This window comes from Hylobates moloch, unplaced genomic scaffold (assembly GCF_009828535.3).
Source record: "Hylobates moloch isolate HMO894 unplaced genomic scaffold, HMol_V3 SCAFFOLD_7, whole genome shotgun sequence".
Classification (NCBI taxonomy): domain Eukaryota; kingdom Metazoa; phylum Chordata; class Mammalia; order Primates; family Hylobatidae; genus Hylobates; species Hylobates moloch.
In genome coordinates, this window is record NW_026652282.1 from 125,102,014 (window position 1) to 125,169,040 (window position 67,027).

The 67,027-nt window shown below is 42.8% G+C and overlaps 1 protein-coding gene across 1 annotated transcript; it reads left to right on the forward strand.

Moving 5' to 3' along the window:
* Positions 1–27,471: 27,471 nt before the first annotated feature.
* On the forward strand, positions 27,472–47,076 carry GABRQ (gamma-aminobutyric acid type A receptor subunit theta). Its single transcript, XM_032757752.1, has 9 exons — positions 27,472–27,934; positions 29,958–30,046; positions 35,070–35,137; positions 36,489–36,709; positions 38,762–38,844; positions 39,251–39,388; positions 39,969–40,121; positions 41,063–41,319; positions 42,092–47,076. Exons 1-9 carry the CDS (start codon positions 27,786–27,788, stop codon positions 42,830–42,832), a joined length of 1,899 nt encoding a protein of 632 aa, XP_032613643.1. The 5' UTR covers positions 27,472–27,785; the 3' UTR covers positions 42,833–47,076.
* Positions 47,077–67,027: the final 19,951 nt, after the last annotated feature.

A 67,027-nucleotide genomic window follows, 5' to 3' on the forward strand; every position in this document is an offset into this window, starting at 1 on the left:
TGGGTCTCCTGAATACAGCACACTGATGGGTCTTGACTCTTTATACAATTTGCCAGTCTGTGTCTTTTAATCGGGGCGTTTAGCCCATTTACATTTAAGGTTAACATTCTTATATGTGAATTTCATCCTGTCATTATGATGTTCGCTGGTTATTTTGCCCGTTAATTGATGCAATTTCTTCATAGCATCGATGGTCTTTACAATTTTGCATGTTTTTGCAGTGGCTGGTTCTGGTTGTTTCTTTCCATGTTTAGTGCTTCCTTCAGGAGCTCTTATAAGGCAGGCCTGGTGGTGACAAAATCTCTCAGCATTTGCTTGTCTGTAAAGGATTTTATTCACTTATGAAGCTTAGTTTGGCTGGATATGAAATTCTGGGTTGAAAATTCTTTTCTTTAAGAATGTTGAATATTGGCCCCCACTCTCTTCTGGCTTGCAGTTTCTGCCAAGAGATCCGCTGTTAGTCTGATGGGCTTCCCTTTGTGGGTAACCCGACCTTTCTCTCTAGCTACCCTTAACACTTTTTCCTTCCTTTCAACCTTGGTGAATCTGACAATTATGTGTCTTGGGGTTGCTCTTCTCGAGGAGTATCTTTGTGGTGTTCTCTGTATTTCCTGGATTTGAATGTTGGCCTGCCTTGCTAGGTTGGGGAAGTTCTGGATAATATCCTGAAGAGTGTTTTCCAACTTGGTTCCATTCTCCCCATCACTTTCAGGTACACCAATCAGACGTAGATTTAGTCTTTACACATAGTCCCATATTACTTGGAGGCTTTGTTCATTTCTGTTTACTCTTTTATCTCTAACCTTGTCTTCTTGCTTCATTTCATTAATTTGATCTTCAATCACTGGTACCCTTTCTTCCACTTGATCAAATCAGCTATTGAAGCTTGTGCATGTGTCATGAAGTTCTCATGCCATGGTTTTCAGCTCCATCAGGTCATTTAAGGTCTTCTCTACACTGTTTATTCTAGTTAGCCATCCATCTAATCTTTTTTCAAGGTTTTTATCTTCCTTGTGATGGGTTCGAACATCCTCCTTTAGCTAGGAGAAGTTTGTTATTACCGACCTTCTGAAGCCTACTTCTGTCAACCCGTCAAAGTCATTCTCCATCCAGCTTTGTTCCATTGCTGGTGAGGTGCTGCGATCCTTTGGAGGAGAAGAAGCACTCTGGTTTTTAAAATTTTCAGCTTTTCTGCTCTGGTTTCTCCCCATCTTTGTGGTTTTATCTACCTTTGATCTTTGATGTTGGTGACCTACAGATGGGGTTTTGGTGTAGATGACTTTTTTGTTGATGTTGATGCTATTCCTTTCTGTTAGTTAGTTTTCCTTCTAACAGTCAGGTCCCTCAGCTGCAGGTCTGTTGGAGTTTTCTGGAGGTCCACTCCGGACCCTGTTTGCCTGGGTAACATCGGCAGAGGCTGCAGAACAGCAAATATTGCAGAACAGCAAATATTGCTGCCTGATCCTACCTCTGGAAGTTTCGTCCCAGAGAGGCAGCTGCTTATATGAGGTGTCTGTCAGCCCCTACTGGGAGATGTCTCCCAGTTAGGCTACACAGGGGTCAGGGACCCACTAGAGGAGGCAGTCTGTCTGTTCTCAGAGCTCAGACGCCATGCTGGGAGAACCACTGCTCTCTTCAGAGCTGACAGGGACGTCTTAAGTCTGCAGAAGTTGTCTGCTGCCTTTTGTTCAGCTATGCCCTGCCTACAGAGGTAGAGTCTAGAGGCAGTAGGCCTTGTTGAGCTGTGGTGGGCTACACCCAGTTCCAGCTTCCCAGCTGCTTTGTTTACCTACTCAAGCCTCAGCAATGGCAGACACCCCTCCCCCAGGCAGGCTGCGGCCTCGCAGTTTGATCTCAGACTGCTTTGCTAGCAGTGAGCAAGGCTCTGTGGGCATGGGACCTGCCGAGCCAGGCACAGGTGAGAATCTCCTTGTCTGCTGGTTGCTAAGACCTCGGGAAAAGCGCAATATTTGGAAAGAAGTTTCTCATTTTTCCAGGTAGTCTGTCACGGTTTCCCTTGGCTAGGAAAGGGAAATCCCCTGAGCCCTTGCACTTCCTGGGTGAGGCGACACCCTGCCCTGCTTCAGCTCACCCTCCATGGGCTGCACCCACTGTCCAACCAGTCCCAGTGAGATGAACCAGGTACCTCAGTTGGAAATGCAGAAATCACCCATCTTCTGTGTTGATCATGCTGGGAGCTGCAGACCGGAGGCTGTTCCTATTCAGCCATCTTGGCTTTTTTTTTTTTTTTTTTTTTTTTTGAGACAGAGCCTCGCTCTGTCGCCCAGGCTGGAGTGCGGTGGCACAATCACCACTCACTGCAAGCTCTGCCTTCCAGGTTCACACCATTTTCCTGCCTCAGCCTCCCGAGTAGCTGGGGCTACAGGCGCCCACCACCGCACCTGGCTAATGTTTTGTATTTTTAGTAGAGATGGGGTTTCACCGTGTTAGCCAGGATAGTCCCGATCTCCTGACCTCGTGATCCACCCACCTCGGCCTCCCAATATTATTCAACTTTTTATGTAATAGTCATTCTTACTGGTGCCTTTACTACTTCTTGCCTGAACTTTTGTTCCTGCATAGCATCCTAACTTTTCTGTTATTTTCATATCTTTTCCCACAGATATATTCTTCATAATGTTGCCAAACTGAACCCCCTAAAACCTAACTCTGATCATGTCAAATTCCTATGAGGAAACTTTTATGGATTCTACTATATACAAAATAAACCTGGCATTGAAGACTTGCACAAAGGCTTCACTAACTCTGCACAACTAGTAAGACCAACTTATTTGATGGCACTTAAACAAGCTCTGTGCTCTGTATAATTTTTGTTGTTGAAGTTTTGCCCTTTCTTACAGTCATTTGTTCATTCAATCAGTCAGTTAATAATCATTTACTTTACTGAGCACCTAATATGTGCCAAGGTTGATTCTAAATTCTGGAAATGTAGCAATTGACAAGACAGCCAATATAGCTCTCTGCCTGCTCCTCTCTTGGCGTCCCCCACCCTCAAACCCTCTAAGCTAAGAATCACCTCCCAAGATTAATCCCAGGAAGCTTCCAGAGCCTAGAGACTAGTGTTTTCCATGGTCCAACCAATCCTTGTTCCCCATCTATCAGTATTTATCTTTTAATCAAGATTTGTGATGTGGGCATCCAAAGGGGCTGGAGGAAAGAAGAGCTCCAGAGGAGTGGGAAAAGGAGAGCTCAGCTCTTTCTTGCCTGTCCTGCTAGAGTTGGCCTTGGCAGGCTCCCTAGGGGTCTTTCTTGAGTGCTTTGAGTCCCTCCTCTTGCATTCTGCCTTGTGTTCTTGATGACTATCAGGCAGACCTGGAAAAGGTTATGGTGAGGGAACAGGATAGGAGTGTCATGGCCTTCCTTGTTCCTGAGCCCAGCGGAGCTGTGTGTGGCCTTGGGCTCTAAGTAGGGAGTTTCTAGCCTGATCTAGGTCCAAACTGAGAGAGGAAGGCATAAAGAGGCTTCCCATTGTTGTGTCTCATTTCAAACACTTCTTTGCACCCCACAAGAAGAAAACTGCCATCTTTAACTCCATGGTTTGGTGGGGGAAGTGAAAGAAAATTTGAAAAACAGCCCCAATGGAAAGGCTACCAACTTTTGCATTATATTTTCCCTGCTCCAGGCCTGTTTTTCGGTACAACAAGAGTAATGACAAATAGAGACTACACTTCTTTAAAACTCTTTTTTGTTTCCTGACTTTTAGTTTTAGAGACTACTTTGCAAGTCTCCTCACAGCTGCACTAGAATTAACAACTTTGTCTTTCAGTTAATGTGGGCTTCAGGGTTCCTCAGTGTGGCTGAGAAAAGTCAGTGACATTGATGCTACTTTTTACATTACTTAGTATACCCTAAACCATGTGAAAGTTGGCCTGCTTCGGCCCCAAACTGTATAGGCCTACTTGAAATCAGTCTCCGTTATGTATCCCAACTACTCAGACTTCCAAGAGTTATGCACATGTTAAATTCAAATTTGTTTCTTCCTCTCTTAAAATTCATTGATAAATTCAAGGATTCCTTTTGGGGTGGTCTCTTGCCAAGCTACATCTACGAGACAGGTCTCTGTGAGGCCTTTACAGCAACCTAGTTGACCCACACCCAATTTTAGATAAAAAAAGTAACAGGATTTTACTGTTTTTTGTTTTGTTTTGTTTTGTTTTGTTTTTTTAGCTCTACGTTTAGCTCTGTATTTTGCTAAACAAGTTTTCAAAATCCTGGAAAACAATTTTATTACTTTTTCCAAGGCATCATTAGGACCACATTGAAGTCCAAGAGAGATGGGAAACACTCATTTCTTCACTCAATCAATAAAAATTTATTAAAAGACTGCCTATCGTGTACCTGGCCTTGATCTTGCAACCAGAGGCGCAAAAAACAAGGCATCGTCTCTGACCCAAGATTTGCTCAAAGTCTGTTGTCTAGCACAAGCTCTAGTGGCTAGCTCAATGTATCTTGGCTAACAGAGTAATGACCAGAGTTCATCATTTGGATAAGTGCCCTATACTGCAAAGTGAGCACATAGGAGAATGAGGTAAGCTACATTTTGAAAGATGAGGACTTACTTAGAAAGAGAAGTAACAACAGGCAAGAGGACCTCCAAGCAAAGGGGACAGCAATTTCAAAGACAGTCATAGAGACATGAAAGATTATTATTCACTTGGAGTGTTGCCAGTGTTTGAGTGTGACTGCAGTGAAAAGATTTTGTAAGGTGGAATGGTGGAAAATGAGGGTAAAGAGGCAGGCAGGGATTTTGGATGCCAAAGTCAGTAGTTTGGAGATATCCTTAAGGCTAGAAGAAGCCATCAGAAAACTTTAATTAGGGAAATAATTTGTATTTTAGAAATATCATTCTGAAAATACTGTGGAGGAAAGATCAGAGAGGGGCAGCAATGCAGTGCAGAAAATTATGTGAGAGATGCTGAACTGCTGATCTAAGATAGTTGGTGAAAGCACATAGAGAAGAACAGAATTTAGAATCAACAATTGGATGTGGTTTATTACTGAATGTGGGAATGCAAGGAGATGTTGAAAATATAGGAAAATAAGTGGTAGGTGATGTATTTACAACTTAGTAAGTCTGCATAGAAACAGAAAAAAGCAAGTAGAGAGGAGCGTTTCACCAAACTAAATCAATGGGGAGATGAGGGGGAAAAAGAGGAGAGGGCAGATGAGCATGAAATAGAGAGGTCAAGGGATGGAGACCTCAATAAGATCAAAGAACAGGTGTAGAGGGAGTAGGAGAATGAGAGAGCAGGATGGCTAAGAGGTTGTAATCCAAAATTGATGTTTTAACTTATGCTGTCAGAGGTAGAGTAGTTTCAGGTGAAGAATAAGCCCAAACTGTATGTGTAGATGAGTGTGGCTACTACAGGGTAGAGAAGTTCACTAGAAATGAAAAGGTCAAACTGCTGGGTGGTTGATGTGGATATTGAAGTCATCTGAAAGATGGTAGGATGGAGCAGAGAGAAAGACCATGAGCCAGAGCATAAGCCAGAACACCAAGCCCATACTAAGTCAGAATAACTAGGAGGTCAACCGATGCTAGCATGAAGGAGGCATAGAAGATGACGTAGTGGCATAGCTTAAACCTCAAATGGGCAGATATTTTTTGGCCTAGAAGCAACAGAGGATTGAGGAAACCCACCTCTTTTCTGGCCCTAAGGTATTTGGCATATGAGAGAACAGAGTCTCCACTAGAGAGGACTTCAGGGTAAGCTATGTCTTCGGTGAATAATGAGGCTGCAGTTAAGGCCTAAAGATTTAGGGATCATTCAGAGAAGATAGTGGAGTGGAGGTGTTTCTGGGTTTTCTATTCTGTTCCATTGATGTATTTAACTATCTTGGGCTGGGACTTCACTGTCTTAATTACTATAGCCCTAAACTGATATTTGGCAGAGCAAATTTCCTCACCACTTTCTTTAGGAGTATCTTGGTTATTCTTGGACCTTTGCTTCTCTGTATAAATTTTCATATTATATTGAAAAATTCTACAAAATAGAACCTGTTAGAATTTTTATTGTAATTACATGGAATTATCACTAAAATGAAGGAATGTTGACGTATTTATAATATTGAGCCTTTCAATCTATGAATATAGTATCTGTATTGAGTTCAGTCTTGTTTGCTGTCTCCCAATATGATTCTGTCATATTCTCTGTGAAACTCTTACACATTTTAATTAGAGTTTTTTGTTGGTACTTCATATTTTTAATATCACTGTAAATGTTAGTTTTTAATTTCATTTTCTAACTATTTGTTTGATTCAGTGTTCCTGTCCTTTTTCTAACTTCTTGGAAAGAACACTTAGCTCATTAATTTTAAGGCTTTCTTCCTTTTCCTTTGATTCTTACTTTAACTGCATCCCACAAATTTTGTTACTTGGTATTTTCACTGTTTTTCAGTTCAAATTATTTTCAAGTACCCATTATTATTTATTATTTTTATCTATAATTTATTTTAAATTTAGCATTTTCAAACATGTAGAGATTTTTCTAGTTGGCTATTTGTTATTGATTTCTAGCTGAATTCCACTCTGATTAGTGTACATGCTCTGCATGGTTTCAATCCTTTGCAATTTGTTAAGATTTTCTTTCTGGACATAATGTGATCATTTAAAAAAAAGTATACATGTGCTGAAAAAAAGCTGTACTTTTCAGTTGTTTGGCAGATGTAGACATGGATATACAGATAGATATAGATAATACAGGCAGAGACAGGTAGATGTAGAGGTAGAGGTAGCATATATATATATATATCTGTATCAGGTCAAGTTTGTTAATCACTTTTTTTTTCAAATCTTCCATGTACTTAACTGATTTTTGTTCTGCTTGTTCTACCAATTACTGAGAGAAATGTGTTAAAATACCCAACTGTGATTGCTTATTTCTCCCTATAGTTATGTCAATTTTTGCTATTGTATTTTTACACCATGTCATTAGGTGACCAAGTTTTAAGACTGTCAGGAGAAATACACACATTACTAATCATAGCTAGTGATTTTAACCCACCACTTTCAGAAACTGAGAGTTCAAACAACAGAAATAAGCAGTGATATCAAAGACATAGTAATACATCTGAGTGATTAGACAATATAAAACTCTATACCCAACAAAAAATATATACATTATTTAGAGGCTCACTGCTGATTTACAGAAGTAGAATATGAGTTTAGGAAAAGAGAAAAAAGCCTCAATAAACTCCAAACAATCAATATCATACAAAATAAGCTCTCTGATCATAATGCTAACGCAGAAGTAAATAACACAAAGACAGCATTTAAAAACCAAAATGTACACTTCATTATCCTCAGTAAACTAACGCAGGAACAGAAAACCAAACACTGCATGTTCTCACTTATAAGCGGGAGCTGAATAATGAGAACACATAGACACATGAGAGGGAACAACACACACTGGGGACTGTCGAGAGGGCGGGGAAAGGGAGAGCATCAGTAAGAACAGCGAATGGGTGCTGGGCCTAATACCTGGGTGATGGGTTAATCTGTGCAGCAAACCACAATGGCATACATTTGCCTATGTAAAAAACCTGCACATGTACCCCAGAAATCAAAATAAAAGCTGATAAAAAATAAATAAATAAAAACCAAGATGTCTGGAAATGAAATAGCGTATTACTAACTTTTGGATAGAAGGAATTAATACATATTTAGACATTAATAGAAACACTCTGTTAATACCCAAAAAAGTTTAAAATATGTTTACCCTAAGACCCAGCAATACTACAGCTAGGCACTTAGACTCGAGAATCCCATGCACACATGCCTTGGGAGACACAGCCCAGAAGGCTCAGAGCTGCATTGCTTGTAATTGTCCCAAACTGGACACAATCCAAATTCCAAAACTAGTTGAATGGGTATACAACATGTGGCATATCCATCAATGGGATACCATACAGAAAAGAACATGAACAAAGTTGGCTACATGCAACAAATTGGATGAATCTTGCAAACATAACACTGAGTCAAAGAATCCAGACACAAGAATATATACTACATGAGGCGTGCATATAAAAAAAAACCATACACATTAACTGGGGGGCTGGTGTTGGGAAAGACCATGAAAGACTTGTGGGAGACTGGTCATGTTTTTTTCTTTTTTTTTTTATGTGAATAGTGGTTACATGAATGCCCACCTCATAATTATTCTTTATGCCATATAGTTACATTCTATGCATTTTTCTGTAGGTGTGTTTTCTTTCACAAAAAAGTCTTGAATATTGTACAGTACTGTGATATTCCCACAGTTGAACCCCTTTTTAGCACAGAGGTTGAGGGCTAACATGTTCCTCCACACATTAGAGCAGGCTCTGGGTGTGTATGTGTGTTTTGATGGCTATGGGAGTATTTAAATTTGTCTGAAAAAAAGATGGTCTAAGAGGATTTCTCTGGTTTGTGATTGACCCTATCTTTTAAATAACTACAGCTACAGTGTAGGCAGGTCCACCTTCATTTGTGACAGAAGGCCCATTCCAGAACTTTTTCACTGGACAAATTAGTTATGGTCAATATCAGTGGTTCTCAAAACTTAGTGTACATAGAAATTACTTTATGGGAAAATTATTTTCAACAAGCACATGTAGAGATTCTAATACACAGGATTCAGGAACATGGGAAATCAACATTGCAGCATCTTATATTTCATTCCATTATGGCTGCATGAATAAAAATGTCTGATCAATTCAGCCCCAAACTAGATTTGGTCATGTGGATAAAAATACCAAGACAGTGGAACATTCCATTGTTAGATGGGTTCAGCCAAACCCTATCAGTGACCCCAGCAGTAGTCTCTGTGTGCAGACTCTGCCTGGAGGACGAGAGGCTAGAGACCAACACAAGGTTTGATGACAGAAAACTGAGGAAATTCCCATTTGGATTTTGCAGTTCTCTGTTTTCTCCATGAAGTGGGAGAGTAAGGTAATCTGCTATGGGAAAAGGTTCTTAAGGACCACGTACAAGATAAACTATAATTGTGGAGAAAGGATGAGATATCTAGCTAGGAAACAAAGTAGGAATGCTAAGCAGTGTGGAGGGTCTGGATAAGATTTGTGATTATGAATATACAGTGCCACAGAGACTATAACAGTGTCTGGCAGCAATGAGAAAATAACTTAAGCTGCCTGAGGCCCAGGCAAGGGTGGGAGACAGGGCATTGGCAGTTGTCCTGGGTAGTTCAGTTGATGCCTACGGTCTGTGGCCTGGGAGCTGTTGGTAGTTGGGGCTGGAAGGCTGGATGTTGAATTCTACCCTAGTTTCAAAGCACTTCAGAGTCTCCTGTTCACTGATGCTGTGGTTTCTGATTCTCTCTCTTCCTGGCCTCTTCCCTCTCCAGAGCATCCACATCATCTGATTCCTACGGATAGTCCTTTCCTAGTCAGCTCCCTGACCCTTATTGGACAGTATCTCATCTACCCACCTTCTTTGTAGATAGGATCTGTGACTTTTCCCTTCCCTACATTCATTCCAGAATGCCTAGTGCAGGGTTGAATACACAAGAGAGGTTTGCAAATGATTTTTTGCAATGATAAGAACCCAAATGCCCTGTTTTATTACTTCCCAAATGACCAGACAAGACCAAGTGCATGCTTTTTTGGAAGAAAATGCTAAATGGGCCACAGAGCAGGTCATGAACGAGCCTTCTAATTGGATGCCAATGATGTAATGGCACTCATTGCAGACACAGGTCTGGCTGTTATTCACACTGCTTGCATATATAATTTTTGTTTCACAATTGCAAGAATATTCTTCAGAAAATGCCACCTTTCTCAGGTGATTTGTGTTTTCAGTCTTTGGCACTTTGCCATCTAACACTCCTTAAACATCCTAGTAGTGCTCAAAAATGTCTAGCCTTTTCTATTTCTTCTTCCTCCTTCTGAATTTCTAGCTATATTTGCAATGTGTGTGGGAACTGCTTTTCCCTAGAATCCACTGAAAAAGTCAGACATGGCCTCTTCCTTCATGAAACTTGTATTCCAGATGATACACAAAAAATCAAGTAAACAAAATGATCCCAGAAAGTGACGCATGCTCTGCAGAAAATCAAGACAGTAATGTCAAAGAGAGTGAAACTGGGCTACCATGGGTTAGAAAAAGATGACTAGCATGAAGTAGAAAGCTGAGCCACACACTTATCAAGAGGAAGAGTATTCCAGGTACAGAGAAATAGCAAATGCAAGACCCTGAGGTGGGGATGTTATTGGTGTGTTTCAGGAACAGCTAGTAGACAAGTAGGGCTTCCATGAAGTGAGCCAGGGAAGAATGAAAGGAAATTAAGAGTTTGACTTGTATTGCAAGTGGCACAGAAAGCCACTGGAGGGTTTTGAGCAAAGAAGTTAGGATACATTTTTTTTTAACATTTCCTTTAGCTTTTGTGTAGAGAGTAAAGTGCAGAGTTCTGTTACGGAAAACAGAAACCATGTTAGCCCATTTAAGTAGAAAGGGGGAATTTGGTGCTTCCAAAATTGTTGAAAGAATCAAAAGAACAGACTCTAGGTTGAATTTCCAAACCTATTTCCCAGAATAACACCACATATAATTGGCACCATTGGGAGAATCAGGAAGCCACTGCCTTAGTAACTGGCCCCAGGACCTCACCACCTCTGCTAAGTTCATCACAAATCTTGGCTCTAAGACCATGCTACCTCATTCTCCATCTACATAAGCTAGGTGGACACCCCATGACCTGCCTTTTGATGTCCACAAAACTAGGAACATTACCTTGGGATCTCTGTGACTGCTGATGCAGAAGAATCAAAAGCTTCTAGCACCATGCTCCCTAACAGAAAACAGAAATCACAGAAGCAGAAGTATGGACTCTCCTTCACTCCCCCTTCCAAATCACATACAAGTTTGTCTGCTTGGCAGAGGTTACATCATCTGTGGGATCCAGGCTGTTATGGGGCATGGGAAATATAGTCTTTAGCTTTCCAACCTCTATCATTTAGTAAGGTCTACTACAATTGGGGTTGGAATAGAGTGAAATGAGCTAATCTATGATATTTGCCGCAGGAGACAAGATCAGAAGTAGGGGAGCCAGTTAGAAGCTACTATAGTTGTCCATCCACATGAGAAATAATGATAACTGGACCAGAGTAAAAAGGTGAAGGTATAGAAAAGTGGTTGGATTTAACATTTTACTCTTAAGTAGGACTTGTTTATAAATTGAGGCAGGGTTGATGTTAAAAAGGTGTGAAAGAATAAAAATTAAAACTTCCAATCACCTCTACCCCAGCCACCCAGTTTTCTTCCTGAGCCCTCAAGCCTGATTCAGAGGCCCCTCTAATGTATATCACAACATCAGATTGTATTGGAATCCCTTGTTTCACTGTGTATATTTCTACTAAAATTTCACTTCCTCAGAAGCAGAACATGTGACTGGTTGTGCAGGGCACAGTGCCTGAACATGGTACAATGTCAATAAATATTTTTCCAAGAATGGTTGAAGGAGATGAGTGAAGTAGTGCCTAGAAACACACAAACTACCAAAACTGACAGAAGAGTAAATACAAAATCTGAATCAACTGTAGCAAGTAAAGAGATTGAATCAGTAATCAAAACATTCCAGCAAAGCAAAGCCCAGGACCAACTGGCATGATTGGACAATTCTACAAATTATCTAAAATATTAATACCAATCTTTCTCAAACTCTTCCAAAAAATAGAAAAGTACGGAGAACCTTCTAACTCATTCATAAGGTCAGCATTACTCTGATATCAAAGCCAGACAAGAAAAGAAAAATACAGGCCAATATCTTTTATGAGTATAAATGCAAAAATCTTCAACAAAATACTAGCAAACTGAATCCAGCAGCATTTTAAGAGGAGTATATATTATGACTAAATGGAATTTATCCCAAGAAGCCAAAAGTACTTCAATATATGAAAATCAATCAATGCAATAGAGTGCACTGATAGAATGAAGGTGGGAATAAACAGGTGATCATCTCAATTTATGCAAAAAATTGATTTTACAAAAGCCAACACCCTTTCATGATAAAAAAAAAAAAAACACTCAACATACCTGGAAATAGAAGGGAAGAAATTCCTCACAAAATAAGAGACATTTATGAAAATTCCACAACTAACATCATATAAATGGTGAAAGCTGAAAGGTTTCTCCCTAAGGTTAAGACGATGATGCTGTCTTTTGCCATTTATATTCAGCATCATACTACAAGTTCTAGCCAGACAAATTAGATATGAAAAAAAGAAAAAGGCATCCAAGTAGGAAAGGAAAAAGTAAAACACTCTATTCAGAGCTGGAATGATCCTATATAGAGAATATCTCAAAGGATTCCCCAAAAAATATTTAATTGAATTGGGCAAATTTTCAGGATACAAGATAAACACAAAAAAATTAGTTATATTTCTGTATACAGTCATGTGCCACATAACAACATTTCAGTCAACAACAGACCGCATATAAAACCATGGTCCCATAAGATTATAATGGAAGCTAAAAAATTCCTATGGCCTAGTGAAGCCATAGCCATCATAACATTACTCACGTGTTTGTGGTGATGCTAGTGGAAACAAAGCTACTGCACTGTAAATCATATAAAAGTCTAGCACATACAATTACATACAGTACATAATACTTGATAATGACAATAAACAACTGTGTTACTGGTATATGTATTTACTAAACTATATTTTTATCAGTAATTTAGAGTGAAGTCCTTCTACCTATTAAAGAAGTTAACTATAAAACAGCCTCAGGTAGGTCCTTCAGTGGGTATTCTGGAAGAAGGCATTGTTATCATAGAAGATGGCAGCTCTATGTGTCTTATTGCCCCTGGAGACCTTCCAGTGGAACAAAATGTGGAGGTAAAAGACAGTGATATTGATGATCCTGGCTCTGTGTAGGCCTAGAGTAATGTGTGTTCTTGTGCCTTAGTTTTTAACAAAGAAGGTTAAAAACTAAAAACAAAAAAACTGAAATAGAGAAAAGCTGTAAAATGTGGATATAAAGAAAGAAAACATTTTTGTACATTTATACAATGTATTTGTATTTTGAGCTAAGTGTTATTACAAAACAGCGAAAAAGTTTAAAAGCTTATAAAGTAAAAAAAAGTTACAGTAAGCTAAGGTTAATTTATTATTGAAGAAAGAATTTTTATAAATTTAGTGCCGCATAAATGTACAGTGGTTATAAAGTCTACAGTAGTGTGCAATAATGTCCTATGCACACTACTGTATAGGACACAATCACTCTCCTTCACAGTCACCCGCCACTCACTCACTGATTCACCCAGAGTAAATGCCAATTCTGCAAGTTCCATTCATGGTAAATGCCCTATACAGATATACCATCTTTGCCTTTTATACTATATTTTTACTATATTTTTTCTATGTTTAGACATGTTGATATATACAAATATCTATCATTGTGTTACAATTGCCTACAGGATTCAGTACTGTAACAAGCCATACAGGTTTGTCTATGTTGTGTGAGTATGCTTTGATATTTGTGCAATGACTAAGTCGCCTAATGATGCATTTCTCAGAATGGATCCCCATAATTAAGTGACACATGAAGGTACTAGCAATGAACAATCCTAAAAGCAAGTTAAGAAAACAATTCCATTTACAATATCATCAAAAAGAATATAATACTTGGGAATAAACTTAACTAGTGTAGAAAAAGGCTGTTATACTGAAAACTATGCATTGATGAAAGAAATTAAAGAAGAAATTGATCTATGAAAAACATCCTGTGTTCATGGATTGGAAGATTCAATATTGTTAAAATGTACATATTACACAAAGTGATCTGCAGATTCAATGCTATTCACATCAAAATCCCAACGGCTTCCCCCCCGCCCAAGAAAAAAATCCTAAAATCCATATGGAACTAAAAAAGATCCAGAATAGCCAAAGCAGTCTTGAGAAGGAAAACAAAGCCAGAGACATCACACTTCTTGATTTAAAAATAAATTACAAAGCTAGGTAATCAAAACACCATGATATATGCACTTAAACATTTGTTAAAAGGGTAGATGTCACAGTAAGTGTTCTTATAACAAAAAACAAACAGAACAGAACAAAAAAAGAGGCAAAAGGAAACTTTTGGAGATGATGGGTATATCTACTGCTTTGATTGTGCTGATGGTTTCAAGGGTATGTGCATATGTATAAGCTCATCAAGTTGTACTTATTAAATATGTATGGGGTTTTGGAGATCACTTATACTTCAATAAAGCTGTTCTTAAAAATACACAATGAGATACTACTTTACTCACTAAGATAGCTATAATTTTAAAAAACTGTAAATGTCAAGTGTTGGGAAAGATACAAAGAAATTGGACCTTGATATATTACCGATGGGAATTTTAAATGGTGGAGTCTCTATGGGAAACACTCTGGTGGTTCTTCTGCAAGTTAAGCATAGAATTATCATTTGACCTAGCAATTCTACTCCTAGGTATATACCCAAGATAATTGAAAACAGATGTTATCACACGGTGTGTACACAATGAAGACATATACTTGAGTTTTCATGGTAACACTTTTCACAATATCCACAAGGTGGAAACTACACAAATGTCCATCTACCGATGAATACATAAACAAGATGGGGCATATCTATACAATGGAATATCATTCAGCCTTAAAAAGAAATGCAGTACTGATACATGCTACAATATGGATGAATATGGAAAACATTAAACTAAGTATATGAAGCTAGTCATGAAAGGCTACATATTGCATGATTCCTTTTATATGAAACATCCAGAATAGACAAACTCATAGAGACTGAAAGTAGTTTAGTGGTTGACAGGGCTGGGGGGGAAGCGGGTATGAGAAGTGACTGCTTAATGTGTAAAGGGTCTCCTTTGGGAGTGGTGAAAATGTCTTGAAGCTAAATGGAGGTGACAGTTGCACAACTCTGTGAAAACGCTAAAATACATTGAATTGTACACTTTAATACAGTGAGTTGTATGGTATGTCAATTATATCTCAATAAAGATGGTATTTTTAAGAGAAGAAAGAAAAAATGCATGGAGGGGTACTGTATCACCTTGAGTCCACCTATTTAGCAGCCTGGTGAATCTATACTAAGGGGCTCTTCTCACTCATTGCCAGTGTCGCTGGATGTGAAACCCTTTGGGTGGTCAGAAACTGAAATCCAACTCCAAGTGAGGGGCATGATATCTAACCTTACTCAAGCCAAGAAACACTTTGCTGGGCTGTATTTCTCCTCTTCTCTCTGGCAGGGTGGGGTGGTGTTTGGTCTCTTTAAGCACACTATACCTCACTATACCAAACTGGAAATGTAAAGAAATCCTGTATCTTGCCCTGTGCTCCATTGTGAACCAGCACCATGTCCACATCGATATCCGAGATGAAGTTGCTGACAGCAGGGTATAAACGCTGAAGCTGCTGCTGTAGAAATTTCCCTGACAGTGTGACTAGAAGGTAAAGGGAGTCATCATTTAGTTCAACATGGACTGAGAGAGCCTTGAGTGAAACTCTGTTTGAGATATTTAAATTGTACAGTACCAATAAAACACAAAGCCAAGTCAAATTATTAGAAATTCCAAGATAACACGACAAGGTGGTCCCACCTTGTTAGGGTTTTTGATGCCTCTACTGTATAAGCCAATAACTGTGCTCCATGTCCCCCAAAGAAAATCTATGCCAAGTGGTCCGCTGCTTTGTAAATTGCCACATCTAAATTAAGAAGGTGAATTAATGGCTTAAAAATGAATTGTGGTTCATTGAACTTAGTAGTTTGCATATTACTTGGGGTTCTCAACTCTTTTTATAGTCTAGTCTGTGTAGAAAAAGGCCTCTATTCAACTCCCAGGCTTTAGGAGCTTCAGGCTGGGGCAGACACATTTGGGACACGTCCCAGGCACTGACTCCCTCTGGCCTGCATTCTGCAACCTTTCTGCAACCATGTGCCTCTGCCCCAACCAGAATCACATAGCTTATCCCAGTAACTATGGGTAAGTCCGGCCTGCTCCAATGACCCACATTTTTGTTCTCTTCATGCCATTTGTCTTACTGATTGGCCAGAAAACAGCCACCTAACTCCAGAAGATTTCCCATTACTTGAGCATTGACCATGTGCTCAGCAATTGTTTTAGGTATTTTCCATGCATTAATTCATTTTACACCATAAGGAATTCCTACTACTATACCCCTTTGAGGTGAAGAAACTGAGGCACAGAGAAGTTAGGTAATTTGCTTAAGATCACACAGAAAGTGAGTGTCAGAGCTGGGATTCAAATCCAGACAGTTGGGCTTCAGAGCTCAAGCTCTGACCCCCATCATGTCTTCTCCACTCCTGGCTGGAAAATGGAAGGATAATAGTACCCAGATTACAGCACTATTGTCGTGATTGAATTATTATTATTGGTTTCTGGAGTAGGGTGGCCATTTTCTGAGCAGTGGGCTGGAATAGCGAGTACATTTTGCAAATTAGGTGTCTGGAACAAGCATTTAGTTTAATGAATCTAAGTGAACCTAAAGTGAAGTACTATATAAGGAGAGTCCTATAATGGTGCATTTCATTGGGAAGAAGCTGTCTCACTATATTTACATCTAATGGAACACAAGAAGGGTCATTTTGACTTTATTTCTAAAGCTGACTCCCAAGTAGCACCTTCAATTCAAAATAAAGCTTTTCTGGTCATAATAACTTGTGGAACAGTGTCACGCACTTGAATACGAGTGCACCCTGTTCTGAAAGCCCTTTGCCATACTTTAGTGGTGAAAGTGTTAGTAAACATCGCTTTGGTGGCTGTTTGTCCACTAGGGCATGTTGGCCCTTCACGCTCCACCTCAACTCATTAGGCATCATGTGGAAGAAATTTGTCTAGGGGAACGATTCACTATATAAGCAATGCTCTTATAAACATCAGGAACATGGGAGCTGACGGAAGGACTGCAGCGAGCTCCTGTCATCTTCTTTTACAGAAATTCATGCTGCCCAAATAAATGCTATACTCACTTCTGGTTTCTATGCTAGCCCACTCTGTAAATTCAAGGGATTAGATGAATGCAATATGCCCATATCCTGAAGAGCAAACTAGAGAATGGCTCAATTCTTAAAAGCCCCATAATCCTCAAGAACAAACCAAAGGCTTAAGGTAGTCAAGCTCAGAAGCTAAGAAATGAATCAAATAAATAGTTTAAACACCTTTCCCTTGGGCTTGGCTTTTCTAAAGGAGAGAAAAGGGCACCAGGGGAGCAAATGTGGCTCCTTGTTGATTAATTAAGAGCACTTAGGCAACATTCAGCAGAATCAATCATTTGTAGCCTGAGTTTTTTTCACTCAGACTTCTAAATTGTCAATTAGTCCCTAAAATTACTTATGTAATTTGTGCTTTTAGGATGTCAGGTGTTAAAATTACTTTTCAGTACAACCCACAGAAACCCTGACTGGGTTTATTCATTTATTTCTTGAATGAGGTAGGGATTCAGGGGAGAAATCATGGTGGACAAAAAGAGTTTGTTTTCAAAATGAGGAGAGATATGGAGAGAATGTAGCTACTGATGAGAGAAATGAAGCTCCCAGACTTTTAAGGGAAATACCATGCACACACAGGACTCCAATAAAAGGCGCCATGTGATCAGGACACAAATAGAGCCACCCAGTCAAAACCCTCACAGCTAGCTTTGGGGAAAAGGGTATCCGGTCTTGGGTTTAAAAGATAGATTTAATTTTGGCAGATGAAGGAGATAAACTGAATAACTGCCAAGTGGGGGTCACTCAGAGAAAAGCCAGTAGCCCCTATGCACTGGAGCTGGGTGGGCATGACAGGAAGGAGGAGCAGGAAGGAGCTAAAAGTGTAAGTTGGAATCAGAGTGGATTAAAGATAGGGTGAACACCAAATGGGCAAACCAATTAAAAGGCTATTACAAGAGTGCAAGACAGGGATGAAGGCCTGAGCTGGGGGTAGGAGCAGGGTGTGAGGAGGACGCAGTGGGGAGAAGCATCACAGAGATAGTCTCAAAGGTCAAATTGAAAAATTGGTGGTGATGCCACACAGTAAAGCCAAGATAAGCAGCAAGCATTCTCACTGTACCACCTCCTGAAGCCTTCTCCCCAGACGGGAGTCAATTATGATTATACTGCAAAGGAGTAAATGAGAGATTAGTATGGGAGGCCCCAGTTGACTGAGTCAAAGAGTAAAATGAACATGCAGTCACTTCAGAGGCCTATTTGACTATGGAAGGGATATGTAGTGCTGAGGCAGTGTGCCAGGTATGGCAGCAGCAGGCAGCACAGCTGGCAGTGCGCTCTCAAGTCAGCAACAGCACTGCTGCCCACACAACACTGACACACAGACAATGCTGCCATGCACACACAAGCCTTTGGAAAAAACCCCATTGGCACATGAGTGCTCCACTATGAGTAGAGTGGTTTCAGTGGCAACATTTGTATCTGCATTTTTATTCCTTGGGATTCTTCGAATTATAAAACTCAAGGCTAGACTGCACCTCAATTTTCAACTGGTCCAACCATTAGAAGCCTTTCTATAATGTTCCCACAAAATGGTAATGTAGTCTGTCCTGGAATATCTCCAGGAATGGGGAACGCATTCCATCTTTGGCTAGCCTTGCTATTGCTTCTCTTTTGTCCACTCTTCCCTAGCAATTACTGTGTCAGTAACTACTAAAGGCGCTTTGCCAACTTGATTGCACTTAATCCCCACAATGTCAAATTTTACAGATGAGGAAACTCAGGATCAAGGAGAGAAAGTGACTTGTCACACAGCTGATGAGTGGCAGAGCTGGGATTTGAGCTGCTAAATTTGTCTGACTCTGGTGCTTCCTCCATTAGAAGTAAATCTAAGCCAATCTGTCTCCTTATAAATCCCACCCACTGCTATAGTTACAGCATTTCTTCCAGGGAAGAGGATGCCCTCTTTGAGGTGCAATTAGGGACACAAATCTTGATCCCTTTCATCGCCTAAACACTTGAGAAACACTGACAAGACTATCAAAATGAAAGGCAAAAAAGGCCACATAGCAACACTTTCAGAAGGGTGTCCTATTCCTGACTCCTCAGTGTGGCTCTCAGGCTTCTGCTGTCCCAGGGGTCACCGATGAGCCTTCTAACCAATAAATATGATGGCCATTTCCAAGTCTTCATTTTTCATGAGCTCCAGCTTCTGAAAAATTTATTTTCATTTCTGGGATGCTTCATTCAACAAATGTCTTTTGAGTGCCTACAATAACCCAGACTCTGGACTGTGTTCTAGGCAGGCACAAGATGAACGAGAAATAGTCTCTGGGCTAAAGGAGTGCCCAGTCAGTCTGTCGTGGAAGAGAGGTGAAAGGCAGTAATGACAATACAAGAGTAAAATGCTGTTCTACAGGACTGTTGAAGTCTCCCTTGTAGCATGAAGAAGAGGTCGCTATCTTTGCTTGGCCATTTGGGAGAAAAGCTTCATCACAGCTGTGCTGGGCCTTAAAGGATGAGTAGAAATGTGCTGGGCAGGGAAAGTGGCGATCATGTATACAAATTCCTATATAACATCATCACTTGATGCCTAACATCAAAGCAAACTTAAAATGTTCAAAATAAAATTATTGGCTATTCATGCACTTTAACTTCTTCCTCCGAGAGTCTTGCCCAACTCAATAAATGGCAAATCAGTTACCCCACCTAGTCAGGCCAAAACTCTCGGAATCCTTTGTAACTTGTCTCTTTCTTTCATATTCTCTGTCTGATCTGTCAGAAAATCCTTTCAACTCTGCCTTGAAAAGATATCCAGAATCTGACCACATCTCACATCTTCCTCTGCTACCACCCTGGTCTGCTGAGCCCATCATCTGTCACCTGGGTTATTGCAGCAGCTTCCCAACTGCTCTCTGTGCTTCTGCCCTACCCCCACCCCGGGAACCTATTCTCCAATCGGCAAAAAGCATGATCCCACTGTCATGATATAAATATGCTCATGTCATTCCTGTGTCCAAATCTGCCACCAGCTTCCTATCTTACTCTGTGTAAAAGTCAAAGTTCTTACCATGGTTTACAAGTCACTACATGATCTAGCCCCCGTTTATACTTTGGCCTCACCTCCTATTTCTTTTCTTCTTCACTCACTGTGTTCCAGCCTCACTGGCCTCCTTATCATTCTTTGCATACACCAAAAAACTTCAGGCATTTCCCCTTGTTGTCCACTCTCCTGGAATCATTTTCCCCTAAATGTCTATACGGCTTTACACCCTCTCTTCTTTAAGGTCTCTGCTCAAATGTCTGCCTTCGCAATGAGTCCTTCCTTGACCACCTTATTTAAAATAATATCTTTGCCCTCCAATCATTGCCACCTCATTTGCCCAGCATTCTCTCCCCTCCTTCCCTGATTTGCTTTTCTTTGTTGCGCTTATCATCATCTAATAAACTAGATACTTTATTCATTTCAATTCTGTGTAATATGCCTCCTGTTCCTATATAATATAAGCTCCACTCTATCAAGGATTTCTTTTACTGTTTTTTTTCTACTTTTATATCCTTGTTCTCAGAGTAGTACCTGGCACATAGAAGGTACTCAGTGAACAGCTAATCAATGAATGAGTGATGACTTTCTGAATATGGGGGTGGGGAAATAGAAGGAAATGCTATAGATGTCTTATAGGTCCCAACCAGGTCCCAACTGAATATCAGTCCACAGAGACTGAGAACACACCAAAAGGAGCATATTTGCAGAGTACTAGGAGAAGACTGGGATATTTTGGATTCAAGCTACCTGTGAAACATGCAGAAAGAGTTGTACATGGGACTTTAGAATAATGGTACAGGCGCTGAGATGAGTGCCAGAGTCTATTTATCAAGTTAGGCTAAGCTTTGCTGAAATGATAACTAAGTCCCTAAATCTTAGCAACTTAGCATATCAAAGCTTGATTTCCAGGTCACACATGGTCAGATGCAGGTCACATCCTCTATCGGAAGACTCAGGGTTTAGGTTCTCTCCATATTTGATATTCCCACTTCAACATATGGCTTTCAGGGTCACCAGGGCAAAGAAAGAGAGAGCTTAAGGATAGTAAACTGACTCTCAAATGCTTCATCCTGGCAATAGTCTGTGCCACTTATGTTTGCATTTCATTGTCTAAAACCAGTTACATGGCCCCAACTAACTGAAAGGGGCCTGCAGATTGAAGTGAGTACTACTGAATCTGCCTCAGAGATCGTGCAGAAAAGCACGGTTTTGAGCAATTTGGAGAAGTACAAGGGACTAGAGCTGCTGAAAGATTCAATGCCTTATTATGAATTATCGCTGTTACCACAAATGTAGAGTATACTGATGTCAAAAGACTATCTAAAAGAAAATCCTCTGGTCACGTAGAACTTGTGCACTGAGGGAGGAGGAGAGAGCACACGGCTAAAGATACAAGAGTACATTAATTAGGGGCTAAGGGGGGTTGTGTAACCCAAAATGATTTGAGGACAGGTGCAAGACTAGCAGGGTGTATTAGTCAGTTCTCACACTGTTAATACATACCCGAGACTGGGTAATTTATAAAGGAAAGAGGTTTGTTTAATTGACTCACAGTTCAGCATGGCTGAGGAGGCCTCGAGAAACTTACAATGACAGCTGAAGGGGAAGCAAGCACATCCTTCTTCACGTGGCGACAGCAAGGAGAAGTGCCAAACAAAAGAGGGAAAAGCCCCTTATAAAGCCATCTGATCTCATGAGAACTCATTCACCATCATGAGAACAGCATGAGGGTAACCGCCCCCATGATTCAATTACCTCCTACCAGGTTCCTCCCACGACACGTGGGGATTATGGGAACTACAATTCAAGATGAGATTTGGGTGGAGACACAGCCAAACTATATCACAGGGGTAGGGGAGTCACATAAGAAAGCAGCCTTTCTCACCAGGGTACCACATGTGGCCACTCTGGCTGTGCCCTCCACAACTCCAGGAGATATCCGTTCATGATTTGTACAGGATCAATGTTTCTCACCCCTTGGGAACAAGGGCAGGGATGCACAGAAGTTAGCCATCACCATCCTCACTGAGGGGCAGAGTAGCTGATGGCAGCAATTACCCCAGTGTAGAAATAAAGGTCTATCCATTTGTGCACTAAAACTTCCTCCTTCAAAAAGGTCTCTGCTCCTTGTGCTTATCCCCCTCTGTTTCAGTGAGCTTCTGAATAAGGTGTTTTGCTGTTGTTGTTGGATTCAGAGAAACAATTATTTAATAGATAAACGGAAAGGTTTGTTCCACAGTTAGACCAGGGGAGCTGAGGCCCTCTAGTGGCTCTATCTGGTAGTGACCGCAGCCTTTCCAGATGGAGAAAGGAGAAATCTGACTGGATAACGGAGATGAGGTCCCAAAGCTAGGAAGTTGTGATGGAAAGAGAGTCCCTTTTGTCTGGATTGTCCCATTAACAAGTAGGCATTATTATCACCCCCATATTCCAGATGATAGAGCTGAGCTTCAGAGGCTGAGACACATGCCTAGGTATAATAGCTGCTGACAGAGCTCCAATCTAGATCTTCAAGTTCATAATCAAATGCCCTTTTAATACACTACGATACAACCTGTCCTTGGGAGAAAAACTCTAGAGTTAGTGGAGTATTCTCACTGCTCCTGCTCTTTCATAGTTAGCGAGGGAGATGCTTTTAGAAGATGCTATACCTAATACAGTGCCCGTTTCTGCAGGCTTCGGGGAGAGAGGGAGCCGTGACCTACATAAAATGTGAATTCCGAGAACAAGTGAAGAGAAAATGTGGAAACTCAGAATCAAAAATTCAGCACCCCCTCCCTTTGTGACAGTTATCAAAATTGTGGGTCACATACTGCATGCTATAAGTGAAGGTAGGTCTGTGTCTTCACTGTCAGATAGCATTCTGATTGATTTAAGGTTAGGCAATAGAGAAGGCTTTCCTGCCCTCCCACTCTACTCTCTTGGAAAAAGGGATTTCTGTGGTAGTGGTGGTGGTGGTGGTGGAAGAGCCCTTAAGGGTACATAAAAATGCTTGTCCTTCAAGTAGAATAAATGAATGAAGGATTTTGAGCCAAACACAGGAGCTCTGATACAACTTCCCACATGGAGCAGAATTTCCTCTATTCTACCCATGACAGGAGGCCAGTCATTCAGTCTTTGTATAAACAGCTCTAGTAACAAATAATGAGCCCACACCCTCAAAAGACAGCCTATTTTATTTTTAGCTCAGTGTATTATAATATAAACCCCTGCGGGAATGTTACTGTGCTCCAGCATGAGATAGCCCAAGGAGCAATTGCATATAGTGAAGCCCAAGTGTAGCAAGACACCCTGAGAACCACGGAACTGTTCATTTTGTACATTTTTCCTTAGAAATAGTGAATGATGGGGGCAGGGGAAGCAAAAGGGAACTTTTCTACAAAGATTCACTTTTATTCTGGTTTCTCTTAGGAAGCCACTTATAAGCACATTTCTCCAGCCTTAGACCTCAGCAGCAACTAGCATTTCACACCCATGGAAAATATTTGCCTCTTTGATAGCCCATGAGATGACGGACACACACCGATAGAACAATGGCCTTCCAAGCATGACAGCTAGGGAGGGCTCATAGATGTCAGGTTGTTCTAACAAGTGCCTTTTTCAGCATGGAAAAAAATGAGTAAAAGCATTGTAAAGTCCAGGGTCTAACTTCCATCCCCTAGTCTCAGTCTCTCCTGTTCTTGCTCTAGGTCATGAACTCATTATTTTTAATTGGACCAGTCATATAGGCTTCTTTGTTTCTGGCTTTCTTTACTTTCACTATGACGTGTCTAGGAGTAGATTTCTTTTTATTGATCTTGCCTATGATTTATTGGGCTTTTTGAATCTGTGAACTCAAATTTACAGCTGTCATCTTCAAATGGGACTTCAATTAAACATATGGCAGACCTTCTCACTCTACTAATTGAGTCTCTCATCCTCCCTTTTTTATTTTTCCAAATAATTTGTTTCTCCAGACAGAACTCTGGGCAATTTCTTATAACCTATCTTCCAATTCAATAATTCTCTTTTTAGTTGTGTTTACCCTTCTCTTAAACCCATCCGTTAAATTCTCAAGTTTCATTGTTATAGTCTGTAGTATAACTAAACTAGTTATAGTTTAGTTTTTTGCCTTGATTTCTTTCAAAATAGCTCTATTAGTCTTTATGATTTTCTGTTCCTTACAGACATTTTCAAACTTATTTTTAATTTTTTGGAATAGAGTGAACCATAGTTATTGTAGTCTTTGTCACGTAATTCTGATACATGAAGTCTTTGAGAGTTTGTTTTTGTTGTCTACTGGCTGTCATGGTCTATGTTTTTCCTTTTATGCCAAGTTATCTTTGATTATACGTTGACATATTTTTGAAAAATTATTGTACAAATGATTCTAGGCCCAATATGATAATACCTTCCAGCAGAGTCTTTTCATTTGCTGGGGTATTTTCAAATGCCTGAGGATACTACTTGTCCAAGGCCACTTTAATCCAAGATCAGGGCTTTAGGTTCCTTGGACTGCCCACATGATGAGTATCTGGGTTTACAAGACCACACAAGGGCTGGTTACTTATAGGTCACCGTTAACCCAAAGAGGTAGCCACTCAGGGTCTCAGCTGAGAGTGATAAGAATGCTAATCAAATCCGCTACTTCCTTAGGCCTTGAGCTTTCACTTTTTTCCTTATGATGCCACCAAAACTGCAGCTCAATTTCACAACTCTCTTCCAGTTTCAGTAGAAGCCATCAGGACAAAAGAGGATTCTAGTGCTGGGCTTTCCTCCCTGGGTTCTTGTCTTCCTCTGGATTTTAGCCTCAGTATCTCTCAGTTCTTTATGACAATTATTTCTTTCTACATTCAGCCAGTTTGTTTCATTGTCCTCACTGGAACAGCTAGTCCAAGCTACCTAGCTGGCCATTACCAGAAGGAGATGTGTGCTCTTCTTGCCCCCAGTCCCTCTTCCTCCCAGTTTTTCCTTCAGTGCCAAGGTGCCACTCTGATTGTGTCATTCCCTTGCACAAATCCTTCAGAAGATTACTGTTGACTCTAACATAAAATACGATTTTTTATTTTAGAAAATTAGGACCCAGATTCTTTCTCTTGCCTCATTCATTACACAAGAATTTATTGTGTATTGAGTGTGTGTTGCTTACAAAGTCAGGTTCTGCCTAATCTCTCACCTCTGACCTATCTCACCTGTTGTCTCACCTCCAAACTTACTCTATCCTTCAGCCAAACTGGAATATTCACTGTCGTGTGCAGAGCTGGGTCAGAACACAGATGGGCTAACTTCCAGATGAGTGTTCTTTGCCCTACACCATTATCCCATATTCAGGTTTAAGCTTATTCAATCTAGATCTTTATGGATATTATAATAAATTAACTAGACAAATGCTCAATAAGTACAAATTATAATGGCGTTTTTGTATTTCTTGTTGTATTTTGGCTATCCTTTTCTTGTGAGTCAGAAATTTCAATGAAGCATTACCTCCAGGGAGACCCGCAGTAGGGGAGGGCCTTCTGGGATGTAAGTTCTGGAAGAGAATTCATCGTTGCCATCAACTTTTTGTCAATCTGCATAGTCACAAGGGTACCTAAGAACAAAATTTCAGGCTTCAGGCTTGTTTTCCCTGACAAATGAGGGACCAGACCAATTGCCTGTGGAATTTGATTCCTCAGTGCTGGGAACATCCCACATTCAAACAGATCTACTCCCACCTGCTGGTGGCTGCTAGAACTTCCAGTCAGAGCTGACTTAGACTGAAAACACACTCTTCTCGAAGTAAGCAGACCTGGAAATATGGTTTTTAGTTTTGGCCTCTACTACTGTGTGACCTTGGGCCAATCCCTTTTTCTTCTCTGGGCTTCAGTTTCCCTACATTACAGCCGAGGTGGCTGGAAAAAATGCCCCGGAATGGCCCTAACATTTTTGGCAAACAAGGGTTTTCTCTACCAGGACGTCTGTGTGACCAGAGGTGATGGGACAGGACTGATAGCAGTAGAGGTGGGTTTAATCTGCTCGCATATGTGATCCTCACAAATGGGTCCCATCATCCTTTTTTCTTACTGCAATGGCCAGGGAAAGAGGGGAGACGGGAAAGAAAGGTGTGAGGGTGTTCTGCTCATTAAAAGGCGGCAGGAAACTATGAGAGACATTTTTCATAAAAGTACGGTTCCAAAATGATTTTAAAGGGGGAGTGGTAAAAGAGTTAAGCCCTCAGCTGTGCAAAACTGCTTGGCCTACCAGGTAAGTCATGCTTTGCTGGGCACAAGCAATCTCAACTCATTTCATCAAATACTGAGGGGAAAAAAAGGCGGAGATGTTGTGTTTCTCAGTGAATGTTCTAGTTAACCAAAAGTAAACCTGAAATCCATTTTGATTTCAACTCTTCTCAATAGTGTGATGTGGGAGGTGGCATGCTGGTGAACATGGCAGCCCTATTTGTTGATTACCCATTTGCCCTATGGGCTCTGGTGAGGCCACTTTCTAAGCTTTCTGAACTTGCTTTGTCATGGGATAGGAAGGACATAGGAAATTGGGTGGAGGCATTTCTTATCCTCCACGATTTTTCTGTCCCATAGGGGCAGTGTCTGAGGTAGTGGAAAGAATAAGAGCCCTCTAGTCAAGATGTCAGCCTTTTCCATATGATGGGGTCAGAACCCAGGAACATTGGCATACCCTGGTCTCCAGTGCCTAACTCCCTTGAACACCCCAAACACTGACCTTGGCCTTTTTTTCCCCTTCTATGGTGTCAGCCCTGAACCATCATTCTGCATCCCCTGGCTGATGAGACACAACCACATCTCAGAGAGACTCCAGTTGGTGAGCCCTTCCGGTTCCCTGAGTCTTTTTCCTGAGTACCCAAAGTTGGGGTGAAGAGCACTCTAGGAAATTTAGGTCTTCAGCAACTTTTGGGCTCCTGTAGCCCAATGTCCACCCTGATGGAGGAGCGAGCAGTCCTGCTGTGGCCGGAGCCCTGTAACAAAACCCACTAGCATCCTCCTTGACCTCATCCAGAGACAAGGCACGCGGGGTTACTGGAGGCTCAACAGTACGGAGTAACCAGCCGTTGGGTACCTCCTGATGCCCCAAATTGTCCAAGTCTTTCAGAATGCAGATTCAGCCATGGCAGTCAAATTACCACACTCCCTTCACCATCAAATACAACTCTCGGGCACAGGCCCTTTCTTCCAAGAAAAACACACATTTCACATTTTGCAAAGAAGAGACAAGACCCAGTGCCCCTTGAGGCGGATTCCCGGCCCAGCCCCCAAGAAGCCAGCCCTCCTCCCCCTCCCCCAGCCCGGCCCCGCCCTGTCTGTGTCTGGAGATGGCCGGGGGATGACTGCAGAAGCCTGAAGGGGCGGGGGCCGGGCGGCGCGCAGGCTGCGGGCGGAAGCAGGAGCGCGCGCCTTTTTGTGCGGCTCCTGGCACCTGTCCGATTGGCTGGGCCTGCGCTGCCGTCGGAGTGGGCGGAGCCAGCAGCGAGCTGGGATCTGTGCCCAGTCGCAGCCAGGAGCGGCCGCAGACGGAGCGCACCTCGCAGCTGCCGGGCGGGCCCTGGGGGGAGCTGCGTCCAGCAGAGCTGCTGGGTGGTTGCTCCTCCCGGGCTCTCATCTCCGATATTCGGGCCGACCCCCGCACCCCCTACTTCCCTTGCCTTCGCTGCGCTCTCCTTAGAGGCGACTCTTTGGGGAAGGGCCAGCAAGCCCGCCTTTCCGGGCCCCAGTTGTGACCCACTCTCCCACTCCCACTCCACCTCTGTTCCTTTTCGCGGCCCTGTCTCCCGCGCCCTCAGGCGCCCAGAACGCCCCGGCCATGGGCATCCGAGGCATGCTGCGAGCCGCAGTGATCCTGCTGCTCATCAGGACCTGGCTCGCGGAGGGCAACTACCCCAGTCCCATCCCGAAATTCCACTTCGAGTTCTCCTCTGCTGTGCCCGAAGTCGTCCTGAACCTCTTCAACTGGTAAGCGGGCACCGCCAGGCTAGGCACGGCGGGGGCGGGAATGGAGACGGGCAGACGACCTCTGGCCTCTTGGACGGAGCGGGCCGTGGGGGACTCGGACCCGGGCTCGCTGAGCCCTGGCGCCCGGGTCCTGCCTGTTGGCCGCTAGAAGGGGTGAGGTGGGAGTGCGGTGTTGAAATGGAGCCCTGTGCTTCCGCCCACCTGTTACTGCGGAGCTTCACTGAGCCCTGCGTGTGCCTAAACCGCAGCCCGAGGGGTGGGGGCGGGGGTTGCCCTCGTCCCAGGATCTGTCCATCCATCCCCAAGGATTTAAGGTTCCCGGCAGCTTTCCCCAGCTTTGGCACCTGTGGGGTTGGGGAGGAGGGTACAGGATGATGGGCAATTCACAAAACAGAGAGAGACACCTGTTTGAGTGTACATTTTAGTCCATCTCCTGAGGCACGCGCGCGTGCATGCATGTGTTGAGGGGGTGAGGGACTCTTTCCAATGCGGCAGATAGAAATGATTAACTCAAACCCATCGGAGCTGCGATCGTGTCTGAATAACCACGAACCGTGTGGTCTGGGATGGGTGTGCTTTTGTACTTAGTCGTGTGAAAATATTTGAAGACTCCGGTTTTTTTCTCTTTTTGATTTCAAGTTTGTTTGGGTGTGCGAATATCTGAAGCCTTTACATGTAAATCACACAGAAATGTGTATTTGGGGTGGCCACAGATCCTGAGCGTTGGCACATGGGTAATGTGTGCTTGGAAACAGGTGGGAATGCATTGCTTTAATTTGGGAATAATTCATGTGCACATTTTGGAATGTTGCAAAATGAAATTTTTGATTAAAGATGATTAGGAATAATTTTAACAATGTTTAAATGGCAAGCCAGAAATTAACATGTACTCATAAAGGGGTGGGGGGGGGGGGGGCTGTTAGTTTGGCAAGGTTCCAGCAGACAGCCCTGCAGTGCCCTCAACCCAACATACCATACTGCGCCAGTGAACATGCACACATGCGCGTGCGCACGCACGCAAACACACACACACACACACACACACACATATTTGCAGGGGCTGACGTTCCCTGGGCAATGCGTCAAAGATTTGAAGAGTCACAGTGATGCCGGGGCCTGTTCTGATTCACAAGCCCTGTTGGGGAAGGAGCCCTGTTGAAGGTCTAGGTGAATTGGGTGAGATGTGTCAGAGATCTCTGGAAAGGCCAGCTCTCCCTCCGCAGAGCTGGGCTGGGTCCACTTACCTATGCTCACCCAAGACACCTCCAGGGTGGAAGCACATGCTCAGCAAGAGATATACCTGCTCCCAGAATAGATGTCTTTCCCAGGAGAGCTCTGAGCCCCAAGAATCTGAAATGGTTTGGTTGGATGAGGGTCGTAAATCTCAGCTACACCAGAAAGACTCTCTCTGTGTGTCTTATGCCATATGCCAAGTCTGGAAAACAGAGGTGTGCAGAAACAAGGTTGACATAAAAGTGACTAAAAAATGCCCAGCCCTAGCCCAGGTAAGGGAAAATGAAACTTTGAGCTCATCTTACGAGGGCACTGAGAGCAAAAGATGACTTTTCCTGGGGCAATCAGGTGCCCCTGGAAGGAGGACCCCCACCAACCTAGAAAACAGCGTCGAGGCTGATTGCAAGATGGGGCTCTTGAAGGAGTTGAAGTAATGCATTTTTCTGAGGGCTTTCATCTGCCCACTCTTCTTCGTCTCCCCTTCTCCTACCACCTCCTCTCCTCAACCCCCACAAGTCCTGCCTGGTAACAGGGATCCAGTCTCTGAGCCCCACCCTCTGGATTAAAGCTGGGAAGGTTGGGGGGGGGGGGCAGGAAAGAGGAGTCTGCGTCACCGCTGCGCTTCTGGCTGACTCACCATGGGGAGGGAGAGGAGCAGGGAGAGAGAGTGTGTACACGTATGACTGGACATGTCTGCGTATGTGCTGGAGAAGAGAAGGCCCTAGCAAGGCAACCACTGGCAAGTGGGCCCCAAGTCGACCGGCATTTACTTATGACTTCTCTGTTTCAGCAAAAATTGTGCAAATGAAGCTGTGGTTCAAAAGATTTTGGACAGGGTGCTGTCAAGATACGATGTCCGCCTGAGACCGAATTTTGGAGGTAAGGCATATCCAGACACTAGAGAACTTGGGTTAGGTGTCCTAGAGCTGAGACACAGCAAGCCAGCCGTGCCCTGTAAGCTGACCAGTGGTATCCTGCGGGCTCTACACGTGTGCCTCTCCAGATCCCACCGTCCTGACTCTGCAGAGACCAGCAAGGAAGCACCCCCAGGCCTTCTGCACCCTGTAATATCTCTCACTTCTCTGCTTTCAGATGCATGAGAGCCTTCTACCTCCTCCACACTCCCCTTACGATGGTGTGGCTGGCAAAGAGCTAAGCACAGAAATGGGTGTACAGGATGCAGCGCGCTGTGTTTCTCTGGCTAGAGTTTTCTGCTCCAGCTCCTGGGAGGACACATATTCTTCTACTTGAGCACATTCTTCACACCCTGGGCACTTGTCCCATTCAGCCAGTTCAAAACTGAGAGCACGGTCTTTTCTGTCTAGTGTACTTAACCCACCCAGGCCCTGGGCACTTCCACCTCAGCTCCCTCATTCTCAGTTTCTATAAGACACCGCAGTCAGTGTGGTCTTTATAAACCCAGCCGGATCACCTCAGGAACTTTTAATGGTTTTATCTAACTGCCAGATAAAATCCAAACTCCTCAGCCTGGTACTCAGATCTCTGGTGCTGAGATTAGAAATGACAAAGAAACTGACACACAAACCCCCAGGAAAATCAGACATCAGTTCCTCCCCCATTTTTGTAATTAGCCTCCCATTTAAAAAGGGCGACTAGCCTGGACCACACAGCTTTAAGTGACAGGCAACCTACCCTGAACCCGGCATAGCAAACGCAGCATTCTCTAGCCCAGGGGACACCTAGGAAACCTAGATCAAGGACAAACAAAAGAAACAGTCCATTAAAAAGAGGTTAGTTACATTCCAGCTCAAAGGAAGCTCCCACTCCAAAGGGTTAATGAAAGCTAATGATCTGCATTTATGCATGTGAATAGAGGTCTTCCAAATACACTCTGTTTCCACCCTAAGAAAACACAGCTGAGAGGATTCGGCCTTTGCGGTAGACCAGTTTGGCCTGGGGAGCGCCACCTTGAAAAGCAAGGTGGTAGCCCTGGGCCCTAAGCTTTGGAGGTGGGACCCTGAACTGGTGCTTCCCCTTAGCTCCCTTGCTCCCTCCGAAGTGTGAGAGCAGAAGGCACAGCCCAAGGGATTAAAGCTGAGAGCATACTGAGAAGCTACGGTAGAAAGGCCAGAAGGCAGGCTCTTTCATTGCAAAACAGCGGCGCGTCTTCTGGGTGGGTCACCAAGGGCTAAAGGTCTGGCCATATGGGAATCCAGGTGTTAGAGTACAGGCAGCACGTCCTTGTATGGCAGCGACTTTGGAGTCTTTTGGATCAGTTGCACCAAGCACCGATGGGTGACCTGGGAGTAGCTACCTCGTTTTTTTGTCTTGCCTTTCTCACGTTTCTCAGCAGAGACTGACCAACAACCATCTGAGTACACCAATCACATTCTCCCCACTGTTTCAGGGCCAGGTCGACATCTCTGCAGGCAGCCAGGACCAGGGGGAGGGAGCAGGGACAAGAATCAATCTCTGGGGAGGGTTACCCTAAGCTTTGTGGATGTGCAGACCTGCAGCGTGTGAGAAAAGCTGGATCCCTGGCTTGATTTAGCCAAACAGATGAAGGTAGGAAGGCAAGGACAACTCAGGACCTTCTAGCATTTAAACAGAAGGGGGCACCACAGGCTCCAGGTCTGAGGCTGTTGCATGGTGGGTGTGGGAAGAGAGACCAGTTGATGGGATAGCTAGGCCAAGGCGGTCAGCGCCTGGGGACTCCAGGACTCCCCCACTAGACACAGAGTCAAATGCCCCTCTGTGTCAGAGGTGGAGTAGAGTTTCAGGGCATACCTCCCCTCACTTCCCCACACATACTCCACATGCAGAGGCCTCACTTAACTGTGGTCCAGTTCAAACAGGAGCCTTATTCCTTCCTTGCATATGGGGGACAGTGAGAAGAGGAGGAGGATGAAAAGGAGGAGGAGGATCCAGAGAAAATTAACAAAGCCAATTCCTTCCTGGCAAGAGAACTGGGGCACTCTGCATTGTGGCAAAAGGCCACCCTTGAGGGCTTCACCTAGCTTAGCACCTGGCATCATTTAGGCACCCGATATTGTGAAGGAATGAAGGAGATATTTTCATTCTTTCATTCATTTGCTAGATAGGAAGTAGAGTTGAGGCAGGAAAGGTTCCAGGAGAAAGGGAGGTGATTACCCCCACCACTTTCCCTGCCTTCCTGAGGGGGCAGGGTGGGACAGTGATGGGCTGGGGCCACCATCCTAGACATGGTATTTGGACTCCTTATCAGGACGTTTCTCATCCCCTCCCCACCCCCGTTATCTGTTTAGGGATATGGGATTCCTCATCTAAATTCTCATCCTGACCACTACTAGCACAAAAGGTTCCCCTTTAAGGGGATAAATTAGAAGGATGTCCCCTTCCTCTGAGCTGCATCCCTGTGCCAGGACTCATGGCTCGGTGAGGGGAATGTGAACTGCATTTCAGCTCCTACTTTCCCTTCAACTAGGAGTCCTTGGACAGGTTTCTGGCCCAGCCCTTCGGGGTCGCCAGCATTCCACCACGAGGAAAGGAGTTGCCTGAATCATGCGGAATGGTCTAGAGAAGTCTAACACTGAGGTGTAGCTGGCTGGCCCCTCTGGAGCTCGTTGCCTGCCTAACACAGCTTCCCTTCTCTAAAGGCATGTGGGGAGCCCGAAAGGCAGTCATCGAGAACTGTGTTTCTCGGAACTCCTGTCACCACATAACACTTTTCTGGGGCTTGTTCACAACAGGCCTGGATGCTGGAATCTGGGCTGTACCCTAACACAGAGGCTCATTTACTTCACGGCTGCCATTCAGATGCTTATTCCCAATAGAGCTTTCCTTTGTGAAGCTTTGGGCTTGGAATAACACATTTCTCTCTTTGCAGCTCAGCTTCTGGGCAATCAGCCTGCAGTAAAACCAGCAGGCTGAATTGCAGGCGTCATGCATGTTTCCCTAGCAGCAGTGTGATGTCATACATGGAGACTAAGGGCTTTGCTGTGGGACTGGCTGTAGAAAGCTTAGAGCTGAGGAGCGAGCAATAAAATTGTATTTGCCCACAGTGCCTTACAGTGTACCACATATTTTCACATCCGTGAACACATTTGAGTCCTGCAAGTGGACGGCGCCAACACCTGGGTGTAAAAAAAAAGCAAGGAGGCAGAAGTATACTAACACAAACATCCACACACTGTCACACTCACACATTAACACACAATTACCCTCTCCTGTGCACTCACCCACTCACATGAACACGCTCACAAATTCATTCTCACACATAGACACACCCACTGAGCATGATCACACGTTCACTTATTCTCACAATAGCATGCTCACATCCACCAAACACACGCACAAGTCCACATCCACACGTGAACATATGCACGCATTCACTCAAACTCAAACATGCTCACAAACACATGCAAATTTATTCACATTAACACACTCACATGCACATTCACTCACACAAACATGCTCACACATCCAAACACCTTCACGAATTTATTCACACACTTTAACATGCTCACACACACAAACATGCTCACACATTTACTACACACATGTTATATATGAGACCACGCTCAAATTCACTCACACATTAACACACATACGCACAAACGCGCTCCCACATCTACGTACACATATGAATATACTCACATTCACCCATACACAAATATGCCCACGTACACAAACACACTCACAAATTCACTCAAAAACATGACACACATTAACATCCTCACACACAAACACATGCTCACACATACACACATAAACATAAGCACACTGTCACTCATGCATAGTGGGCACGCTCACATACACGAAAGCACTCGCATATTCACTCACACACGAATGTGTTCACAATATACTCACAGATTCACTCACCTGCTGAAAATATGCACATCTACATTGATAGGTACGTGGACATTAACATGCTTACACACATACTCTTGCATTCACCCACACATGAGCATTCTCACATACACGAACATGCTAATATAGTCTTCCATATACATGAGTATGCCAGTACAGGTGGACACATCACACGATACACAAACACGCTCATGTACACTTACGTCAACACAACTGGTTCACAGACATGAACATGCGCAGGCGTTCACTCACACATGGACATACAAATACACTAACACACGAACAGGCTCACATACTGGAATACATGCACACACTCACACATTCACTCACACTTCCTCACGAACACACTCATACTTAAATGGACATGCTCATAGGTTCAGTCCCACAAAACCACACATTCACACACAGACATCCTCACATAAACTCATATGTGTATGTTCACACATTCACTCACACACAGACAAGCTCACAAACATGCATGGTCATACCCTCACTTGCACATGAACACAATCATACACTCCCACACAGCAACATACCTACACACATTCACATGCTCACAGATTTACTTCTGTACAACACACTCAAGCACACAAACATGCTCACACATTCACTTATACACAAACATGATTACACACACTGGCACATTCACCTGAACATGAACACACAAATTCACTCACATGCATGAACATGCTCACATACACTCATATACACAGCTCACACAATCACAGACAGACACGCATGTACGCCCACAAACACACACATTCACTCACACACAAACATGTGCACACACAACCATGAATCTTGGCTCCTGCTTTGGGGCTCATTGCTTTTCAGGTTTTATCAGGAAAACGTTTAGAAGGAGTGCTTCATCCCTTGACGTTCTCTTTATTTTGCTCTGACTATGAGATCAGTGCTATCACTATCCCCATTTTACCCATGAGGAGACTAGGACTCAGCAGGGTTAGGTGACTTACTCAGGATCACACAACTAACAAGTGTCAAAGAGGGTTCAAGCCCAGGCAGTCTGGCTCCCAAGTTTATGCTCTTAACCTTTATTCTACCTTTCATGTAATTGTGTCTTTCTGTCTTCTAGGTGCCCCTGTGCCTGTGAGAGTATCTATTTATGTCACGAGCATTGAACAGATCTCAGAGATGAATATGGTAAGTGTGTTAGTTCCAGCCATGGGGTTGGGAACAGAGGACATGGAACAAGCAGCAGGCTTATAATCCAAGTCCAGTTGTTCTGACCTGTGACAGAACTCACATAAAGGAACAAGGTAGGTTTGGGACACTGCAGCCATTCAGAATAAAAACTACATTAATTCAACCCCTACACCACACCACATCCAGAAACTCGGCTTCAGATGGATTATAGACTTAACAGTGAAAGGCTTATGAAGCTTTTCAAAGATAGTGTAGAACACTGGCTTTATGTCTTGCAGTAGGATGTCTTTAAAAAGACACAGAAAACACAGACCACACAAAATAAATCTCGTAACTTCAACTATATTGAAATTCTGTGTAACCAAATTTATAGAACTCCTGTTTTACAAAACAAAACCATGATAACAAGTGTGAAAGGATCAATCACAGTGGACTAAGATGCTTGCAGCATGAAGTACTGATATTCAAAATATGCATCATTTTGTGAATTAATAAGAATATTTTTAAACCAATAGAAAAATTATCAGAAAATATGAACAGGAATATCACTTCTGTGAAGAAAATTAAACAGCAGGTAAATATATGAAACATATGAAAAGATGGTTAGCCTTGTTAGTAATGCAAAATAAAACCAGAATGAGAACCCATTACATACCAAATTAGCAAAAGTCAAAAGTCAGGCAATCCCAGTGTTGGTGAAGCAGAAGCACTGGGAACCCTCTGCAGCTTTTTGGCTCTTGGCTTTCGACAGGGATATAAAGTGGAACTTCTACTTCATCATTTGTATTTCATCATGGTTTTGGTATGCATGTTCATATGATAATCCGCGTGGTATATTCGTATATTATCCAGAAAAGCAAGTGAACGAATGATAATTACACATGTCTACCTGAGTGAATCTCACAAAGATAATGTTGAGTGAAAGAAGCAAATTATGAATACATACAGTATTATTCAGATAAAATTTTAAAAACAGGTCCAACTAAGCAATATGTTTTCCAGCAATACATAGACAATAAAACTCTAACACAAAGCAAGGGAATTATCATAAAATCTAGGATAATGGTTACTGCTGGGGGTGTGAGAGGAATATATTCTGGAAGAGATACATTGGGGTTTGAAAGTTATTGGTAATATTCTGTTTCTTAACCTGGATTCTAATTACACAAGATTCATTTTATTCTTTCTTTAAACATCCGTATGTTTCATGCACTTGTATATAGTTATGATATACTTCATACACTTGCATACACAAGTGCATGCACACATACACACGTACCCTACACACACCAAGGATGGAGCGCTGGACAACCAAACTTACAACTGGGATTTACATTTATCTTCCCAGGACTACACGATCACGATGTTTTTTCATCAGACTTGGAAAGATTCACGCTTAGCATACTATGAGACCACCCTGAACTTGACCCTGGACTATCGGATGCATGAGAAGTTGTGGGTCCCTGACTGCTACTTTCTGAATAGCAAAGATGCTTTCGTGCATGATGTGACTGTGGAAAATCGCGTGTTTCAGCTTCACCCAGATGGAACGGTGCGGTATGGCATCCGGTGAGTCCCCTAGGGGTCTGGGGATGTCCCAGCAGACTTCCTTCTTCCCACTGAATATTCTACAAACACACTCCAAGGGACACACAAAGGCACCCACTGCTTTCCAAACCTATCTTGAACTTCCCCCTTCACTCGTTCTACCCAGTAGCCAAAGTGGAAATTTCACAGTTTCCCACAGACACCCTTAGCTGTTCTGTCCCCACACCTTGGTTTCTGCTGTTCCTTTTGTCTGGATTGGTCAGTCCTTCCCCCTTTCCATGAGCTGAAACCTTGCCCACCCTGAAATCCCCAACTCAAATGCCCCCTTGGTCAAGAAGTCCTCCTTGATTCCCTCAACTGAAAGACCTCTCCCTCCACCCTAGTGTTGCATGCATTCTGTTCTTTATCTTTGTCTTTTCTCTCCACGCAGTGAGGGAGGGAGAAGATGAATGCTGAAGTCCATGCAGTGAACGAGGGGGCCTGCTTTCTGCCATCAGTCATATTTGCATCATGCAGGGCCTCCAGGAGTGTGGAGGGGCAGGGCGTGTGTGGCATGGGTCTCTGGTCTATGGCTCTCCATACATACACACAGAACAATTGCAAGCTGAACCTCCTCACTAGTCTAGTTATAGCATAGGAAACAGTCACCAAGTTTCTCCTCACAGCGGCAGCTCTTACAAACTGTCTCCAAAGACGTGTGTAAGAGATCAGTTTAGCTCAGAAAATGTGGCTGAGAAGTAGCTGCCAGGGTTCGGCTCTTACGGTTTTTACAGATCTGATCTCTGGGTTTCTCTTTCTCTGTGGAGCTCTTGCTCCATTCCTTCCTTTTTCCATCCACCTTCCCACAGACCCAGGCTCTGGCATCAGAAAATAACAAGACTCACAGGGAACAGGTCACTGGTCACACTTGTTCTACTTAAAGGGAGAATTAGCTGAATAATGCTGCATGGAGGATTCATAGAAGGGAGAAAAACGCACATGCACTCACACGTGCATGCACACACCATATCCAGTGTACAAAATGGAAATTATTTCAAGGAAGCAATTGAAAGGGACTCAGCTGGGGCTAGCAGATGAGAAGGGCAGAATAAGGGATGGAGCAGAGCCTCCCAAGGGAGGCTGTAGAGAGCTTGTGTCTTATCTTCTCTCCCACTGGAGACCTTGCCCACTTTCTCAGCACCTCTGAGACCCCTCAGATTCTTTTTTTTGAGATGGAGTCTCACTCTGTTGCCCAGGCTGGAGTGCAGTGGCACAATGTCGGCTCACTGCAACCTCCGCCTCCCGGGTTCAAGCAATTCTGCCTCAGCCTCCCCAGTAGCTGGGAATACAGGTGAGTGCCACCATACCCAGCTAATTTTTTGTATTTTTAGTAGAGACGGGGCTTCACTGTGTTAGCCAGGATGGTCTCCATCTCCTGACCTGATCCGTCTGCCTCGGCCTCCCAAAGTGCTGGGATTACAGGCGTGAGCCACCGTGCCTGGCCAGATTCTTCTTATGGATGCCCCCACCACATTGCAACTTAAAGCTCCTGCCCACTTCGTGTACTGTCAACAGTGCCATGGCCCACCACAGATATGTTTATCCCTTCTGTCCATTTCGCACCCAATGACATTTTGCTAGTCCCCAATACCCACACAGGCCTGCACCTCTGGCTTGTGTACAGATGTGGCCAGAGGCAGGCCTGGATGGAGGCTCCCAGCTGTACATGCACACTTGACAGCAGCACTCCACGTTGCATCTGGAGTCTCAGCCGATTTGGTGTAGCACACAGTTTTCTCTTGCTAGCCTCACTCCTTCTGCGGGAAGCATCCCTTTCCGTCTCTGCGTTCAGTTTCCTCCAGGGCCCTTCCCATCTGACACCCTGCAGTTTTCTGACGTGCCATACGTGTGTTCTCTGTTTATGTGCTGCCAGGTCTCTTGGTTACTTTGTCACAAACAAATTTCCTCTCTCCTCTCTACACATGGGTCAGTCCTCGGGATAACTCTTCCCTCCCCACCACTGCAGTTTCCTCAGCAGTGGTTGTTTGCCTAGGCTTGACTCACCTTCTCCTTCCTTTTTGTTTTCTTTTGCAGACTCACCACTACAGCAGCTTGTTCCCTGGATCTGCATAAATTCCCTATGGACAAGCAGGCCTGCAACCTGGTGGTAGAGAGCTGTACGTATGTCTCCTATGGCCCCCTCTTCCCTACTTGGGGCTGTGGTGATCAGGGAAGCAGAGGCTGAAGTGACAGTGAAAGGGACAGTGTATCTCCTGTGCTCCCTCCCTCCCCCCATTCTCTCTCCCCAAATAAATAGATGATAGAGGATAGATAGACGATAGAAACAAAGAGAGAAAGATGGTGGAGAGATAGATAGGTGATAGATGATTTATTGACAGATAGATGTATAAATATAGCATCTGGGACTAGGTGGTCTTTAGAGCATAAACGGTCCTCTGGGAAAATGTCACCTTACTATTGGGAAAGTGTGTGCAAGTTAGGAGGTGGGAGCTTGTAGCATGTCTTTTTTGTGCTTTTCTTTCTTTCTAAGAATCTGAGACCACCTGTTTCTCTCCTTCCCAGATGGTTACACTGTTGAAGACATCATATTATTCTGGGATGACAATGGGAACGCCATCCACATGACTGAGGAGCTGCGTATCCCTCAGTTCACTTTCCTGGGGAGGACGATTACTAGCAAGGAGGTGTATTTCTACACAGGTGGGTCTGACCCCTTCCTTCTCTCCTGTCTCATGTCTGCCCTGCACCTCCATAAACTCCTAGCGGCCTCTGATTTTGGCTCCTATTCTCTGATGCCTCCTTTTCCATTTCCTACTGGTTCCAGGCCCCGTTAATAAAGCCCCAATGGCTCATCCACTGCCAATGAGGAATGGCCGTGGAAGCACTTAGCTGGGTTCACGACACTCTGCAGGTGTAAAAGATTCAAGCTCCTCTCAGGACTGGCCTTTCACCCTCCATCTGTTTGTACCCTGGGAACATCTCTTGCCTCTCCCATTCCAAAACTTCACCAAACATGGAGCAAGTGAGAAAGGAAAGTGGAGAGAGCAGACTTGCTATGCTATGCTCACGCCTACTGAGATATGCCGTTGTCACTGACCTGCTAGTGCAGCAAACAGAGCCAGATCTGCAGTCTGCCCAAGCTGGATGCCTCTGGATGGAGTATTACAAGCTGAACTTCCCGTTGCTCTCCCCTCCTCCCCTCCTTCTCCATCCTGTACCTCTCCACCCTGCAAATGCCCCTCAGCCCTGCCACCCTAATTCCAGTGTATCTGCTTGCCAGGTTCCTACATACGCCTGATACTGAAGTTCCAGGTTCAGAGGGAAGTTAACAGCTACCTTGTGCAAGTCTACTGGCCTACTGTCCTCACCACTATTACCTCTTGGATATCGTTTTGGATGAACTATGATTCCTCTGCAGCCAGGGTGACAATTGGTAGGTTCTGTCTCTGTCCCAGGAAGGGATTTGGGTCATTTGGCTTAGAAAAAAAGTTGAGAGTAAGGAAAAAGTACCTGGAACAGTGTGTGACTACACAGGCAAGGAAATAAGGATTTTTCCAATAGACATTTGCACCTTCATACAGGTGCACAGCCAGTCCCCAATAGAGAGACCAATATTAGAGACAGATGTGAAAAAAAATCAAGGTTGGAATCTTGGCCTGTTGAGCCCCGAGTACCAGAATTCATTATTTCGTGAATCCATAAGTAAATGGACAAATCATAAGTTTAGATCATAGGGGCCATTAAAAGGGGGCTAAATCACAGGGTGTCTGGGACAGGAGCTGAGGAGGTGAGGACAGCAGCACAAAGACAGCCTAGTCAGGCTTAGGAAGACCTTGCACTTTATGTCTAAGCATGGGGAGCCACGAAAAATTTTTGAGCAGTACCAAGAAGAGACCTAAGAGATCAACTCCCTGGTTTGTCTGGCCCCATCCAGCAGAATGTCAATGTGTCCCAGATCCAGGTCTGGTTTCTCCTTCACCATCTGTGGGGCAGACTCCTCAGCCTCCCTCTTTAGGAGAACATTCTGGACTAAAGCTTTATGTTTGTGTAATAGTTTAGGGCTCAGAAAACCTTCCCAAGAACTAAAGAAAGGCAAAAGGGAAAGGAGCCATCATAGGACAAGGTGGGGCTGAAGATGTCAATTGCTATGAAGCCATGGCTGGAGGTTTGAGACTTGACCCTAAGAGCAATAAGAAGTCATTGAACCATTGAAGCGTGGGCTGAGTTTAAAGATGGGGGAAAAGGAATAAAGAGAGAGCCGAGGGCCTTTGCTGTGGGCCCTCCTCACCCCAAATATGTTTGGCTGTGGGCCTGACAGGTTGCCAAGAATGTTAGCCATCAGAGGAGACTAAGCCTATACTGTGTTGCTTACAGGCTTAACTTCAATGCTCATCCTGACCACCATCGACTCACATCTGCGGGATAAGCTCCCCAACATTTCCTGTATCAAGGCCATCGATATCTATATCCTCGTGTGCTTGTTCTTTGTGTTCCTGTCCTTGCTGGAGTATGTCTACATCAACTATCTTTTCTACAGTCGAGGACCTCGGCGCCAGCCTAGGCGACGCAGGAGACCCCGAAGAGTCATTGCCCGCTACCACTACCAGCAAGTGGTGGTGGGAAACGTGCAGGTTTGACTTTTTGACTGACAATCAGCTTTCCCTGAGCACCTCTTGAGCCCAGGCTTAGCGCTTTTGACCCTTTTGCATTTCTTAGCTTTTTAAATACGCACACACACACATGCGCGCACACACAAAACACACACACACAGCACACACACAACATATAACAAAGAAGTAGTACTATTTCTCATCACTCCTTTATAGATGACCATTGTCCAAGGTCACAAGGCAAGTAAGTGGCAGAGCTAAATTTCTCCAGACCTTTGGACTGAATTTGGTCCACTTTGCATGCTTCCAGAGCAGGCAATGAAGCTGGAAGGGAAGATGGGCACAGGGAGGCTGAAAGGAAGACAGTCACCGGAGAGGCTGGCCTACCTACCCCTCCTTCCTTGGCACTTCAGACTCCCAAGGCAATGCTGAGGCTTTTGCTGTGGGCAGTATGTTAATGCCCAGCTACCTCCCTCCTTCGCAGAAAGCCCGGTCCTGCCTACCTAAGCAGGCATCCATCCACCACACAGCACTCCTGAGGGAGCAGCTGCCTCCAGCGAGACACTGGCTTGGCAGCCTCCATAGCCTTCCCTTGCATGCTAACAGCCGATTGGTCCTGTTCCTCACCCCTTGAACACCAGAGACCCCAAGAGGAGCTGGCTCTATCTGTCAAAGAGATCAGCAGTAACATTGCAAGTGCTGATGAGGGAAGTCCCTTCCCTCCTCCCTCCCCCCAGTGCATATCCATCTAGGCGATATGAAACTGATGAGCCTATCCATTATCTCCTCAAAGGATGGCCTGATTAACGTGGAAGACGGAGTCAGCTCTCTCCCCATCACCCCAGCGCAGGCCCCCCTGGCAAGCCCGGAAAGCCTCGGTTCTTTGACGTCCACCTCCGAGCAGGCCCAGCTGGCCACCTCGGAAAGCCTCAGCCCACTCACTTCTCTCTCAGGCCAGGCCCCCCTGGCCACTGGAGAAAGCCTGAGCGATCTCCCTTCCACCTCAGAGCAGGCCCAGCACAGCTATGGTGTTCGCTTTAATGGTTTCCAGGCTGATGACAGTATCATTCCTACCGAAATCCGCAACCGTGCCGAAGCCCATGGCTATGGTGTTACCCATGACCATGAAGATTCCAATGAGAGCTTGAGCTCGGATGAGTGCCATGGCCATGGCCCCAGTGGGAAGCCCATGCTTCACCATGGCAAGAAGGGTGTGCAAGAAGCAGGCTGGGACCTTGATGACAACAATGACAAGAGCGGCTGCCTTGCCGTTAAGGAGCAATTCAAGTGTGATACTAACAGTACCTGGGGCCTTAATGATGATGAGCTCATGGCCCATGGCCAAGAGAAGGACAGTAGCTCAGAGTCTGAGGATAGTTGCCCCCCAAGCCCTGGGTGCTCCTTCACTGAAGGGTTTTCCTTCGATCTCTTTAACCCTGACTACGTCCCAAAGGTCGACAAGTGGTCCCGGTTCCTCTTCCCTCTGGCCTTTGGGTTGTTCAACATTGTTTACTGGGTATACCATATGTATTAGTCCCCCAGTGCTCCAGAACGGCAGGAGCACTGTGCTGTGCTCCTTTCACAGTTTCTTTTGGGTTTGTTTTTCCCTCTTTCCTTTGTTCCTTTTATTTTGTGGTTATTTGGGCAATCCAATGAGTTCATACTTCTCTTTCTAAACATGAGGTGGGGAGTAATTGGAAAGAACATGTTCTAGCTGGAAGGGAAGGGATTGAGGAGGAGTTGGAGGTATACAGCACATGGATTTCCTTTCCTGCTAGAAGACTCTCACCTTTTCAAAGACTTGTAACAAGGAATAAGCATAGAAAAGCCCCTGGAAAAGTTTAGAGGACAGAGAAGAGCCAGATTGGGGGATGGGGCAAGGATCTGGGCCTTTTGCCCACAAACATTCCTGGGGTCTTTTCTGTCCCCCTCGAGGTGTCAACATTTCTTTTTCATTACATTTTTTCTTCTTTTTTTGTTTCCTCCTAGGGATTATGGATCTTGCTCACCCTCTACTTAGGGCTTTATAGAAGAAAGTCAAGCTGGGTTGGGCTGGGGTTCATAGCTAAAGGGCTAGCCATGGCTTAGAAGTTCAGGGAACTGCCTATAGGAAACTTAGGGAGCATTTGTAAGTGCCTTTCCCCCACTGTACTGCATTTGAGTGTGGTGTTTTGATGCAAGGGTGGAAGGGGAATGTGGGTGGGTGGGGCTGCAGAGTGACATCGGGTGAGAGAGCACATACTCAGCTTGTGGGGTTGGCAGAGGGTGGGGGGTGATGTCAGGTTGGAAATTACACAGTTGAGCTGGCCTCTTCGGAGGGATTGGAACTTGTCTTGCCTATATTTCTGTTTCAGAACGTTTGACTATAGAGACTCAATACATCTGTCTAAGTCAGGAGTTAGCTTTCTGTCAGTTGCTGAGTTGATCACCAGTTACGGCACTTGGTGAATCAGCACTAAGGTTAGGATAATTCACACTTGCTATTTTACCATCCGATCTAGACTAGCAGATGAATATCTATTGTACGTCTATATACTAATCCTTTCTATTTGTCTAGTGCATAGTAAGTGTCAACAAGCTCCCTGACCCATTACATCACTGGAGCCTCACAGGAGCCCTGTAAGCCAGGGAAGGCAAGGCACATTGTCCCCAGTGTTCCAAGGAAAACGAATGAGGCTTATGCCGCATGCTTGAGGACATGCAGCCAGTGAGTGGTAGATCCACCCCACTTGCTCTTTCTGGTCTTTTTCCTCCTGACTCTCTCAACTGAGGCATTCCCTTTTCTCCCCTCCCCAAAGAGGGTGCTCCAGAGGGCCCCCACCACATCCTATAGCACCGGGGGCATCTCTGCAGGAATAGGCTGGTGACCAGCCAATGAGCGTGACGTGAGCAGATGGGAGAACACGCTCTCTGCCCACTGAGCAGGGCCCCTAATGGAAGTAGGATTGGCCAGCATTCCAACTTGCCAAGCAGCTCCACCTCACTGATGGAGGTTGTGAGGGAGTGAACTTTGCCGAGCACTCAACATATGCCACCTCTTCCTCCCTATGCAATCTCTCCCTCAGTCCCTTGCCCCTCTACCCACTCACCCTTTCACTGTGCTTCTGTGTTTGTTTCTGTATATACCTGGGTGTATGCATATGCATCAGGGTGGGTGTATGTACATAAACAACCATTTGAGAAGCTGCATAGTGCCATGTCTAGTGGTGTAAATCTACATTGGTGTGTACAGAATTGTACCTACAACATGTGGATGCATGCGTGTGTGTGCACATCCCTGTGAAAGTGTGGCTTATGTATGTGTGTGCTTGTGTACACATGGGTCTATGCTGAGTGCATGTATATAAGGGCATGTCTGCATATCTATGTTTATCTGATTTGAATGGGTGTGAAAGGAAATACCCCTGAAAGCATATGTATTCCCTGTTGGTGACCCTTCTAGAACCACTAGAATTCCCTTGGCCTGCTCCCATATGGTGGAGGGGCCCTACTTGGCCGGGCTGCTTAACTGACTGTTTCTTTCCAACTTCCTGTTCCAGGGAGCAGCATCTCCCCGTTCCCTTCCACTGTTTGCCCTGTCCCTCCATCCATCTGTGCTGTCTCCTAGATAGAAGACTGGGGAAGTGAATGTAGTCCTAAGAAGTGGTGAGCTAGTGCCTTGAGGTAGGAAGTGGTTAATCCATGGAAGAAGCTGCAAGTACAGAGCATTTCACTTTGTCCTAGAAGAACATGTCTGGGGGTAACAGGCTGGGGAGTGAGGCTGAAAGAGGCATTGAGAACAGACACTTGTACAGTCACACACACATACACACACACAAATCTTGTATGACAGTTGAAAACAAGAAAGTTACCACTGGAAGAGCTGAAATTGCCTCCTTATTTTTGGATACCCCATATAGAGATTCCGGTTGAGGGGAGAGCAGTGACTCCATGTCTGAAGCTCCCAGTGTGGCTATTGAAAGGCTGGCTTCCTGGAGCCTGAGCATTGGTTGCTTGACGTGGATTTGGGTCTCCAGCACCCTGTGGCAAGCAGTTCATTTGGGATAAAGTCATAAAGGGAGACTGGAGCAGTGTGAAGAAAAGGAGAGTTTTAAGATTTGTCTGGAAGCAATGCACATGAAGGCTTCACAGCACAGAGGAAGGGCAGCGAGGCCAGTTGTAAATATCTCTATAGATCCATATAGCTAGATATAATATTATACCTTAAAAAGGATATCTTGCCCTAACGTGCTGCAATGAGAGCAGTTGAACGCTACTGCGACTCATACTCTGTAGGTTAAGTGTCAGAATGAGGTGGAGATTTGGCAGTGACACCCTTTCAGGAACGTGAACCTTCTGAGTTTGCTATGGATTTGGTCATTTTAGCCTGCACGTTGCCAGATCTCCCCTTGTTGAGTCTTGTATGTGGTCTGTCGTCTGTGTCATTTGAGTCCTCAGCTGTCCCCAACCCCTTCCCAGCCCCTCCCCAGCCTGCAGTCACCCCCTGTCCAGCAGGCTGCCTCCATCCCATCCCTCTCCTCACCTCACACCAAGTAACTCTGGAAGTGCGGAATGCTTGGTAGTTTGGAGCTTGGGCAGCATCTGGGATGCAGCAACCCCTATTTTACTCTTCTACTCACTTTCTATTTCTTTCCTTCCCATCGACTTCCCCCACCCAGGATCCCTTCTTTGCCACTGTCATGGGAAGGATACCCCTGTCTGTCTTTCTGAAGTGTCATTTTATTGTGGGGATGTGTGACACGTTTCCTACCAAGTTCTTGCCAGTTCCATCTGCCACTGTGGGGTGCCTTTGCACAGGTCATGGGCGATCTGGTGGGTCTTAATAGAGCTTGTCAAATGTATTCTTACAGTTCATGTCATCTTGTTAATAGCAGGGCTTCAAAGTCTTTGCATATTTAGAGCTGAGTTTTGCTGAGACTGTGGCCATTCCTAATGAGGTTTCCTCATTCCATATATATAATAGCTAACCCTTAAAGCTGTTAACTAATGAATGCATTTATTAAGCTATCCACTCGCATGGTACCCTGCTGTGGTGATGAGCAGTAACTTTCTAGCTATTCCGTAGCCCAACATCAAAGGAAATCGTGACTCGTCCTACTAGAAGTGTAGTGTCTTTGTGTTTGTTGTGTAGTGTCCTCTGATCAATATAAAATCTATATTATCAGTGTTGGGTTTTCAGGGGAGGGAGGGAGAGGGTGTTAAAGTTTCTCTTTGATAAACTTAAATTATGAAATAGCCCAGTTGTTCAGGATCACTTCTATTGACTCAATTTGTGTGAGACTTTGCACTCACTATCTTGCCGGATGGACTGCAGGCCCAGGGTCAGTAGTCAGCAGAGCTAAAGGTGCCCGAATTTAACACAACTGGCTGTGGTGCCTGACATAGGGCAGTACCGGGGGATTCTTCAGAGGTCAGCCAAGTCGGTAACATTCTGTGAAGCAGATTAAATACAGTAAAATCAAACACATGTAGGTCTTTGGAAGTGATGCTGGCCCCAGGCAGTGAAAATCAAGAAAAGAGGAGAAAGACCAAGACCTGGGTGTCCTGGATGACCTGACCCAAAAAGGGGCACAAAGCAGCAGAGCTTCATGAGGTGACTGGGTGGCTTCTTCGTCCTCATTAAATGTACATCTTTGCATGAAAAGGACCTTGACTGGTCCGGACTTGAACAAAGTAAAATATGAAGAAACGTAAAATTATGCTTCTGAAAAATATACTGAAATAAAATTTTGTAAATAGCTAAAAGAAAAATAAATAAATATAATAACAAGTACTCTACCAGGTCATTGTGTTTCCTCTCTGTTGGATTAGAAGATATTGAGCAGGACAGCTGTCTGGGCCCAGGAAACCTCTGGCTTCCATCACTCACTTCCCATGGCCTTCCCACAGCTTTTCACATGGACCTCTTCATACCCCGGGACAGTGGAAGCCATGGTTTTCAAGCCGAGGGGAATTAGCAACAGCACAGTTTAAATTAGTTTTGATTTTTGCAGAAGCCATTCTTAATCTTTTAAAACAAAACTTCCAAAACAGAACAGACCACTGTGGTGCCAAAATACAAGGTGGAAGTTTCGTTCAATTTTATCGGGGGAGAGCCCCGACTTGAGCCCGCAAGTCACAGCTGCAGTAAGCCATCATCGTGCCACTGCACTCCAGCCTGGGAAACAGAGCAAGACTGTCTCAAAACAAAACAAAAGGGTTGGAGGAAAGAACTTAAAAGAAGTGGTATCTTCCAAGGTAGTGTTCTCAAAGAGAAACAAAAGGGAATAGAAATACGCCAGCTTCTTAGGAAGTCTCCCTCCAGTATCACTCTGGGTTGGGAAAGGAGGTTAAAAATTTATTGGAGATTATGGACCCCAGCTCTCCACCCACCAACTCCTCCCCACCCGCTTCTCTCAGAAGCACTCTGTGTGCCCTTGGACAAGACTTTGTTCATTTGGGAGCCTCTTCTAGGCCTGTCTCTCCCTGGCCCCTGACCAGCTAGCCAGCCCATTCTGACCCCAGGCCAGGTGCTCAAAGCTCTACCCATTAAGGGGAAGATTTTCCCTTGCCACTCTCTTTCAAGACCACCCCCAGGTGTGTGCCTGACATGCAGTGCCATCTATTTTCAGCTTGTACACACAGACTGAACCAGCTCATTTATAAATCAGCTAGGGCCCTTTCCCTCCTACAGCTGGTCATAAAGGGCTCCCCCATGTGGTCACAGGTACAAAGTGGAGAAGGGGCGCTGGTACAACTGTGATAAGTGGTATAGGGGTCAAAGCCATCTGCTCACGCAGTTACTTGTGCTCTCTGGTCCTGCACAGGCTGGGAACAGGCCAGCAATGTCATCCCTGCTCCTCTCAGCCACTGGATGGGAGCAGCCCCAGGGAAAGCATGGCCTCCACACAAGTACAGTTGTAGCTGATAAGTAACAATGCCTCCAATAGCAGATTCTCTTACTGGACAGCTGAAATGCACACAACTCCATGGCCACCACACAAACACACCTTTCTATTGCTACTGTTGGTCTGCCTCTTACAGCATAACATTTTTCACCTAATCAAAAACCCTCTTGTTACTCTAGGTTGGTATGGGCCAGGCCTCGAGAAATCCCACCCTGATACACTCTCCATGGAGAAATATGTAAATCCTTTCGTGAAGAAAGTGAAACCTCCACCTTCCTCTCCAATAAATAAAAATGACTGCCCCCATCACACCACCAGACAATGGCTAACTACATGGAAATACCCAATTTAGTATTAGATAATGAGTCAGGAAAGGTTAGGTGCTGCTATTGTGACAACCCCAAAATCCCAGTGACTTGACCCCCCAAAAATTTTTATTTCCTTCTCACATTGTGCATCTAATGCAGGTCATCAGGGGAGCTTCTGCTCATGGTGGCAACTCAGGGACAAGCTGACAGAGGTTTCATCGTGTGCTTCTACAATCTTTGTAGTAAAGGGGAAGGGAAAGTAGTGGGGCTCACACTTTAACTAAATGCTGCAGCCAGAAAGGACATACCTCACTTAAACTCATGACTCATTAGCTAGAACCAATACCATAGCCTAACCGACTATAAGGAACCAGGACATTCAGTTTGCTGTGTACCCAGGAGGGGTGAACTATATATTATTGAATTGTACTAGTGGCAACCATAGGTGTTTTCCCTTGATCTTTGAAAGGATGTTACTTTCTCATTTCCCCGCTTAAAAGTACTCATGCCCTCCCTTTGTGGTAGTCTTCTCATCTTAAGCCAGTAACATATGCAGAAGTTCTAAAATACTGCCATTCATCAGTGAGAGTGTCTACTGGAGGTAGTATTCAGAAGAAGCTCCAGGCAGACAGTCATTCTCCTCATCCTTTCCCCCCAGGGAAAGGAAAAACAGCCCCTTTGCTATTTCTGACAGGCCGCACTACCAAAATCCCAGAGATCATGGGGGTCAGGAGCTGAAACTTGGTCCCCAACTATCTAGAGTTTTAGGAGCAGACCTTGTGTAAGCTTTCTACCTTCACCTCTGAGGTTTGGAAGCAATAGGATAGATATATATATACATATACATATACATACATATATATACATATGATAGGTATGAGAGGGATGAGAAGAGATTATTAGGAAAATTGCCTCATGCAATTATGGAGGCTGAGAAGTCCCACAAAATACCATCTGCAAACTGGAGAGCCAAAGAAGCCAGAAGTGTGGCTCAGTCTAAGTCCAGTGAAGGACTCAGAACCAGGGAAGCCAATAGGTGTAACTCTCAGTCCCAGGCTGAAGTCCCAAGTACCTGGAAAGCTGATGGTGCGAGTCCTAAAGTCCAAAGGCCAGAGAGCCTGGAATTGATGTCCAAAAGCAGAAGAAGATGGACGTTGCAGCTCCAGAAGACAGAGAGTGCAAATTTGCCCTTCCTCTACCTTCTTGTTCAATCTGGGTCTCGGCCAATTGAATGGTGTCACCCACATTGAGTGAGGGCAGATCTTCCTTATTCAGGCCATTGATTCAAATGCCAGTCACTCCCAGAAACACCCTCATAGACACACTCAGAAATAATACTTTATCAGCTATCTGGACATTAGCCCAGTCAACTTGACACCTAAAATTAAGTATCACAGGCTGTATACCCCATTCTGGCTATAAGAAAAGCTAACTGCACCAGAGACACTAAAGCCAAAGCTGAGGAAGAAAAACTCCTCAACAGCTGAGTTGGTCCTGGGCACAGTGAATCTGGAGATGACCCAGACCTTCAGTGAACTCTCTCACAAAAACACAAGTCAACCTCTTTTGGAATCTCAGGGTTCCTGAGTTCTGATGAGGAACCTGTCAAGAGTGAGGGCAGCCAAGAGGAAGTATGTGGAGCAGAGGTGGGGCAGGTGTTGATCCGGGTGGGCATTGATCATGGATGGATGAGATTAACAAGAAAGCACGCTTCATCCTACATAATCCCCACAGCAATCACCCTGGGGCTCATTTTGAATGACCCCATTCTCATACAGAGGCTGATTATCAGCCTGAAGTGTTTCCTACCAGGAGCTGCAAATCCCAGTTTGGTGGTGGAAGGTCTTCATTAACACACTGAAAGGCACTGTTAAGAAAATGAAAAGGCAAGCACGGACTGGGAGAAAATATTTGCAAAACACATATCTGATACAGGACTTTTATCCAAAATATACAAAGTACTCATAATTCAACAATAAGAAAACAAAAAAAAAAAACAATAAAAAATGGGCAAAAGATATGAAAAGATAGCTTATCAAAGAAAACATACAGATGGCAAATAAGCATATGAAAAGATAAGCGTCATTTATAATTAGGGAATTACATATTTAAACAACAATGAGATATCATCACATCATATTAGGATGCCTAAAATACAAAACACTGACAATACCAGTTGCTGGTTAGGATGCTAAGCAACAGAAATTCCCATTAATTGCTGGTAGTAATGCAAAATAGTACACTTGTTTGGAGGACACTTCAGCAGTTTCTTACAAAGCTAAACATAGCCTTACCATATGATGCAACAATCATAGATTTTGATATTTTATCTTATTTAGTAGAAAACTTATCTCCACACAAAACTCCATACAAATGTTACAGCAGCTTTATCCATAATTTCCCAAAGCTGGAAGCAACCAAGATGCCCCCTCAATAGGTGAATGGATAAACAAACTCTGGTACATTCAAACCTCAGAATAAAAATACCATTCAGCAATAAAAATGAGCTATGAAGCCATGAAAAAAACACAGAGGAACTTTAAATGCATGTTGCTAAGTGAAAGAAGCCAGTTTGAAAAGGCCACACACCATATTGATTCCAACTATGTGACATGCTAGAGAAAGTAAAATTATTGATATATAAAGATCAGTGCTTGCTAGGGATTCAGGGAGAAGGAGTGAGCATAAATAGGTGAAGCACAAGAAATTCATTAGAACAATGAAACTATTCCATATGGTACTGGAATGGTGGGTAAATGACACTGGACATTTTTTAAAAACCATGAAAATATACAACACAAAGTAAGCCTTAATGTAAACAACAGACTTTAGTTAATAATAATTTATCAACATTGGTTCATTAATTGTAACAAATTTACCATACTAATGCAAAAAGCTAATAATAAGGAAAATTGTATAACAGGATGAGGCTACTGGGAACTATCAGTACTGCCCAATTTCCTATAAATTAGAACTGTTCTATAATGTCTATTAATTAAAAATATAAAACATGCAACCAACACACAACCCAGATTTCATAGTTGGGCATTTATCCTGGAGAAATGAAAATGTATGATCACACTGAAAGCTGTACATGAATGTCCACAGTAGCTTTATTTATAATACCCAAATGCTGAAAACAGCCCAAATGACCTTCAGTGGGGTAATGTCTAAACAAACTGTGGTAGATCTGTACATAGGATACTACTTAGCAATGAAAAGGAAGAAACTGTTGATATATGCAACAGCTCAAGGGAATTATGTTGTCTTCATTCAGGCTGCTACAACAAAATACCTTAAAGTGGGTAACTTATAAATATTAGAAATGTATTTCTCATAGTTCTGGAGGCTGAGAAGTCCAAAATCAAGGTGCCAGCACAGTGTCTGGTGGGGGCTCTCTGCTTTATAAACAGCACTTCTTGCACTGTCCTCACATGGTGAAAGGGGCAAACAGCTCCCTCGAACCTCCTGAACTAATTCTATTTATGTGGGATCCACCCTCACGACTTAATCACCTTCTAAAAGGTCCCACCTCTTAATATTATCACATTTTCAATTAAGTTTCAACACATGAATTTTGTGAGGATACATTCAGATCATAATGTATGCTAAGTGAAAAAAGCTAAAAATCACAATGAGATACTATCATCCACCTATTAGATTAGCTAATACGGAAAAGACTGACAATACCAAGTATTGGTGAGAATTTGGCAGTTTCTTAAAATGTTAAACATGCGCCTATCATGTCATGCAAGTATACCACTTCTAGGGAATTATATAAAACTTCCCTAAATGTAAAAGAATCTATTAAGAGAAGGCAGATCCATGGTTTCTTGGGAATGGAGGTTCAGGGAGGGGGCTCCTACAGGAGGAATTATGAAGGGTAGAAGAAACCTTTTGAGGGTGATGCATCTGTTCACTCTCTTTATTATGGTGATGGTTTTTCCGGGGTATACATGTGTCAAAGCTTATCAAATTTACACATAATGCAGGGTTTTTTTATGTCAAATATCTTTTAATAAAGCTTTTTTTCTTATTCTTCAACTTTTATTTTAGATTCAGGGGGTGCATGTGCAGGTTTGTTAACTGGTTATATTGCCTGATGCTGAGGTTTGGGGTACAAATGATCCTGTCATCCAGGTGCTGAGCACAGAACCCAACGGTTTTTCAACCCTTGCTCCCCTCCCTCCCCAGTCTAGTAGTCCCCAGTGTGTATTTGGTTTCTGGTTCCCGTGTTAATTCACTTAGGATAATGGTCTCCACCTGCAACCAGGTTGCTGCAAATTGCAGCACATGATTTTGTTCTTTCTTATGAATGCATAGTATTCCATGGTGTATATGTACGTTTTCTTTATCCAATCCACCATTGATGGGCAGCTAGGGTGATTCCATGTCTTTGCTGTTGTGAATAGTGCTGCAATGAACACGCTAGTGCATGTGCCTTTTTGGTACAATAATTTGTTTTCTTTTGGATATATGCCAAGTAATGGGATTGCTGGACAAATGGTAGTCCTGTTTTGAGTTATCTGAGAAACCGCTAAAGTACCTTCCACAGTGGCTGAACTAATTTACATTCCCACCAATAGTGTATAAGCATTCCCTTTTTTCTGCAGCCTCGCCAACATCTGTTGTTTTTGACTTTTCAAGAATAGCCATTCTTACCGGGATGAGATGGCATCTCACTGTGGTTTTGATTTGCATTTCTCTGATGATTAGTGATGCTGAACATTTTTTCACGATGGTTGGCTGCTTGTATGCAATCTTTTGAGAAGTGTCTCTTTGTGTCTTTTGCTCAGTTTTTAAATGGGGTTATGGGTTATTTTTCCTTGTTGAACTGTTTAAGCTCCTTATAGGTTCTGGATATTAGACCTTTCTCAGATGCATACTTTTGCAAATTTTTTCCTCATTCTCTCTTGATACTTATCTTGCTGTGCAGAATTTTTTTAGTTGAATTAGATCTGACTTGTCAATTTTTATTTTTGCTGCAATTGCTTTTGAGGACTTTGTCATAAATTATTTCCCAGGACCCATGTCCAGAATAGTGTTTTCTGATATTTTCTTCTAGGATTCTGATATGATTTGGGTCTGTTTTCCCACCCAAATCTCATGTCGAATTGTAATCCTCAGTGTTGGAAGAGGGGCCTGGTGGGAGGGAATTGTATCATGGGGGTGGATTTCTCCCTTGATGTTCTCATAATAATGAGTGAGATCTCACAAGATCTGATTGTTTATAAAATTGTGTAGCACTTCCCCCCTCTCTTTCTCTTCCTCCTGCTTTGGCCATGTAAGACGTGCCTCCTTCCTCTTTGCCTTCTGCCATGATCGTAAGTTTCCTGAGGCCTCCCTAGCCATGCTTCCTGTACATGCAGGTGGAGACCATTATCCTAAGTGAATTAACACGGGAACCAAAAACCAAATACACACTGGGGACTACTACTTCCTGTACAGCCTGCCAAACTGTGAGTCAGCTGAAGCTCTTTTCCTTTTCAATTACTCAGTCTCAGGTAGATCTTTATAGCAATGCTAGAACAGACTAATATGGATCCTTACAGTTTGAGGTCTTACATTTAAATCTTTATCTTGAGTTAATTTCAGTATATGGTGAAAGGGGTCCAGTTTCATTCTTTTGCATATGGTTAGCCAGCTATCCCAGCACCATTTATTAAATAGGGAGTCCTTTCCTCATTGCTTATTTTTGTTGACTTTGTCAAGGATTAGATGGCTGTAGGTGTGTGGCTTTATTTCTGGGTTCTCTATTATGTTCCATTGGTCTATGTGTCTGTTTTTCTACCAGTACCATGCTGTTTCAGTTACTGTAGCTTTATACTATAGTTTGAAGTCAGGTAATGTGATGCCTCCATCTTTGTTCTTTTTGCTTATGATGACTTTGGCAATTCAGGCTATTTTTTGCTTCTATGTGAATTTCAGAATAGTTTTTTCCAATTCTGTGAAAAAATAACATTGGTAGTTTGATAAGAATAGCATTGAATCTTAGATTGTTTCAGGCAATAGAGTCATTTTAACAATATTGATTCTTCCAGTCTATGAGCATGAAATATTTTTCCATTTATTTGTGTCATCTATGATTTCTTTTGGCAGGGTTTTGTAGTTCTCCTTGTAGAGATCTTTCACTTCCTTGGTTAGATATATTCCTAGCTATTCCACCTTTCCATGGCTATTGTAAATGTGTTTGCATTCTTGATTTGGCTCTCAGCTTGAACATTATTGATGTATAGAAATGCTACTGATTTTTGTATATTGATTTTATATCCTGAAAGTTTGCTGAAGTTGTTTATCAGTTCCGGAAGCTTTTTGGTGGAGTCTTTATGATTTTCTAGGTAGAGAAGCCTATTGTTTACAGGAGCTGTTTTTCTAAAGTTGTATTTTCTACAAGAACAAAACAACTTTTGAAAAGAATCAAAATAAAAGACTTGGGAAGGGAGAGTATTTAATGACTGGGATTATTTTAAAATCCTGGGATATGGTGTTAATTAAAAAATCAAGACTTTTAAAATGGGTTTATTACTATTTAAAAATGCTCTGTATGGATTCAACTGCCTTCAGGAAGATGGAGTAGAGGTACTTTTCTCTGTTTAACGTGGTAAACATAACTAAACAGCCTGGACGTTGGCTATACTACAAGCACTAGAAGAGTCTGAATGGTGGAAAGAAGAAAGAAAACTCTCTAGTGACCTTGGGACCAAAGGAGTGGCATGGTGGGGCATTGCCTGGGTTTCCTTTTGCCTCATATATCCCAGACTTGGAGATAAAGAAGCAACAAACCCAGAAATGCCAATGGGCACAGACAAGAAAAGCCCCAACAAAAGCTTGCTCTCTCCAGCCAAAGGACCAGGAAAGGGGTAACCCATTAAGGCAGAAAATGTTTAGACATTAAGTGCTCTACTCCAGCCAGACAACACAGAAAAAAATGTGGCTCCACCCCAAACAGACAGCAAAGACCAAGTAGTGAGCCCAGATCTCTAACCTTATCAGGCTATACCAAAGTATTTGAAACCCCACTCGACTGCACCCCACCAGAGATGGTGACAGAGAAGATTCAGTAGGGCCCTGGGAGTTTGATTCCTTACCAGTTGGTAAGGAGGCCTAGCAGAGACTCAGAATTTAAATATGGCATAGAAACTGTGCAACCACGCCCAACCACCATGATGTCAGTGCTCCACATGGGGAGCAGTAATGAGGCAGTCCTACCCCTCCAGGAAGGAGATATTCAAGGGAAGTCTAGTAGGGAGTTGGAACGGCCACCATTTCCCAACAGTAACAAAGACAACCTCTCTAGGTGTCAGTGGAGGCCAAGATAGGAACCCATCTGGCAGTGATGAAGCAGTGGCCTCCTTCCCCTGCTAGAGCAGTGTCAGAGGAAGTTAGTTAAAATAGAAGGTTTGAACAAGATCCAGTCTTATGGCACAATACTAAAATGCCCAGGATACAATTAAAATAAAATAAAACCTCATCATGCCAAGAATCAGGAAAATCTCAACTTAAATGAGAATAGACAATCAAGACAGGCTAACACCAAGAGGACACAGATGTTGGACTTATTCTCCGAAAAGTATTAGAAATAAATCATCATAAAAATGTTTCAACAAGTAATTACAAACACACTTAAAACACAGGAAAACAGAAAGTCTCAGCAAGAAACAGGAGATATTAAAAGAACAAACGGAAGCTTTAGAACTGAAAAATACAATAACTGAAATTAAAACCTTAACTGATGTATTCAACAGCAGAATGGAGAGGACAGAAGGGAAATCAGTGAACTGAAGACAGAGTAATAAAAATGATCCAGTCTGAACAACAGAGTTAAAAATAGAAGGAAAACATAAACAAAGCTGCAGGGACCAATAGGATTGTGCCAAAAGATCTGTTATTTCTATCATCAAAGTCCCAGAAGGGGAGGAGAAAGAGACTAAGGCTGCAAATGTATTAAAATGACACCCTTTATAAGGGGATAAGACTTCAAATGACAGAGGATTTATTTGTAGAAAACACAAAGGCTAGAAAAAGTGGTACAAGATCTTTCAAGTGCAGAAAACGATCTAAACGTACCAATTGAAATACAGAGAATAGAAGAGTGGATTCAAAAAATTACCCAATTTTATGGTGTCTGTAAGAAACTCACTCAAATATAATGATATAAGTAGGTTGAAAATAAACATGTATGTTGATAACACCCTTATTTGTAATAGTCAAAAAATTGAAACAACTAAAATATCCTTCAATAAATGAATGGTTAAACAACCTGTGATACATACTACTCCGCAATAAAAATGAGAGAACTACTGAAAGGTGCAACAACAGCTTATATGGACCTCAAGGGCATTATGCTCATTGAAAAAATCCAGTATTAAAATTCCGTTTCATACTGTGTGGCTCCATGTATATAACATTCTTGATATAACAGTTATAAATATGGACAACAGACTATTGGTTTCCAGGAATTGGGGATTGTGGGGGGGAAAGGGTGAGTGTGATTATAAAGGGTAGCACAGGGAAGTTTGTGTAGATGGTATAGTTCTGTATCTTAATTGTATCATGATCTGTACCTTGACTGGGGGGGTAGTTGCAAATCTACACTTCTGATAAATTGGCAACAAATACATTGTATCAGTTTCCTGATTTTGAGATAGTAATCCTTGGCTGAAATTGGATGGTTACTTAGAACTTCTCTACTACCATTGCAGCTTCCTTGAATCTATAATTATTTCAACATAAAACATTTCTAAAGTGTATGCAGGCCTCCATTTTTGACAAAGTATTTAAAAAGATATTCTGAACAACCCCCATTATGAAAACAACTAAAGTGCTGAGTAAATAACTCAAGTCTTTTAAAATACCTAACTGCTTGGCATTGAAATATGGAATTTACTGGAGCCATGTATGAAATGATAGTGGGAATCCTGGGAGATGAGAGAGTATAGAAGTCAGCTTTAATCCTTGGGTTTCTGGAAAATCTTAGAAGTGTGCTTCTATTGTGATGGGTACATGAAGTACAAAGTACAGGAGATGAAGCCTATAGCCTTCCCAAGGAGGGAAGTCTAATGGGAGATTAATAGCAGGTATAACAGAAGATCATCTGCTTGGGAACTTGCTACAGTATCAGATGGATGAGATGATAAAGGAATTCACTTGTCATGGCCTTTGTACTGGATAGAGGAAAAAACCAGCGCCCTGAAAAATTATAATATTTGTAAGTCATATATTTTATGATACACTAGTATCAAGAGTATATAAATAACTCTTACAACTCAAAAATAAAAAGACAGATTTCCTAATTTTAAAATGGGCAGAAGATTTCAATAGACATTTCTCCAAAGAACATATACGAATGACCAATAAGCATAATAAAAGAAGCCAGATCTTATTAGGCATTATGGAAATACAAATCAAAACCACAGTGAGATACCACTTCACATCCACTAGGATGGCTGGAATCTAAAAGACAGATAACAACAAGTATTGGTGAGGATGTGGAGAAATTGAAACCATCATACATTGCTAGGATTGTAACATGGTGCAGCCACTTTGAAAGGTTTAGCAGTTGTTCAAAAATGTAAACATGGAGCTATCATTTGACCGAGCAATTCCACTTCTTGGTATACACCCAAGAAAAATGAAGACATATGTCCACACAAAAACCTGTACAAAAATTTTTATAGCAGCACTATTCGCAATATCCCAAAGGTAGAAACAACCTACATGTCCATCAGTGGAAGAGTAGATAAACAAAATGTGGCATATTCATACAATGGAATATTATTTGGCCCTAAAAAGAATGAAGTTATACATGCTGCAACATAGATGAAGCTTGAGAACATTATGCTATGCAAAAAAAGCTATTAACAGAAGACTACATATTATATGATACTATTTATATGAAAGGCTCAGAATAGGCAAACTTAAACAGAGACAGGAAGTGGACTAGTGATTGCCTGGGGCTAGGGATGTGAGGCTGGAAGGAAATGAAGAAGGAATATTAATGGGTACAGGGCTTCTTATTGGGAAGATAGAAATATTCTAAAATTGATTGTGGTGATGGTTGCACAATCGTGTGAACACAGTAAAAACAATGAATTGTAGGTATAAATGGGAGATTTTATGGTATTTGAATTGTATCTCAATAAAGCTGTTTTTTAAAAGCAAGTTGAAGGATAAGATGCCATTTGTGCTAATTGATGGGTGATTGAGAGTATTAGTTTAGAAACCTTTTGTCAACAGAGCTGATGTTTATATTTACTGAATCCATTACTACTTTAATCAAATAAAATTCATCCTCACTGACAGCCTCATTCTGTGAGCGAGTCCGCCTTTCCCCAAGATAGCAGAGCACACAGGGACCTTGGTGGTGGCTCTAACTACCCACATTCCCCCCATTGCACAGATGGGGAAACTGAGACTCAGGGAAGAGATAGCACGTGCTACTTAGTAAGTTAGCAGGAGAGCAGGGACTGGAATGTGAATCTCCTCACCCCTGTCCCAGGCTCTTACCACTGTACAACCTGTCATCCACATTCTTATTTCCTTCTCCTTTCCCTTCCTTTCCTTTCCCTCCTCTCCAAAGCAGACCCTATCTTCTCACATATTTGCTTCAGCGTTCTTTTAAAAAAAAAAAAAAAATTCTTCCTTTTCTCTCTCCCTCACTTCCTCTCCCCCTTCCTTCCCTTTTCCTTCCTTTTTTTAAAAAAAAAACAAAAACAGGGCTACTATTTTCCCAAAGAGTGATTTAAAGCTGGTTCTCTATAGTCGACTGTAATCAGGGCCATACTTTCCCTTCAGCCCAACATCATTCTTCAAAGTACTGGACACAGCCCCTGGGGCTTGTGTATGAGCATGCCAGGCTGTGAAGAGTGCACATCTGATGGCAGAGGGGGAGGGGAAGGTTGTCCCACAGGAGTGGAGGTGGAAGTGGGTTGGGCAATTGCCATTCCATGAAGGTCTGAGGCCCTAGCTGTGGTTTCTTAATCTTCTCCTTTCCTCCTCTCCTCAGTACCACTGAGTATCTTTATATTTGAAATTGGCAGTACGTATTTAAATAATTCTGTCTGGAACTTGTACCAAAAACTGCTGTTTTTTTCCCCTTATTAGTCTATCTTGTACCTGCAGCCTCTGTTTCTGATTATTTAGAAGGTGACTCATGTCTAGCTGCTGGAAAGAAGAAGAGGCCTTCTAGAGCAAGCCATGTGAGTAGGGGGAGTGGATAAATTCATCCATGAGAACCTGAGTCATGTCTAGCCATCATGTTGATAGTCCCAGGGAGGTCAGTGGGGCCCTAGGGAGGGGTAGGTTCTCTGCGGGAAGATATTGTCCCAACAGTAGCATTTTGCACAGCTTGTCGGGGAGGGTGGCGTCTTCAGGGAACCAGGTCTGGGCTGGTTGTCCAGTTCTGACTTTCCTGCTGACTCGCTGCTTTTCTGAGATCCTCACTTTTCCTTTCACAGTATCTCCAGAACACTAACAAATCAAATTCCTGTATTTCAAACAAAATCATAGCAGCAAATAACTCCAGGAGTTCTCTCCTACAGACAAAGTGATTGCTCCTCCTTTCTATCTTTCCCCAATGTTTCTATACAGCTGGTCTATTTCTATAGTCTTGGTAGAGAGCCTAGAGATCGTGTCTTCTCTTCCCTCCTCCCATCTCTTTTCACTTTTTTTTCTTCCAACACTTTCACCTGGAGGATGACCAGAGTGAAGGCTATGGCTGCAGTAGGTCCAGGATGGATCGAGTGGAATCTTCCAGGGACCTTGCCTTAGTTAAGGGCCAGGGCTGTGCCTGCCTCTCCCCACCTTTACCAGCTTTCTTGGGCACCAGTCAGAGTCCGGCACGTTGTTTTCAATGGGCACAACTGTCCTTAGTCTCCTCTCTGATGCAAAGAACATATAAGGATTCTAATCTCTACCTTCTGGGGACTAAGGTCTCAGGCCGAGTGGGGGGCCCTGGCTGGCCAGCTCATGGCTGTTTCAGTGGGTGAGGCACTTGGCATCTGAAATAACCTATAGCAGTGGGAGTACAGCCTTGAGAAGGCATGGGTCTCATTTGCCGGCTTGGCACCCATGAGCCTTTTCATACCCAGCAGCCTGGGAGGAAGCCAGGGAAATCCCTAAGGAAACTACAAGAACTTCAGCAAGGTTACATGGTCAGCATACAAAAATGAAGTGTTATTACATATAACTACAAGTAAAAAATGGGGTATCAAAAGTTTAAAATACCATTTTAATAGCTCCAAACACGTAATATGTCTGTCTGTATAAATCTAAAAAATCATGCGTAGGATCTATATGCTGAAAATAACAAAATGCTGATTAAATAAATCAAATACAACCTAAATAATTAACTAATTGATAGAGACACATATCGTGTTAGTGGACTGGTAGACCCAACCTAGTGAAGATGTCAATTCTCACTCATTTGATCTATATATTCAAAGAGATACCTATCAAAATTGCAGCAGGATTTTTGTAAATATAAATAGGCTGATTCCAAAAGTTCATGGAAGGGAAAAGGAACTAGAATACCTAAAACAATCATAATATGCTGTTAAACACAGATGCAAAAGTCCCCAGCAAAATACTAGCAAACTGAATTCAACAGCATATTAACAGAATTATGCACCATGATCAAGTGGAATTTATCCTGGGGATGCAAAAGCTCCTGGATATTGTTCCTGGCAATGACTTTATGACTGTGACTCCAAAAGCTCAGGCAACAAAAGCAAAAATAAACACACGGAGTTCAATCAAACTGAAAAAGTTTCTGCACAGCAAAGGAAACAATCAATGAAATGGAAAGGGAACCTATGGAATTGGAGGAAATACTTGCAAACCACATGTCTGATAGAGAGCTAACATCCAAAATATATAAGGAACTCATATAATTCAACAGTAAAAAAAAACAAAATAGGCAAAATATCTGAATGGACATTTCTCTAAAGAAGGCCAAGAGGTATATAAAAAAGTGATCAACATCACTAATCATCAGGGAAATGAAAATCAAAAGTACAATGAGATATCATCTTACCTCTTAGAATGGCTATTATCAAAAAGTCAAATGATAAGCATTGGTAAGGATGGGGACGAAAGAACATCCTTGTATACTGGTTGCTGGGAGTGTCAAATGGCACAGACATTATGGAAAACAGTATGGAAGTTTTTCAGGAAACAAAAAATAACGCCCATGATCCACCAATCCCAGCTCTGGGTAAATATCCAAAGAAATTAAAATTGGGATCGCAGAAAGACATCTGCACTCCCATGTTCATTGCAGCTTATTCGCAGTAGCAAAGGTATGGAAACAACCTACGTGTCCATCAGTGGATGGAGGAATAAAGAAACTGTTATTATTCAGACATAAAAAAATGAAATCCTGTCATGTGCAGCAACATGGATGAAACTGGAGGACATTATACTAAGTAAAATAAATCAGGCACAAACGAACAAATACTGCATAATCTCATTTACACGGGGAATCTAAATAAATCAACCTCATAGAAAGAGAGAGTAGAAAGGTGGTTGTCAAGGGCTGGAAGTTGGTGGAAACAGAGGAATCCTGGTCAATGGGTACAAAATTTCAGTCAGAAGACGAGTAAGTTCTGGAGATCTGATATACAACATGGTTACTATAGTTAATAATAATGTATTATACATACTTGAAATTTGCTAAGAGAGTAGATCTTAAATGTATTCACCCCATGTAAAAAGTAACTATATAGGCATTTTTATTTGTCAAAAAGTTATAAAAAGCATAATAAATTTGGAAGTTCGGAAGAATTATAGCACCTGATTTGAAGATAAGCCTGTAGTGATCAAGACCTTGTGCTGTTGGTTAAGGCATGGACACCGATCAATGAAACTGAGTAGAGAGCCCAGAAGTACACCCACATAAGTACGGCCTGTAGAGTTTTCCCAAGACCTAAAGCAATTCAGTTGACAAATGTTGGTCTTTTCAATAAATGATATTGGAACAATTAGATATCCAGGTGTAAAAAATGTATCATAGACCTAAATGTTAAATGAAAAAGAACAACACTTTTAAAGAAAGCATTGCAGAAAATCTCTTGACCTGAACTAGGCAAAGAGGTCTTGAACATGACAACAAAAGTAGGATTCATAGAGGAAGCAAATAAATTAGAATTTCTCAAAATTAAAAACTTTCGCTCAACAATAAAAAAAGTCAAAAAGCCAACAACGGACGAGAAGTAAATATTTGCAAATCGTATATCCAACAAAGGATTTGTATCTAGAATACATAATGAGCTCTCAAAATTTAACAATTAAAAAACACATGACCCAGTTTTTTTTTGTTGCTGTTTGTTGTTTTTGAGACACAGTCTCACTCTTTCTTTTTTTTTTTTTTTTTTTTTTTGAGACGGAGTCTTGCTCTGTCACCCAGGCTGGAGTGGTGTGGTCTCAGCTCACTGCAACCTCCGCCTCCCAGGTTCAAGCGATTCTCCTGCCTCAGCCTCCTGAGTACAGGCACATGCCACCATGCCTGGCTAATTTTTGTATTTTTTAGTTGACACGGGGTTTCACCATATTGGTCAGGCTGGTCTTGAATTCCTGACCTCATGATCTGCCCTCCTCAGCTTCCCAAAGTGCTGGGATTACAGGCGTGAGCCACCATGCCCGGCCTAACCCAGTTTTGATAAGGGGCAAAATGCCTCAATAAGTACTTCACCAAAGTGGGCATATAATGGCAAATAAGCACATAAAGATTGTTTTACATCATTAACCATCAGAAAAATGTAAAGTAAAATCAAAATGAGATAACACTACACACATTGGAAAATGATTAAAATAAAAAAATTGACATTACTAAGTGCTAGTAAGGATAAAGAACAACTTGAAACTCGTACATTACTGTGGGAATGTAAAATGTCATAGCCATTGCAGAAGATGATTTGGTAATTTCCCAAAAACATACACTTACATGACTCAGCAATGCCAATCCTGGGAGAAATAACAACGTTTGTTCACATAAAAGCCTACACCTGAATTTTTACAAAAGTTCTATTCATATTTGCCCAAAATCTGCAAACAACCCAAATATCCTTCCATGGGTATTGGCTAAACAAACTGTGCTGCATCTGAACAATTGTATACTATTTAGCAAAACAAGAAAGAAAAAGAAAGAAAGATACACACAACTTGGATTAACCTCAAAGGCATTTTTGCTGACAAGTGTATTCATAATAAAATAGCAAGAAAATCCTCTTCATTATTGCAGTCCTCATTTCTATTTTTTAAAATATTTTGTGTTTTTTTATTATACTTTAAGTTCTAGGGTACATGTGCACAACGTGCAGGTTTGTTACGTGTGTATACATGTGCCATGTTGGTGTGCTGCACTCATTAACTCATCGTTTACATTAGGTATATCTCCTAATGCCTTCCCTCCCCCCTCCCCCCACCCCACAACAGGTCCCAGTGTGTGATGTTCCCCTTCCTGTGTCCAAGTGTTCTCATTGTTCAATTCCCACCTATGAGTGAGAACATGTGGTGTTTGGGCTTCTGTCCTTGCGATAGTTTGCTGAGAATGACGATTTCCAGCTTCATCCATGTCCCTACAAAGGACATGAACTCATCATTTTTATGGCTGCATAGTATTCCATGGTGTATATGTGCCACATTTTCTTAATCCAGTCTATCATTGATGGACATTTGGGTTGATTCCAAGTCTTTGCTATTGTGAACAGTGCCACAATAAACATATGTGTGCATTTGTCTTTATAGCAGCATGATTTTTAATCCTTTGGGTATATACCCAGTAATGGGATGGCTGGGTCAAATGGTATTTCTAGTTCTAGATCCTTGAGGAATCCCCACACTGACTTCCACAATGGTTGAACTAGTTTACAGTCCCACCAACAGTGTAAAAGTGTTCCTATTTCTCCACATGCTCTCCAGCACCTGTTGTTTCCTGACTTTCTAATGATCGCCATTCTAACTGGTGTGAGATGGTACCTCATTGTGGTTTTGATTTGCATTTCTCTGATGGCCAGTGATGATGAGCATTTTTTCATGTGCCTCTTGGCTGCATAAATGTCTTCTTTTCAGAAGTATCTGTTCATATCCTTTGCCCACTTTTTGATGGGGTTGTTTTTTCTTGTACATTTGTTTGAGTTCTTTGTAGATTCTGGATATTAGCCCTTTGTCAGATGGGTAGATTGCAAAAATTTTCTCCCATTCTGTAGGTTGCCTGTTCACTCTGATGGTAGTTTCTTTTGCTGTGCAGAAGCTCTTTAGTTTAATTAGATCCCACTTGTCAATTTTGGCTTTTGTTGCCATTACTTTTGGTGTTTTAGACATGAAGTCCTTGCCCATGCCTGTGTCCTGAATGGTATTGCCTAGGTTTTCTTCTAGGGTTTTTATGGTTTTAGGTCTAACATTTAAGTATTTAATCCATCTTGAATTAATTTTTGTCTAAGGTGTAAAGAAGGGATCCAGTTTCAGCTTTCTACTTATGGCTAGCCAGTTTTCCCAGCACCATTTATTAAATAGAGAATCCTTTCCCCATTGCTTGTTTTTGTCAGGTTTGTCAAAGATCAGATGGTTGTAGATGTGTGGTATTATTTCTGAGGGCTCTGTTCTGTTCCATTGGTCTATATCTCTGTTTTGGTACCAGTACCATGCTGTTTTGGTTACTGTAGCCTTGTAGTATAGTTTGAAGTCAGGTAGTGTGATGCCTCCAGCTTTATTCTTTTGGCTTAGGATTGTCTTGGCAATGCAGGCTCTTTTTTGGTTCCATATGAACTGTAAAGTAGTTTTTTCCAATTCTGTGAAGAAAATCATTGGTAGCTTGATGGGGATGACATTGAATCTATAAATTACCTTGGGCAGTATGGCCATTTTCACGATATTGATTCTACCTACCCATGAGCATGGAATGTTCTTCCATTTGTTTGTGTCGTCTGTTATTTCATTGAGCAGTGGTTTGTAGTTCTCCTTGAAGAGGTCCTTCACATCCCTTGTAAGTTGGATTCCTAGGTATTTTATACTCTTTGAAGCAACTGTGAATGGGAGTTCACTCACGATTTGGCTCTCTGTCTGTTATTGGTGTATAAGAATGCTTGTGATTTTTGCACATTGATTTCATCCTGAGACTTTGCTGAAGTTGCTTATCAGCTTGAGGAGATTTTGGGCTGAGACGATGGGGTTTTCTAAATATACAATCATGTCATCTGCAAACAGGGACAATTTGACTTCCTCTTTTCCTAATTGAATATCCTTTATTTCATTCTCCTGCCTGATTGCTCTGGCCAGAACTTCCAACACTATGTTGAATAGGAGTGGTGAGAGAGGGCATCCCTCTCTTGTGCTGGTTTGCAAAGGGAATGCTTCCAGTTTTTGCCCACTCAGTATGATATTGGCTGTGGGCTTGTCATAAATAGCTCTTATTATTTTGAGATATGCCCCATCAACACCTAATTTATTGAGAGTTTTTAGCATGAAGGGCTGTTGAATTTTGTCCAAGGCCTTTTCTACATCTATTGAGATAATCATGTCGTTTTTGTCTTTGGTTCTATTTATATGCTGGATTATGTTTATTGATTTGTGTATGTTGAACCAGCCTTGCATCCCTGGGATGAAGCCCACTTGATCATGGTGGATAAGCTTTTTGATGTGCTGCTGGATTCGGTTTGCCAGTATTTTATTGAGGATTTTTGCATCGATGTTCATTGGGGATATTGGTCTAAAATTCTCTTTTTTTATTGTGGCAACGTTTGGAAGTTACCCTATATGGCTGAAAAAGGGGAAGAGCCCTCAGTCCCAAGAATTCCCCACTTTTTTCCTGGAAAACTCATGAAGAGTCCACCCCTTGTTTAGCATATAATCAAGAAATAACCATAAAAATGGACAACCAGCCGGGCGCCATGGCTCACGCCTGTAATCCCAGCACTTTGGGAGGCCAAAGGGGGTGGATCACAAGGCCAGGAGCTCGACAGCATCGTGGCTACCACAGTGAAACTCTGTCTCTACTAAAAATACAAAAAATTTGCCAGGCATGGTGGCAGGCACCTGTAGTCCAGCTACTTGGGAGAATACCAGGAGGAGTTGCAGTGACCGAGTCACCCATGATGCAGCCTGGGGACAGAGGATCCATCTCAAAAAGGCAACCAGCAGCCCTCGGGGCTATGGAGTAGCCATTCTTTTATTTCTTTACTTTCTTAATAAACTTGCTCTCACTTTACTCTAAAAAATAGAAATAAAAGGAAAAGACAGTTAATTGTCGGCTTTTTATTCATGTGCTGTTCTATAAAATTAAACCATATATGTGTACCTGGATTTTCTTGGCTTATTCAAGGATGTAGGAGAAATTATATCTTAAATGGAAGTCCCGGTCACTGGCTCATTCTTTCTCAAACACTCACTGAGCATCTGCTCTTTGGAAGGCCCTATGTTAGTGGAGATACTGGCATAAGTCAGACCCACCCCTACCCGAAGGGTGGTAGGGTCTAGGAGCTATAGTCATAAAATTAAGTTGGTGAGATTTCCTCTAAGACCTAAAGGAAAAGTAAGAGA

Excerpts from the sequence above, each read along its gene's own strand:
- GABRQ (XM_032757752.1), top strand. The coding sequence starts at position 27,786 with ATGGGCATCCGAGGCATGCTGCGAGCCGCAGTGATCCTGCTGCTCATC. Across the intron at positions 30,047-35,069 it reads CCTGAGACCGAATTTTGGAG|GTGCCCCTGTGCCTGTGAGA; the intron begins GTAAGGCATATC and ends TCTGTCTTCTAG. Across the intron at positions 36,710-38,761 it reads ACGGTGCGGTATGGCATCCG|ACTCACCACTACAGCAGCTT; the intron begins GTGAGTCCCCTA and ends TTTCTTTTGCAG.